General features: G+C 50.0%; 3 protein-coding genes across 6 annotated transcripts in view; 2 read left to right on the top strand and 1 right to left on the bottom strand.

The window, feature by feature from the left end:
* The window catches only part of HDHD5 (haloacid dehalogenase like hydrolase domain containing 5), a 22,189-nt gene extending 14,907 nt beyond the window's left edge, over window positions 1–7,282 (top strand). For all 3 annotated transcript variants that reach the window (XM_054470060.2, XM_054470059.2, XM_063663130.1), the window contains 4 exons: window positions 1,656–1,689; window positions 3,579–3,753; window positions 6,077–6,265; window positions 6,456–7,282. In XM_054470060.2, coding sequence (XP_054326035.1) covers window positions 1,656–1,689; window positions 3,579–3,753; window positions 6,077–6,265; window positions 6,456–6,792 — 735 coding nt within the window. In that variant the 3' untranslated portion in view covers window positions 6,793–7,282. The remainder of the gene's footprint in view (window positions 1–1,655; window positions 1,690–3,578; window positions 3,754–6,076; window positions 6,266–6,455) is intronic.
* A 19,214-nt stretch (window positions 7,283–26,496) lies between these two features.
* On the top strand, window positions 26,497–31,680 carry TMEM121B (transmembrane protein 121B). Of its 2 annotated transcripts, XM_054470057.2 has the most exons (2): window positions 26,497–26,724; window positions 27,833–31,680. In XM_054470057.2, the coding sequence occupies exon 2, from the start codon at window positions 27,914–27,916 to the stop codon at window positions 28,583–28,585; it is 672 nt and encodes a 223-aa protein (XP_054326032.1). In that variant the 5' UTR covers window positions 26,497–26,724; window positions 27,833–27,913; the 3' UTR covers window positions 28,586–31,680. The 2 variants fall into 2 exon arrangements, with proteins under 2 accessions (XP_054326032.1, XP_063519199.1); XM_063663129.1 differs by having other exon boundaries at window positions 26,618–31,680.
* Window positions 31,681–36,163: 4,483 nt separating this feature from the next.
* IL17RA (interleukin 17 receptor A) lies at window positions 36,164–63,164 on the bottom strand. The gene is made up of 13 exons (XM_054470054.2): window positions 62,872–63,164; window positions 51,050–51,074; window positions 50,191–50,337; window positions 49,246–49,358; window positions 47,659–47,785; window positions 46,105–46,152; window positions 45,846–46,009; window positions 44,578–44,661; window positions 43,180–43,264; window positions 42,395–42,406; window positions 42,043–42,144; window positions 40,224–40,265; window positions 36,164–39,677 (listed from the first exon to the last, which is right to left on the bottom strand). The coding sequence occupies exons 1-13, from the start codon at window positions 63,007–63,009 to the stop codon at window positions 38,167–38,169; spliced, it is 2,598 nt and encodes an 865-aa protein (XP_054326029.1). The 5' UTR covers window positions 63,010–63,164; the 3' UTR covers window positions 36,164–38,166.
* Window positions 63,165–69,937: the final 6,773 nt, after the last annotated feature.

The following is a 69,937-nucleotide window of genomic DNA, read 5'->3' as shown; positions in this document are numbered from 1 at the left end:
TTGAGCCCAGGAGTTCAAGACCAGCCTGGGCAACATAGTGAGACCCCGTCTCTACAAAAAAATAAAAGAAATTGGCCAGGCATGGTGGGTCACGCCTGTAATTCCAGCACTTTGGGAGGCCAAGGCTGGTAGATCGCCTGAGGTTGGGAGTTCCAGACCAGCCTGGCCAACATGGTGAAACCCTGTCTCTACTAAAAATACAAAAATTAGCCGAGCACAGTGATGGATGCCTATAATCCCAGCTACTTGGGAGGCAGAGGCAGGAGAATCGCTTGAACTTGGGAGGCAGAGGTTGCAGTGAGCTGAGATCACGCCATTGCACTCCAGCCTGGGCAACAGAGTGACACTCCGTCTCAAAAAAAAAAAAAAAAAAAACCGTATATGGTGGCTCATGCCTATAGTCCCAGCTACTCAGGAGGCTGAGGGAGGAGGGTTGCTTAAGCCCAGGCATTGGAGGCTGCAGTGAGCTGTGATCACTGCACTCCAGTCTTGGCGGCTGAGTGAGACCCTGTCTCAAAAAAAAAAAAGGAAAAAGCCCAGAGAAGCAAACGGCTTTACGCCCTGTCCTCTCTGTATTGCTTGTAATTAGCTGGGAACCTGTTTCAGAGTCGCAGCATCCCGTCCAACAAGGAGTTCCAGACTTACTGGCTGGCCTTCCCAGTGCTGCCCAGAAGAGCTGACCATTGTAAAGTTAGCGATCCTGAGGCCTGGCACTGAGCTGCCCTCGGGAGAGGCAGCTTGCTTGCAGAGGAAGCATTGGTCAATCTGCACATATGCCCAGGTGCCCTGTGCGCTGGGCTCATTTTTGAGCAATGACTTTGTTCCCTGTCTCATCTGATCCCTTGGTGATCCTCTGCAGCATGACTGCCATCTCTTGAGGTGCCCATTGGCTCACTTTCTCCTCATCGCACCGTCTGCGTATCACATAGCCCAGGTCTTGAGTCAGACCATTCTCACAGTTTGACGACATGCAGTTATAAACAGATAACTTACTTTTTATTTGCTGATGTAGCTTAAGTCCTTCCTCCTCCAGAGCTTTCTGATGGAACAGAGCACTTCCTCCCCTGTGAGGGCTTTCTCCCTGACCTGTGCAAGTTCTGTGGAGAACCAGAATGTCAGAGTTGGAACAGATCTCGGAATAGCTCAGAGACAGCCCCACACAGGGGAGTGACCTGTCCCGGGTCACATAGTTGGTTAGTGGCAGAGCCAAGACTACCATGGCCTGGGGATGGAATGGACCCTCGAGGCTGATCGAGTGAAGCTGCCTGCTCAAGAACCGACATGAGGAGAAATGGCCCATCAGGCGTGATGCCGCCTTCGTCCCCACGGGCTCACCTTAGCTGCCTGATTTTAGACTCTTGCTTGGCTGTATCTTGTGTCCTCTCCCACCAGAGAAAGACAGCTGACCACCCTTCCTCCCGGTGACTTCACCCGTGGTGTCCTGCCTGTTCTGTGGCCCCCCTGGCCATTGTCTTTTCGCCTTTCTCGCATCCTTCTCAGTCCTCTCCAGCTTCTCCTTGGCTTGGGCTTGACTACGGGTGTGGAGTCTGTGGAGTGTGTCTCCCCTGCCCTCCCAGCACCCTGGAGGTGGGGGTGTGGTTCTCCAGGAGTGGAAGGCGACTTGTGTTGATAGCCTCTCCTTTGTCTCTCTGCAGCCCCTCCTGAGGAATGACTTCCCCCGCATTGAAGGTAAGAGAGGTCTTCTTTGATGAGTTGTGAGGTCTTTTCTCCCTCTCCTCTCTGGCCCTCAGGCTGTCTCAGTGTGACTGCCTGCAGCCTGGTTCAGCAGCAAGGGGGCCTTGGAGTCAGGACACACGGGCTCTGGTCTGGATCTGCCACTCACCACCTCTGAGACTTGTTAGTCTTTCCTTCCCCGTGCCACTCACTATTCCAGGAAAACCGTAAGCTTAGAGAATCTTAGCGGTGGAAAGGCACCTAGAGGTGATGTAGTCTAGTGTTTCTCAACTTTTAAACCCAGTTCTCCCCTTTTTATAGCAAGAACATTGGAATATCCCCTTTATTATCCTGAAGTGAGATTCATAGGTAATATAACTTCCATACACACATATTAAAAATTACTTCAGTGCAAAGCCCTAACTGTAATAGGGGGATATAAAAGGAAACATTTTTAGTAAGAAGATAATGTATTTCAGTATGTAGTAATTATCCAAGAAGTAAAATGGTTGCACTAAACAGAATCACCATGAATGTTAACAGCTACAAATGCAGGCTGATGTGTGTTTATAGGTGTGACAGGTGTGTTTTATTGGTGACTCAGAAATTAGGGGCAGCATTGCCACTGGTCAAGTAATTTTCCAAAATAGGGAACAATTCTTGGTAGAGTTTTGAAAAGGCAAAGTACAGTCTTCTCTCGACTTACACAATAGTTGTATTTTTGGAAAAATCTGGTTGTATTTTTGGAAAAATTGATGTTTATTGAAGCTGTACAAAAATACTTTGTGATTGTATGTAAAATAGAATTGTTCAAGTAATTCTGAAAAGGTTGTTCACCTATGTGGATATCAGGATATCAGGTGGGACATTCGAATGTTGTTAGGACATGGGAAAGTTTTTTCTTTTTCTTCTTCTTGTTTTGTAGAGGCGGGCTTTCACTATGTTGCCCAGGCTGGTCTCAAACTCCTGGGCTCAAGCAATCCTACCACTTTGGCCTCCCAAAGTGCTGGAATTACAGACACAAGCCACCGCACGCAGCCATGGGATGGTTTTTTTAAAAATTAATTTTAGTGTGGGATAGTTTTTGATTGCACAGGATTGTCCTGAGTATGTAGCATCCCTGGCCCCTTCCCACAACCTTCACTTGCTAGGTTTTAGTCACTGTGACAACTAAAATTGCCTCTGATTTGTAAAGCACCTCATCTGGGGCAGTGCTGCCCCATTGAGAATCACTGGTCTGGTGCAGTTCACCGGCCCTGTACCTTAGTGTCAGCAGTGTCGTTTGCCTAGTGCTTACTGTGTGTCTAGTCCTGGGCTGTTTACTGATGATATAGCTCATTTTTCTCCTCACAACAGCATTGTAAGTAGTGTTGCTGTTATGTAGTTGCAGTTGAGGAAGCTGAGGCTTAGGGAAGAGAAGTTACTCGGCCACAGTCATACAGGAGAATCGGTGGAGTCCAGGTTGGGGTTCAAATCTCTATCACTCCACACCCCCTGTCCTGGCTGTTAGGTTCTGCTGGTCCCTGGGGCTCAGAGAGAAGTGACTGAGGGAACAGGAGCCCTTGCTAAGTCATGTGAGGGAGAGTGTGGTGGCAGAGTCCCAGCCAGCAAGGAAAAGTAGTCCTGAGACATGCTGCTTTTGTTTTGTAACCTCTTCTGTGAAGCACCAGTGGACTGAAGTCAGAATGGGAGCCCTCAGGAATCTCCTTCCTGGGCCCTGGGCCTTGTGCACCCAGGGTGAATGCGTAAGGGGCTCTACTAGGCTTGTTGGGGAGCTGTGCCCCTGCCCAGCTGGGTGTACCATGGGTGGAGGGCTTGTGGGTGGGTAGCCCTAGCTGGCATCCTGAGGGCCTTCCACCTGCCATCTGCCCTGCAGCCCTCACCTGCGCCTCTGTTCTTTAAAGGGGTGCTCCTCCTAGGGGAGCCAGTCCGCTGGGAGACCAGCCTGCAGCTGATCATGGATGTCCTCCTCAGCAATGGGAGCCCTGGGGCTGGCCTGGCGACACCCCCCTACCCCCACCTCCCTGTCCTAGCCAGCAACATGGATCTCCTGTGGATGGCTGAAGCCAAGATGCCCAGGTGAGGACACACAGCTCCCAGCCTTGGCCTGGTGGTCCACTCCTGGCTGCTACCTGGGCAGTCCTGCAGGCAATTCCCACCCGTCCTGACACCCGGGGTGCTGGGACCTTACTTAGGTAGGCCCTGTTGTTGCTGCAGTAACCTGGCCTTTGGAAGGGTTTTCAAGGACCACTCCACCACATATTAGTTACTAAACCTAAACTACAGATTATGGAGTCTGAGGATGTATTGAGAGGATGTTTCACACGTGACCCCTGCCCCCTATAATCTTAACAGAACATGCTCTTCGTGTCTGGTGGATCCCAAACCATGGGCACTTTCGTACTGTATCTGTGCACATTATTCACCTGCTCTTCCTTCCTTGGCTCCACCCTGTAGCACTGGTTCTTTCACTTTCTGGTTTCCTTTTACCCTTAAGACATAGAGCAGGAGGAAGCAAGGATTTGTCTTTTTGTTTTTGCGGGGACAGTGTCTCACTCTCATCCAGGCTGGAGTGCAGTGGTGCAGTCATAGCTCACTGCAGCCTTGAACTCCTGGCCTCAAGTGATTCCCCCTGCCTCAGCCTCCAAAAGTGCAGGGATTACAAGCGTGCACCATCATTCCGGCCAAGGATTGTTCTGATAGTCATATAGACCAGAGAACTGAGATCCAGCAGATAAGTGGCTTTCTCAGGGGCATGCAGGTGCCTACACTCCCTGCTCAGCTGTGTTGGTATCATCTGTCCTGTCTTATTCTGGGGCTAGCACAGATAGAGGCAGCTCTTTTTTGGCCCTCAAGGTGCTTGCTTGAAGGCCAGCTGACAGCTGCTGTGTACTGTTCGGTTGCTGTTATCTGCATGGCCAGTCTCTTGAGTCTCAGCCTGCTGTTGACCCCCAGTCAACAGTGCTCGTCAGCAGAGGGTGGGCATGGCCCAGTACTGCCTCAGGGCCCGTCTCAGTAGTCCCAGAGAGACGGGGTATGGTATGCTCTTGTCACTTTTAAAGTGTATGTCTGTGGCTGGAGGCTTGGCATTGTCTCTGAAGTATTATTCCTAGAGGCGGGTATGCTGACACTAGATCAGTGGGCTTGGTTGGTTATGTCTCTGTGAACTGAAAAGCAAGGGGCAGCTTTCAATTTAAAAACCAGATTTTAGATGAACTTTTCTAATTACAAATAGAATTCTTTACATAAATGACACTGAAAAATGTGGTGGCTCATGCTTGTAATCCCAACACTTCGGGAGGCCGAGGTGGGTGGATCACTTGAGGTCAGTTCAAGATCAGCCTGGCCAACATGGCAAAACCCCGTCTCTACTAAAAATATAAAAATTAGCCGGGCATGGTGGCGGGTGCCTGTAATCCCAGCTACTCGGAGGCTGAGGCAGGAGAATCGCTTGAACCCGGGAGGTGGAGGTTGCGGTGAGCCGAGATTGTGCCCAGGCGCCAGCCATCATATCAGCATTCCAGGTGTAAAGAAGGAGTTGGGGAGGGCAGAGCGGGCAGAGAAGAATACTCTGTCCCCAGTTTGTTTGTTTGTTTGTTGTTTTTTTTTTTAGACGGAGTCTCGCTCTTTTGCCCAGGCTGGAATGCAGTGGCGCAATCTTGGCCCACTGCAACCTCCGCCTCCCGAGTTCAAGTGATTCTCCTGCCTCAGCCCCCCAAGTAGCTGGGACTACAGGCATGTGCCACCACACCCAGCTAATTTTTGCATTTTTAGTAGAGACGGGGTTTCACCATGTTGGCCAGACTGGTCTTGAACTCCTGACCTCAGGTGATCCACCTGCCTTGGCCTCCCAAAGTGCTGAGATTACAGGCGTGAGCCACTGCGCCTGGCCCCCTGTCACCAATTTTAAGGATGCTTATTGAAAGTTTAGCCCAGCATTTCTGCTTTCCTTGACTGTAGCTTAGTCACATGGCCACGCCTCGCTGGAAGGGGGAGGCAAGGGAAGGTCTTTTTCACACCTAGTGGCAATATGGTCAGCTGAAAATGGACACCAGCAAAGAAGGGGAGAAGCGCAACCGTAGTCTGCCTCAGCTCTACAGCAGGGTTTAAGCTCTGGACTCAGACTGAGTTGTAATCCTAGCTCTGCCCTCTTGAACAAGTTACTTAATCTTGCTGTGCCTTGGTTTCCTCGTTTTACAAATAGTGTCATCTCATAAGAGTTTTTCTGAGAGGGAAATGTGAAATGCTGCCTCCAGTGCCTGCACAGCGTCTGCTACATGTCAGCTCTTACCCTGGGGAAAAGGCTGGTCTGTGTGTTTGCTGCTTAGACAATGGCAGTCCTGTTCTCTAGAAGAACCTGGAGATCAGGAAGACTGAACTGCTGCGTGCTCGTTTCTGTCAGGTTTGGACATGGCACCTTTCTGCTGTGCCTGGAAGCCATTTACCAGAAAGTGACAGGCAAGGAGCTGAGATACGAGGGCCTGATGGGCAAACCCAGCATCCTCACTTACCAGTATGCCGAGGACCTGATCAGGCGACAGGCGGAGAGGCGGGGCTGGGCCGCCCCCATCCGGAAGCTCTATGCTGTGGGGTAGGCTCTGCTCCCCCTCCTTCTTCCCTTTTATGACATCCCCTTCCCTCCCTCCCTCTCTGCTCTCACCCCCGTTTCCCTATATCTAATTCACTCTTCTGCCCCGAAACTCTTCTCTGCTCCCTTTGCTTTGCAACATTGATTTAGGGTTTTCTCCTTTTTCCTTTTCTGGTGTGGCTGCCCCTGCCAGTGATAACCCTATGTCTGACGTATATGGCGCCAACCTGTTCCACCAGTACCTGCAGAAGGCAACGCATGATGGGGCGCCAGAACTGGGGGCCGGGGGCCCACGGCAGCAACAGCCCTCAGCAAGCCAGAGCTGCATCTCCATCCTGGTGTGCACAGGCGTCTACAATCCCAGGAACCCACAGTCCACGGAGCCTGTCCTTGGAGGAGGGGAGCCTCCATTCCACGGGCACCGAGACTTATGCTTCAGTCCAGGGCTCATGGAGGCCTCCCACGTGGTGAATGACGTGAATGAGGCTGTGCAGCTGGTCTTCCGCAAGGAGGGCTGGGCTTTGGAGTGAGGGCAGTGCGGTGGAGGTGAGGGGGTGAGCCTGGACCTGTGGGCGAGTCCCATCAGCTGGGCTCTGGCCTGATCACTGGGCTCAGGTCAGGGCTTGATTCCCTTGCCACCCTTCTTGCTGCCCCATGAGTGTGGCATTACTGGTCACTTGGAAGAAGACAGTGGCTCTTCTTCCCTGCTGGGTAGCATTTTGTATGGAACGGTCGGAATTTTCTGGGCCCAGTTCCCATGTGCCTTTCCTGGCAGTCTAACCTCAGGCCATTCTCTTCCCCCGTGTGCCTCAGTGTCCTTCTCACTTCAGTAGGGACTTCTGAAATGGGGGAGGCAGTGTAGAATACTGTGGACGTCTGTGCAGAGCCTTTGCTGGCACTGAAGGCATGCAGCCTGTCGGCAGAGTGTCTAACACCAGATGCTACTTTTTACTGTATTGTAGTTTATTGCCCGGAGATGTGGGGCTTATTTTTTTTAATAAAATAATCATCATAAATATTCATGATGCTGTCTCTTGTGAAGCTCTGTCTGGAATGCACTAAAAGTCCTGTGGGGAAAGGAGAAGGAGTGAGTGGTGTGGGCGGCCCAGGGGCTGGGAGATGGGTGGCATTTCAGCTCCGCGAGGTGCCCACATCTCCTTTCCTACCTCCCGCCCCCAAGTCCACACCCATTCTGGGCTGTGAAGCCTGAGGCTGTCTAGGAATGAGTTATGCCTGGCTTTGGCATATACTTAGCAACTTCCCTGGTGTGGAAAAGAAGAGGGATCTTGTTACTGGTTTGTTCTGAAGGAAGCAGCTCTTCCTGCAGTGATTCTAGAAAACATGCTACTTCTTGCATCCCTTCCTCTAGGAGTAACCAACTTCATTTCTTCATTTGTCTGTGTCACCCATGGCCTCAGCATCTGCAAATCCCCCAGTCAGTTGTCGTCCTCATTTTACTCCCGTAGCCATTTGTGTTTGACATAGCTGATGCCTCCCTCCCTTGTTCTTTTTTTATTTTTTAGAGATGGAGTCTTGCTCTGTCACCCAGGCTGGAGTGCAGTGGCACAATCATGGCTCACTTGAACCTCCCGGGTTCAAGCAATTCCACCTCAGCCTCCTGAGTACCTGGCACTACAGGCACACGCCACCACACCTAGCTAATTTTTTTTTTTTTTTTGGTAGAGACAGGGTTTCACCATGTTGGCCAGGCTTGTCTAAAACTCTTGACCTCAAATGATCTGCCTGCCTTGGTGTCCCAAAGTGCTGGCATTACAGGCGTGAGCCTCCACGCCCGGCCTCCCTCCCTCATTCTTAAAGCCCTCTTGGCTGTCCCCACCTGACTAGTCTTTTTTTTTTTTTTTTTTTTTTTTTTTTTTTGAGATGGAGTCTTACTCTGTCATCCAGGCTGGAGTGCAGTGACGTGATCTTGGCTCACTGCAGCCTCCACCTCCGGGTTCAAGCAATTTTTGTGCCTCAGCCTCCCGAGTAGCTGGGATTACAGGCGCCTGCCACCACTCCTGGCCAGCTAATTTTTGTATTTTTGGTAGAGACGGGGTTTTGCCATGTTGGCCAGGCTGGTCTCGAACTCCTGACCTCAAGTGATCCGCCCTCGGCCCCTCAAAGCGCTGGGATTACAGGCATGAGCCACTGCTCCCGGCCTCAACTGATTTCTTTCTTTCTTTTTTTTTTTGAGACAGGAGTTTCGCTCTTGTTTCTCAAGCTGGAGTGCAATGGCGTGATCTTGGCTCACTGCAACCTCCACCTCCCAGGTTCAAGCAATTCTGCCTCAGCCCCCTGAGTAGCTGGCATTACAGGCACGCGCCACCACTCCCAGCTAATTTTTTGTATTTTTAGTAGAAACGGGGTTTCACTGTTAGCCAGGCTGGTCTCAACCTCCTGGCCTCAGGTGATCTGCCTGCCTCTACCTCCTAAAGTGCTGGGATTACAGGCATGAGCTACTGCGCCCGGCCCTCAACTGATTTCTTGATACCTTTGCTTGGATGCCTCAGAGGTGTTTAGAGGTCAGGGAGCAAAGGAGGTTGAGACAGTGGCTATGAAACAGGAGAGCTGGTGTCTTGGAGGCTGAGTGGCTGAGTGCTGAGGAGCTGTGCTCATTCCTTCGGTGTAAGCGTAGACACACTACGACCAGACACTGAGTGCAGTCCACACCTCCTGCTTAACTGTCTTCCCCAGCTTAGGTGGCTGCGACAGCTCCTTCCTCTCCTTGTCTAGGCTGAGGGCCTGGTGTCCTGCTGAGCTCCTCTTAATTTCCCAAGTGAGCTCTGCTACCCACCACGCCCCACCCCAGCTAGGCCCCTGGCCTCACCTGAGCTGTTGCAGCCACACTTAATGGCCTCCCCACCTCCACCCTTTTCTCTCCCACCTGCTGTGCTCACTTATTGGCAGATCACATGGTCTGTTCTCTGATGATAGCCCTCCAGTGACATCTGACTCAGAGCAAAAGCAGTGATTTCTTACCATGGCACAAATGCCTCTTCATCCTGTCCCACAGCTACCCCCGGGACCTCACCTGCTGCTTTCCTCATCATCATTCACACCCGCTACCCTTCTCCACGTTCACTCCTGCCTAGGGCCTCTTGCAGCCGCTCTGCCGGGCCACAGTGTCCATGTGGCTCATGCCATCCCTTCCTTTTATTTTTTTTTTTTTGAGACGAAGTGTTGATCTGTCCCCCAGACTGGAATGCAGTGGCGAGGTTTTGGCTCACTGCAACCTCCGCCTCCTGGGTTCAAGCGATTCTCCTGCTTCAGCCTCCCAAGTAGCTGGGACTACAGGTGCACGCCACCACACCTGGCTAATTTTTTTATTTTTAGCAGAGACGGAGTTTCACTATGTTGGCCAGGCTGGTCTCGAACTCCTGACCTCATGATCCGCCCGCCTCGGCCTCCCAAAGTACTGGGATGACAGGCGTGAACCACTGTGCCCTGCCAAGCATCTCTTTCTTTTTTTCCCAGACCCACTTATGGGTCTGATGGATGTGCCATTCCAATTTCCTTGACTTTCTGTAAACGTAGCACCATCATCCTTACCCTACTTAATGTTTTCATGGTACCTACCACCCCATGAGCCACATATACTTGCTGATTCTATGTCTTCTACGACTCCATGGACTCTGTCCGTATTGGTTCATAATCGCGTCCCCACGCCTGCATGCCTGGCACTTGGCAGGCTTCAAAAGATGATAGTAGATGGCCCCTGAGACCCTCCTATGGTGAGTCCTCCACAGGGCCCTTGGACACGAACACGCCTCCCTCTGCTTTCACTCCCTAGGGAGCGTGGCAGAAGTGAAAGGACTGCAGGCCTGGCGATGGAGTCCCAGCCCGGCCATCCACTAGCTATATGGCCTTGGGCAACTTCCTTCACTCCTCCAAGCTTCCATTTTCTCACCCATGAAATTGGCATTGGCAATGTTTGTTTCATAGGACTATCTGAGAAATAAATGAGCTGTTATAAGTACAGTTCTGTATCATTTCAGATTATGTTCTGTTCCTAACAAATCTTTTTGGTCTTTTTCTTTTAGAGTCTGGGGTCTTGCTGTGTCACCCAGGCTGAAGTGCAGTGGCACAATCACTGCTCACTGCAGCCTCTATTTCCCAGGCTCAAGTGATTCTCCCACCTCAGCCTTCTGAGTAGCTAGGAGTAGAGGTGTGCCCCACTGCACCCAGCTAATTAATTTTATTTTATTTTTTTTTTTAAGAGATGGGGTCTCACCATGTTGCTCAGACTGGTCTCAAACTGGCATCAAGTGATCCTTCCGCCTTGGCTTCCCAAAGTGCTGGGATTGCAAGCATGAGCCACTGCATCTGGCCTCTAACAGAAGTTTGATTGGTGGCTTGACTCAACAGGAGGTTATTTTTCTAAGTGATGGGAAGGTCAGAAGTGGCATGTCAGGGCTGGGAGCAGTGCCAGGCTATCCTGGAGGACTCAGTGCCCACTCCATCATCCTCAGCACGCGTGCTTTGTCCAGTGGCAAGGTGGCCCCCTTACATGTGCAAGCCCCTCAGCCCCACTGGGAGGGGGGAGGGAGGGAAGGGCCCAGAGCAGAGCTCATGGAGCTTCATCCCCAGGAGTGCCCCCTTCTGACCTCCAGTTCTGCAGGTGATGATGAGGGGGTCACAAGACACCCCCAGTGACAAGCAGGCAGGGACTGGCACATTGTTGCTCAAACAAAATTCGGGTTGTGTGTGAAAGGCTCATGGGGTGCGTGTTGGGCAGGTGCCTTGTGGCGCCAACAGCACCAAGGCACTGAGCTGGGTTATTCTGTCAATCTGCGTGGTGAGGTTGACCTGTTGACCTATCTGACCTGCGAGCTCGTCTGGGCTGCACCCAGAGCAGCTGCTCCAGGACATGACGCAAGTCTCTGAGTCTCTGAAGACCAGTCCCTGGCCTCTGAAGCACCTTTGTGTTGGCCGTCTGAGCTGCTGGCCAGGACACAGTCTTGCTGGCTCACATTTGCATGGTGGTTAGCATTTTCCAAAGCATTTTGAAACAGGTGTCATCCGTTCCTACTTTGTTAGAGCCTCACGAAGCCCCTCATGGAGAGAGAATTCTTATCTATGCCATTTTCAGAAATGAGGGCACAAAGTCAGAAGCCATTCATTCTTTCTCATTTAATTTCACTTATTTATTTATTATATTTTGAGATGGGGTCCCGCTATGTTGACCCAGCTGGTCTTGAACTCCTGGGCTCAAGCGATTCTCCCCCCTCAGCCTCCTGAAGTGCTGGGATTACAGGTGTATATCACCACACACCACACACTCTGGCTAGAGTGCAGTGGCGTGATCATGGCTCACTGCAACCTTGACTTCCTTGGGCTCTAGTGATGTTCCCACCTCACCCTCCCAAATAGCTGGGACTACAGGTGTGCACAACCACGACCAGCTAATGTAATTTTTTTTTTTTTTTTTGAGATGGAGTCTCGCTCTATCGCCCAGGCTGGAGTGCAGTGGCGCAATCTCGGCTCACTGCAACCTCCGCCTCCCGAGTTCAAGTGATTCTCCCACCTCGGCCTCCCGAGTAGCTGGGCTTGCAGGCGCCAGCCACAACACCCAGCTAATTTTTTGTATTTTTAATAGAGATGGGGTCTCACAATGTTGGCCAGGCTGGTCTCAAACTCCTGACCTCAGGTGATCCACCTGCCTCAGCCTCCCAAAGTGCTGGGATTACAGGCGTGAACCACCGCGCCCAGCCTGTAATTTTTTTGTTGAGACAGGAACTTGCTATGTTACCCAGGCTGGTCTGGAACTCCTGGGCTCAAGTGATACCCCTGCCTCAGCCTTCCAAAGTGTTGGGATAACAGGCGTGAGCCACGGTGCTCAGCCCCCTATTTATTACTTGTTCGGGTTTCCTAAAGATACCATAAGCTATTTTAGGCTGGGTGCAAAAGAGCAAGTGTCCTGCCACATGACATGCAAATCTAGAGAGCAGGGCCAGCCACTCAGCTCTGATTCCAATTTTGTCCCTTAGGGGCTTTGTCTAAACCCTGGAACCAAAACTCATCCAGCTGCTTTCATTTGCTCAATCCCAAATGAATGAAAATGTTATCTTTTTGTGTTTTGATAGAGCCGAGTGAATAAAAAAAAAGACTGTGAGTGCATCGAATAGGACGTAAGGCCATATTTTTAATGAAATTATTAACATGGGACAAAACTTCATCAGGTTGCACATGGAACAGACAAAAATCCCCTTGGGTCTGAGCCATTACCTTGGAATCAGAACATGGGCATTTCCTTGGTGTTCCCCTTGGCGGCAGCCGCCTGCTCTCAGCCTGAGGCAGGTGCAGGGAGCCTGCCGGTAATCGGGACACCCTGCAGAGCTGGGGTTGCTGTAGCAACCAGATGCTGCCTGGAGGGCGGAATTTTAAAATATCTCAGCTATAATAGTTTTTTTTCACATTCTGTCACTTCCCCAGTGCTGCATCATACTGCTGAGGTGGGCCATGCGGGGACACAGGGGCCCTTGGGAGGCAGCTTCTGTGGGTGTTGGAAGTGGGAAGATGGTCTCAGGGTGTTAACTGCTGGGCAGCTGACAGCCTCAGCTTTTGCTTCCAGGTTCCTCCAGCTCTTGGTTCCAAAGCCTCGTGTCATTTTCTCTCTTTTTGGGGTGAGAGAGGGGGTGGAGAGAGAGAATAGGAGTCTAGCTTGAAACTCCTTCCCTACCTCCTCCCACTCTGACTTGAGTTTTCTGGCTCTGCATCCCTAGGCGAGCAGCCTTGGCATTCCTGGAGCTGTCTCTTTGGAGAGGGGAGGGGTGTTCTTTCTTCCTTTCTTGTCTGCTTCTTCTTTTGGTCTTTTTTCTTTTTTCCTTTTTTTTTTTTTTTTCTTGAGACGGAGTCTTGCTCTGTCGCCCAGGCTGGAGGGCAGTGGCGTGATCTCGACTCACTGCAAGCTCCGACTCCCGGGTTCACGCCATTCTCCTGCCTCAGCCTCCCGAGTAGCTGGGACTACAGGCGCCCGCCACCACGCCCGGCTAATTTTTTTTTGTATTTTTAGTAGACACGGGGTTTCACCATGTTAGCCAGGGTGGTCTCAATCTCCTGACCTCATGATTTGCCCGCCCAACAGGATGAATTCCTCTAGAACAAGGGAGTTTCTCATTTCTTTTCTTTTCTTTCTTTCTTTTTTTCTTGAGATGGAGTCTCACTCTCTCATCCAGGCTGGAGTGCAATGGTGCAATCTCGGCTCACTGCAACCTCCGCCTCTCGGTTTCAAGTGATTCTCCTGCCTTAGCCTCCTGAGTAGCTGGGACTACAGGCGCCCACCACCACGCCCGGCTAATTTTTTTTTGTATTTTTAGTAGAGACGGGGTTTCACTGTGTTAGCCAGGATGGTCTGCATCTCCTGACCTTGTGATCCGCCTGCCTCGGCCTCCCAAAGTGCTGGGATTACAGGCTAAAAAAAAAAAAAAAAAAATTTACCAGGCAGGTGGCATGTGCCTGTAATCCCAGCCACTTGGGAGGCTGAGGCAGGAGAATCACTTGAAACCAAGAGGCGGAGGTTGCAGTGAGCCGAGATTGCACCATTGCACTCCAGCCTGGATGACAGAGTGAGACTCCATCTCAAAAAAAAAAAAAAAAAGAAAGAAAAGAAAAGAAATGAGAAACTGCCCTTGTTCTAGAGGAATTCATCGTGTCTCGACACTGGACTTGCCTATCAGATATCAAGCATTTTTATAAAGTTACAATAATTAAGACACTGTTCTACTGGCAGAGGGAGAGATACAAACCAATGGCACAAAGTAGAGTACCCAGAAACAGACCTACACATGTATGAAAATGTGGCTTCACAAAATCTTTCTTTCTTACTCACTTCATAGCCTGATATGGGTCAGGTGGCTACTCTTGACCTTTTCACTGCAAGTGGTGACTAAGGGATCCAGGCACCCTCCAGTTGGTGATGCTGTCGTCTTCCACACGTGGGTCCAAGGTCTGTGGGAGACAGCGTGAATGGATAACTGCGAAGGGATTTATGGCCGAACCAGGCTGTGGTGGATGCCACATGTGTGCATGTTTATTGGCTAGCCACATGGTTCTAATGTGACTACAAAGAGCATGGGAAATGTGGTCTTTCTCTGTCTAGGAAGAGGAAATGGGATTGGACAGCATCTAGTCTGTCTCTGTTGCCATATTACTATTTACTAGGAATAAAGAAATTCTGGCCAGGCTTGGTGGCTCACACCTATAATCCCAGCACTCTGGGAGGCAGAAGCAGGAGGATCTCTTGAGTCCAGGAGTTTGAGACCAGCCCGGGCAACATAGGGAGACCCTCTCTCTACAAACAAACAAAAAAATAGCTAGGCGTGGTGGCATATGCTTGTAGTCACAGCTACTTGGAAGGCTGAGGCAGGAGGGTTGCTTGAGCCTAGGATTCAAAGCTGCAGTGAGCTATGATTGTGCCACCGCACTCTGGTCTGGACAACAGAGCAAGACCAATAGAGCAAAAAATTTTGTTTTGCTCAATATTTGTTGAAATTCATGAATAGATATTAAATGTTTGTTTCTCTGTTGAGTTGATCTTAAGTGTTCTTCTCCTTTAATCTGTTAATATGGTAAACTATATTAATATATTTTGTTTTCATCTTTTTTCTTTCTTGGAGACAGGGTCTCTCTCTGTCACCCAGGTTGCAGTGCAGTTGCTCAGTCCTGGCTCACGGCAGCCTCGACCTCCCGGGCTTAAGCAATTCTCCCGCCTCAGCCTCCCAAGCAGCTGGGACTACAGGTATGTGCCACCACACCCCAGCTAATTTTATTTTTTTATTTTTTGTAGAGGTGAGGTCTTGCCATGTTGCCTAGGCGGCTCTCAAACTCCTGGGCTTCAAGCGCCCCTCCCACCTTGGCCTCCAGAATGTTGGGATAACAGGCGTGAGTCACTACGCCCAGCCTGTTTTCATCTTTAACTCTTTCTTTCGTCCCTGGGATAAAACCAAATTGGTTATGTTACATGTCGCTGGCCGCTACTGCTGGTAATTTGTTCAGGAGTTCTTTGTCTATGTTCATAAGTGCAATTGGTCTCTGTCTTAGTCCATTCAGGCTATTAGAAGACCATAGACTGGGTGTCCTGTGAAAACATAAATTTATTTCTCATACTTTTGGAGACTGGACAGTCCAAGATCAAGGCATCATCAGCAGATTTGGTGTCTGGTGAAGGCCTAATTCCTGCTTCTTGGCTGGCCTGGATCAGAGAGGTGGCCAGCCTTTGAATCTGCTCTGCACTGTGGGTCCTTGCACTCTGGGCCGGTGATGGGAGTGCCAGCTGTCATGATCTCTGAATTGCCTTCAGGGTCCTTCTTCCATTATCTTGGAGAATAGCTCCTAGCTTCTGTTGCAATGGCTGATCCATACTAATCTTACTAAAGGAGCTTGGCAACACAGCAACATCATTAGTGTTCTCTCCAGACTGGGTTCTCGTTCTTTTCTATATGGATGGGCTGATCATTTTTCAGAATTTCAAGTTCTTATTACTTTTTGCTTAACAGTTCTGTCTTTAAGTCATTTATGTCTCTCTTGAATTTTACTGGAAGCAGTCAGAAGGAGCTAGGTAACTCCTTCAATACTTTGTTTAGAGATTTCCTAAGCCAAACATTCAATTGCAAGTTTCATTGCTTGCAATTGTTACCTCCACAAAATGATAGAACATGAACACAATTTAGCCAAGTTCTTTGCTTCTTCCTAACAAGGATGGCCTTTTGTCCAGCTTCCAGTAAATGTTCTTCATTTCCATCTGTGGCCCCATCAGAATGGTCTTACTGCCTGTAATCCCAGCACTTTGGGAGGTCAAGGCGGGTGCATCACTTGAGGCCAGGAGTTCTAGACCAGCCTGGTCAACATGGTGAAACCCCATCTTTATTAAAAATACAAAAATTAGCCGGGTGTGGTGGCATGCAGCTGTAGTCCCAACTACTCGGGCAGCTGAGGCAGGAGAATCACTTGAACTCAGGAAGTGGAGGTTGCAGCAAGATCACGCCATTACACTTCAGCCTGGGCGACAGAGTGAGACTCTGTTTAAAAAAAAAAAAAAAAAAAAAAAAGAATGGCCTTACTGTATATTCCCACCAGCATTCTGTTCAGGATTACTTAGGTATTCTCTAAGAAGATTGAGGTTTCGCTATAGCTCTCCTCTTTTCTTTCTGAGTCCTCATCAGTATCACTTTTAATGTCCACATTTCTAGCATACACCTCAAATCTCTTTCAGCCTCTACCCGTTACCCAATTTGAAAGTTGATGCCTTGGCCTCTCAAAGTGCTAGGATTGCTGGGTGCGGTGGCTCACGCCTGTAATCCCAGCACTTTGGGAGGCTGAGGCTGGCAGATCACGAGGTCAGGAGATCAAGACCATCCTGGTTAACATGGTGAAACCCTGTGTCTACTACAAATACAAAAATTAGCCGGGCATGATGGCGTGCGCCTGTAGTCCCAGCTACTCAGGAGGCTGAGGCAGGATAATTGCTTGAACCCAGGAGGCAGAGGTTGCAGTGAGCTGAGATCGCACCACTGCACTCCAGCCTGGGCGACAGAGTGAGACTCCATCTCAAAACAAAACAAACAAACAAAAAACAAAGTGTTAGGATTACAAGCATGAGCCACCATATCCAATCATATTTCCTTCTTTGTGTTTTCATTGTACTTGCTTTTCTTTCTCCAACTTTTATTTATTTATTTTGAGACAGGATCTCACTCTGTTGCCTAGGCTGGAAGTGGTGTGATCATGGATCACTGTAGCCTCAAACTGCTGGGCTCAAGAGGTCCTTCACCTCAGCCTCCCAAGTAGCTGGGGCTACAGGCATGTACCATCATGCCTGGCTAATATTTTAATTTTTTATAGAGACAACGTCTTGCTATGTTACCCAGGCTGATCTCAAACTACTAGCCTCAAGTGACCCTCCTGCCTTAGCCTCCCAAAGTGCTGGGATGACAAACCACTGTGCTCAGCCAATTTATTAAGTTGGATGTTTACCTTATTAAATGTCCAATTTTCTCCTTTTGTAACACAAACATTTAAGGCTATAACTGTTCTGCTTCTGCTTTGGCTATGTCCTATCCATTTTGACAGGTGGTATTTTTATGTTCATTTAGTTCTAAATATTTTCTAATTTTTGGATGATTCATTTGGAAGTATGTCTTTAAACTTCCAAATATGTGGGGGGTGGTTGGTCATCGTTTTGTGATTTTATTCTAATCTAATTGTTGTGAGGTCAAAGGATTGGTCTGTACATGGTCAGGCTTTGTAAATGTTGCATGTAAAATTGTAAACAATGTGTAGTATCTAATTTTGGAGGTACAGAGCTCTAAATTCAGCCGTTTAGATCAAGCTTGTTAATGATATGGTTCAACTTGTATACATCTGTACCAATGTTTTATCTGTTTGAACTATCAATTACTGAGAGATGTGTTTATATTTCTCACTATCATTAGGTTATTTGCCAATGTCTCATAAATATTATCCATTTTTATTTATATATTTTAGGGCTATGTTATTGAATACATACACATTCAGAACTATAGTCTTTCTGGAACTTGGTCCTTTTACAGCAGCAAATATTTATATAGCACTTTGTGCTGAGCACTTTCTTTTTTTTTTTTTTTTGAGATTTTTCTCTTCTTTCTACTGTTTATTGATGTTAAATTTCATTTTTTTTGCTTTGATTGAAACATTTCCATTTCATAATCTCTCCATCTCTCTTTATATGTATAAATGAAGCACCAGAATTTAATTTTGAAGTATTCTAGTCTGTTTTTCTTACTTTCATAGTGACATTTCAAGAATTCTTATAATTCATTAGCTAAATCTACAAAATTCCATATCTTGTTTCTAAATATTTTGAATGGATAAAATGGAATATTTGTAAAGCAGAAAGAAATTAGATCGGCATAAGTCAACATGCATACATATTGAAATAAAGAGTGAAATTAATGATCATGTTACTAAATACAATGCATAATATGTTTTTGCTGCAGAAGTGCTGAGCACTTTCTATATATTAATTCATTTACTCCTCATAACAACTCTGTGAAGTGGGTACTATTATTTTCCCCATTTTCTGGTGGGAAAATCAAGGAAAGAGAGATTAAGTAATTTGCCTAAGGTCACTCAGCTTCTAAATGGTGGAGTCAGCTGGGCGCGGTGGCTCACGTCTGTAATCCCAGCACTTTGGGAGGCCAAGGCGGGCAGATCACCTGAGGTCAGGAGTTCCAGACCAGCCTGGCCAACATGGCGAAACTCTGTCTCTACTAAAAATACAAAAAAAAAATTAGCTGGGTGTGGTGGCAGGCGCCTATAATCCCAGCTACTTGGGAGGCTGAGACAGGAGAATTGCTTGAACCTGGGAGGCAGAGGTTGCAGTGAGCCAAGATCGTGCCACTGCACTCGAGCCTGGGTGACAAAGTGAGGCTCTGTCTCCAAAAAATAAAAAAAAATAAAAGTAAAATGAAACTAAATGGTGGAGTCAGGGTTTGAATCCAGGTAGTCTGGCTATAGAGTGTGTGCCCTTCACTACTGTGGTGTACTGTCTTTCATCATTATATAGTGAACTTCGTTATCCCTAAGAATATTCTTTGTCATATGGTTTATTTTTTCTGGTATTAATATTGCCGAACCCACTTTTTAAAGTTGATATTTGCCTAGTTTAATTATATACATGCATTAAATTATATTTGTGTATTTTTTCTTCAGCCCTTTTTTACTTTGTCTTTATATTTTAGGGATATTTCTCTTTTTCTTTTATTTATTTATTTTTGAGACACGGTCTTGCTCTGTCACCCAGGCTGGGGTGCAATGGTGTGATCATAGCTCACTGCAACCTCCAACTCCTGGGCTCAAGGGATCCTCCCACTTCAGCCTTCTGACTAGCTGGGACTACAGGCATGTATCACTACACCTGGCTAATTAAAAACGATTTTTTGAAGGCCGGGCATGGTGGCTCATGCCTGTAATCCCAGCATTCTGGGAGGCCGAGGTGGGAGGATCACCTGAGGTCAGGAGTTCGAGATCAGCCTGACCAACATAGAGAAACCCTGTCACTACTAAAAATACAAAATTAGCTGGGTATGGTGGCGCATGCCTGTAATCCCAGCTACTCGGGAGGCTGAGGCGGAAGAATCGCTTGATCCTGGGAGGAGGAGGTTGTGGTAAGCTGAGATCTCACCATTGCACTCCAGCCTGGGCCACAAGAGTGAAACTTCATTAAAAAAACAAACACAAAAACAAACCCCCCCCACCCCCGCCAAAAAAAAAAAACAACGATTCTTTTTTTTTTTTTGGTAGAAATGGCATCTCACTTTGTTGCCCAGTCTGGGCTCGAGGGTTCCTTCTGCTTCAGCCTCCCAAAGTGCTGGGATTACAGGCGTGAACCACCATGCCAGGCCATGGGATATTTCTTGTAAAAGCCTATAACTGGACATTTAAAAAAAATCCAATCTGATCATCTGTTGTTTAATATGACATCTATTGTGATTACTGATTATTTAGCTTTATTTCTACCATCCACTGCATTCTGACTTCTGTTATTTCTGATGAGAAGTCTGCCATTAATCTAATTGTTGTTTGTTGTAAGTAATTTGTTTTTTACTGTTTGATTTCTCTTAAGATCTTTTTCTTGTCTAGAGTTCTACGATTTTACTTGAAAACATCTTGGAGCATGTTTATTTTTATTCATCCTGTTTAGGATTCATTGCAATTCCTAAATCTGTGGGTTGGAGAAGTTCTTTCACCAATTTTGGAAAATTCTCAGTTCACATTTCTGTATTGTCTTTCCCTTATTCTTTTATATTCTCTTTCTGGAGCTTCTGTTAGACATATTTTGGATATTCCAATCTATCTCTCATGTCTCTTGTCTCCTAGATATTTTCAGTCTCTAGCTCTCTGTACTACATTCTAGAGAATGTCTTCATATATATTGTTAAATGTACTCACTTCAGTTGTGTCTAATTTGCTGTTGAGCTCATCCATTAAATTTTTTCAGTGACTATACAGCAGTCTCTCCTATTTGCAGGTTCAGTTTTCATGGTTTCAGTTCCATGGTAAAGCACTGTCTGAAAATATTAAGATATTTTGAGATAGAGAGGCACCACATTCACATACACTTTTATTATATTGTTATAATTGTTCTATTATTAGTTACTATTCTTAATCTCTTACTGTACCTAATTTATAAATTAAACTTTATCATAGGTATGTATAGGAAAATAAACATAGTATATGTATATCTTCAGTTTCAGGCATCCACTGGAGGTCTTGGAATGAATCCCTCACGGATAAAGGGAGGACTACTATATACTTGAAATCTGAAGGTTTCTTTTCTTTTCTTTTTTTTGAGACACAGTCTTGCTCTGTCACCCAAGCTGGAGTACAGTGGCATGATCATAGCTCATTGTAACTTCGAACTCCTGGCCTCAAATGACCCTCCCACTTTAGCCTCCTGGGTGGCTAGGACTACAGGCACATGCTACTATGTCCGGCTACTTAAAAAAAAAAAAATTATTTTTATGGCCAGGCATGGTGGCTCACGCCTGTAATCCCAGCACTTTGGGAGGCTGAGGCGTGCAGATCACCTGAGGTCGGGAGTTCGGGACCAGCCTGACCAAGATAGAGAAACACTGTCTCTACTAAAAATACAAAAATAAGCCCGGTGTGGTGGCGGGCGCCTGTAATCCCAGCTGCTTGGGAGGCTGAGGCATGAGAATCGCTTGAACCCGGGAGGCGGAGGTTGCAGTGAGCCGAGATCGTGCCACTGCACTACAGCCTGGGGGATAGAGCAAGATTCTGTCTTGAAAAAAAAAAATTATTCTTAGAGATGAGGTCTTGCTATCTTGCCCAGGCTGATCTCAAATGTACCCGGCCAGGTTTTTTGTTTGTTTATTTTTGAGCACCTCAGGTAGGACTGAAGTGTTTGTTTGTTTGCTTTCCCCCCAGACGGAGTATTGGTGAAACACTGTATTGATCAGGCTGGTCTTGAACTCTGACCTCAGGTGATCCACCCGCCTCTGCCTCCCAAAGTGCTGGGATTACAGGCATGAGCCACCACGCCTGGCTAGTTTTTTTGTTTTGTTTTGTTTTGTTTTTAAATATTTCTTTTCTTTTTTGTATTGAGTGAGTTTTCATAGTGTAACATTTTAATTCCTTTAATGATTTCTAAACTACTTTTTGAGTTATTAGTGTCGCTCTAGGGCTTATACATATTAGCTTATCAAAATTAACTTCAGATTTATACCAACTTAATTCCAGTGAGATAAAGAGACTTCGTTTCTAGATAGCTCTATTCCTTCTTTGCCTTTTTGGTGCCATTATTATTATACATTATACATATATAACATTTTTTTTGAGACAGGGTCTTGCTTTGTCACTCAGGCTGGAGTGCAATGGCACGATCGGGGCTCACTGTAGCCTCAATCTCCTGGGCTCAAGTGATCCTCCTACCTCAGCCTCCTAAGTGGCTGGAACTACAGGCATGTGCCACCAAACCGGGCTAATTTTTTTTTTTTTTTTTTTTTTTTGAGATGGGGTCTCACTCTGTTGCTCAGGCTGGAGTGCAGTGGTGGATCTTGGCTCACTGCAAGATCCACTTCCGGGGTTCAAGCAGTTCTCCTGCCTCAGCCTCCCAAGTCAAGTAGCTGGAACTATAGGCATGCACCACCACGCCCGGCTAATTTTTATTTATTTATTTACTTGTTTTTGACGCCTGGCTAATTTTTAAAATATTTTTTGTAGAGATGGGGTTTCACCATGTTACCTAGGCTGGTCTCAAACTTCTGAGCTCAAGCAATCCACATGCCTTGGCCTCCCAAAGTTCTGGGATTACAGATGTGAGCTACCATGCTTGGCCTATATGTAAGATATTAAAAAATATTTATCTATATCTGTATTTTACCATTTCTGGCTGTCTTCATTTATTTCTGTGGATTTGAGTTACCATCTTATGTCATTTCCTTGCCTTAATACAGCTTTGCCCTCAACTACCTTCTTTGTGCTATTATTGTCAAACCTATTACATTTCTATATGTTAAGGCCCAACAATACAATTACAGTTTTATGCAATTGCTTTTTGAATAAATTAAGAGAAGAAAGGAGAAGAAATATGCAAGACACTTTTTTTTTGAAACTTTTTTTTGAGGGGATGGAGTCTTGCTCTATCACACAGGCTAAAGTGCAGTGGCACCATCTTGGCTCACTGCAACCTCTGCCTCCCGTGTTCAAACGATTCTCCCATCTCAGCCTCCTGAGTAGCTAGGACTACAGGCCCATGCCATCAAGCCCCGCTAATTTTTGTATTTTTAGTAGAGACGGGGTTTTGCCATGTTGACCAGGCTGGTCTCGAACTTCTGACTTCAGGTGATCCAACTGCCTCGGTCTCCCGAAGTGCTGGGATTACAGGCGTAAGCCACCGTGCCTGGCCTAAATTTAAAGTTAGAGAGCCGCATGTGGCCAGTCCCCACCATATTAGACAATGTGGCTAAGTGAGACTGACTATATATCTGAAGGCACTCACAGCCTCATTTATTTCACTTTCCAGTCTGGTTTCCTCTTCATTTATGGTTCCAAGAGTTTCCCTTACTCTTTGAGATTAACTATGCATTTAAAGAATGTTGTATTTCATTGAGTGTTGTTTTTTTTGGTAAACTGGGGAGTTTTTATATGATTTAGTTCACAGTATTGCCAGAACCAGAACATAGTCTCTGTACCTCCATTTTTCATTCCCTCTAATCCATTGTCTGCATTACAGAGCAACTTTTCTAACACGCAGCTCCGTGCTTGGTATACTTCTGCTTTCAAGAGTCCCTTCCTGCCTTAGAATGCAGCCCAGGTTCGGCTTAGAGTCCGAGGCCCACTGTAACTTAGCCCTACCTGTTTTCCTCAGCTGTGCCTTTCATTGCATGCTCTCTTGTACTTCATATTCAAGCAGAGCCAATATTTGTAACTGTATAGGGCCTGCTACTGTATGCCTTAGGCCCTTTGTCCATCTTGCTCCTGGAATGCTCTTCTGATCCAGCTCTACCTCCTATCTGCTACCCAACACCTGCTCAGCCTTCAAAACAGCTCTCTCGTCTTGTCCTCTGTGAAGGCTTTGCTGCCCCACTCCTATTTTGTATCTCTTCTGGACTCTGAATTTGGTCATAATATTCATAATACTTCATTGTGCTTAATTGGTTATATGTTTCACTCCTTCTCAAAAGGAGGAGTTGTCCCGGCTAGAGTGCAATGGTGTGATCTCAGCTTACCACAACCTCTGCCTCCCGGGTTCAAGAGATTCTCCTGTCTCAGCCTCCCAAGTAGCTGGGATTACAGGTGCATGCTACCAGGCCTGGCTAATTTTTGTATTTTTAGTAGAGACAGGGTTTCATCATATTGTTCAGGCTGGTCTCAAACTCCTGACCTCAGGTGATCCACCTGCCTCAGCCTCCCAAAGTGCTGGGATTACAGGCGTGAGCCACTGCGCCCAGCCGGTTTATTTTTTACTTTTAGTTTAGTTTAGTTTTGTTTTGAGACAGGGTAGGGTGTGCGCTGGGGAGTGGGAGGGTGCTCTTCCCTGGCTCTCAGGAGTCCAGCTCTTGCTTCATCAGCTGCTTCCTTTTTCTTTTCTTTTCTTTCTTTTTTTTTTTTTTGAGACACAGTTTCACTCTGTTGCCCAGGCTGGAGTGAAATGGCGCGATCTCGGCTCACTGCAAGCTCCGCCTCCCGGGTTCAAGTGATTCTCCTGCCTTAGCCTTCCCGAGTAGCTGGGATTACAGGTGCATGCCACCACCCCTGGCTAATTTTTGTATTATTAGTAGAGGCGGAGTTTCACTGTGTTGGCTAGGCTGGTCTCAAACTCCTGACCTCAAGTGATCTGCCCACCTCTGCCTCCCAAATTGCTGGGATTGCAGGCGTGAGCCACCGCGCCCCACCAGCTGCTTCCTTCTTCCACCACTTTACTTACTTGTGCAAGAGGCCTGGGCCAGCTTCCGCGTGAGCTGCTGGCTGGTGTTCCCCTGGAGGGATGGGGAGGCTGCTATAATCACCCCCATTAGCAATTGGCAGCTCCCCAATAAGACCACTCTTTGACCTGGACTGGCTTAGCCCTGGTAGCTGCCAGGCCTGCTGTGTTGCTCACCCTGAGTGGTGACTGTACCCGCTAGACTGTTCACTTTCCACCCTGCCCCACATGGGTGGCCCCAACTGGCACCCTGGATGTCTCACACTGTGAGCCTGAGAAGACCGGCTCCAAGAACCAGTGCTCCTAACCATGGCAGCTTTGCTCCTGGGCACTTACCAAAGTGCAACGCTGTTGGGGAGCAGGACTCAGAATCCAGGCAGAAAACAGCCATTGGTGGCCCCTGCTATGAGTCGATGTTCCCTGGGAGGCTAAGGCATGGGCTAATGGAATGATGATAACACAGAGACCTTTAACTGAGCATGGACTGTGAGCCAGGGACTGGCTCTGTCATCGAAGAGAGGTTGCACACGTGATCTGTCTTCATACTCAAAACAATCCCTTAAGGTAGGAGTGAGGTCCTTTAACAATTTCTTTTTTGAGATGGAGTTTTATTCTTGTTGCCCAGGCAGGAGTGCAATGGCACAATCTTGGCTCACTGCAACCTCTGCCTCCCGGGTTCAAGCGATTCTTCTGCCTCAGCCTCCCGAGTAGCTGGGATTACAGGCATGCGCCACCATGCCCGGCTAGTTTTGTATTTTCAATAGAGATGGGGTTTCTCCATGTTGGTCAGGCTGGTCTCAAACTCCCGACCTCAGGTGATCCGCCCGCCTCGGCCTCCCAAAGTGCTGGGATTACAGGCGTGAGCCACCATGCCCGGCTGGGGTGGGGTCCTTTTCACAGATCAACATTCTGAGGTGAAATATTCAGGCTAAGACCACAAAGGTGTTAAGTGGCACAGCTGGGATGGCGGCCACAGAGCTCCTGCCCTCACCACCGTGCCAGCTTTCCAAAGGTGGTGTGTGTGGAGGAGGTGGAGATGGTGCAGGTTCTAAATTGTATATTTACCAGGGATTGGCTGTGCAGACTGACCTCCAGGGAACTGGAAAAGACAGGTTTGGCTGAAACTGACCCTTATTCAAGAGGCGGATTTAGGGGCGAGGCCTGACTAACCCCTGCGGCTCCACTGCATGCAGCTCCCTCACACTGCATGGTATTATCATGCTGCAAGCTGTTACCTAGGGGAGATGAGCCCGCAGCAGCAGCTTCAAAGGTCATGAAATCAGGGAGCCCACAGGCCCCAGAAGGGTGTGGAGGCGAACAGGGCAGGCAGGCTTTCTGTCTTGTTTTCATGGGGCTGGGAATGGGATGTCTCCATTATTGGTGAACCTCAGATTGTTTTCGAGCCCCGACTGCTCTAGTCATTTCTTTCTCCCTTAAACCCCTAAAGGCAGCACTCTACCTTCTGCCTTCCAGAGTTGCTGCATCGACATCCAGTCCTAGCTCACCTGGGGTGAGCTGGTGTGCTCTCTCCTGAGCCTGTCTACGCAGGGCCACTGACTGCATTCCTTCCTTGGTGTCTCTGTCTACTGTGATGGGCTGTAACCCTCACCATCATCCCTTTGGAGCCTTTGTTTTCATCCAGGTGCCCACACCTCTAAATGCCCCTTTATTTTCCTCTCTGCTAGACACATCTTCCTGTTATGTCCCATTCTGCTTTAAAAACCTTTGAGAAGCCCGCTGGGCGGATGCCACTTGCCCAATCCTGTTCCCTAGTCTCTCCTCCCAGGCAGGTGTTTTCAGGGAACTTCTCCATCCGCTGGAATCGGGTCGTCCCTGAGATGGCTCGTGACCCCAGGGCTGGGTACATGGATATTTAGGACTATAGGTCTGGGGCTGCTGCCCTGGGCCTTTTTGCCAACATGGCCTGACTCCTCCACTGGTTTTTAGTGCCTTAGGGAGAGGCGGATGGCCCCATGGGAAGGGCGCTGGACGGAGGGTGGAGGCGAGGCTGCCCACTGCCTGCCTCAGAGCTGAGAAGGCCAGGTGCAAAGCCTGCCCTGTAGCTTGAGCCCATCGTTTGGGGGCACCGAAGCCATCTAGGTACTAACGCCCTGCGGTGCAGCCGGTGGGACTCCCAGCGACTTCCTTAGGAGTCCGCGCTCCATGGGAGTGCCCCCGCACCGGATCGCCTCGCCCTGGCGGCTGCCCGCGCCTCTTCCCGCTTCCTCCAGGCCACGGGGCTCCCGACCCGACTGTGACGCACGGCACCCCCGCCCCTTCTCTTCCCGTTGATCCAGCGTGCCGCGCTTTCTCCTCCTCTGGTCTCGCTGCCTCCTCTCCCCCTCGAATCCAGTCCTGGTTTCCCCGCCGCCAGCCTCCCTCCCTCCCGGCGGGACTCGCTCCCCGCCCCGCCCCGCCCCCGCCTCGCCTGCCTTCACCGCGGTCCGCTCGGTTCCCCGCCTGCCCCCGCTCCCTGCAGCCCGGCCCGGCTCGCCCAGTCCAGTGGCTCCAGTCCGGATCTCGCCGCCGCCCGGCCCAGGTGCGAGTCCCCACTGCTGGGGAGGCGGCGGGCCCCGGCTCCCCTCGGCCGCCTAGCCCGCCTCGCCCGCCCGGGGTTGGCGGGGAGGGAACAGCTGGGCGGCCCCAGAGCCCCTCGGAGGACAATGCGCCCGGCGCTCGGCCACCCTCGCTCGGTCTCCACCGCGTCCGGTTCCTTCCCGCCGCCCCCGGCCGCCGCCCGGCTGCAGCCCCTCTTCCTCCGCGGGGGCTCCTTCCGCGGCCGGAGAGGCTCGGGCGACAGCAGCACCAGCACCAGCACCAGCCGCGGGGGAGGCGGCGGCAGACGTGGCGGGGGCGGCGGCTCCCCGAGCAGCAGCACGGGCGCCGAGCGCGAGGACGACGACGAGAGCCTCAGCGTCAGCAAGCCGCTGGTGCCCAACGCCGCGCTCCTGGGGCCGCCGGCTCAGGTGGGCGCCCCGGCCGGCCCTGCGCCTGTCGCCTTCTCCTCCTCAGCCGCCACCTCCTCCTCCACCTCCACGCCCACCTCCTCCTGCAGCATGACAGCCGCGGACTTCGGCGGGGGCGCAGCGGCCGGGGCCGTCGGGGGCCCCGGGAGCCGCTCGGCGGGGGGCGCGGGCGGCACCGGGACCGGCAGCGGCGCCTCCTGCTGCCCGTGTTGCTGCTGCTGCGGCTGCCCAGACCGCCCCAGCCGCAGGGGTCGGCGCCGCGGCTGCGCCCCCAGTCCCAGGTGCCGCTGGGGCTACCAGGCGCTGTCCGTGGTGCTGCTGCTGGCGCAGGGCGGCCTGCTGGACCTGTACCTCATCGCCGTAACCGACCTGTACTGGTGCTCCTGGATCGCCACTGACCTGGTGGTGGTGGTGGGCTGGGCCATCTTCTTCGCCAAGAACAGCCGGGGCCGTCGGGGCGGCGCGGCCAGCGGCGCGCACAACCACCACCTGCACCACCACCACGCCGCGCCGCCCCTGCACCTGCCCGCTCCCTCGGCCGCTACCGCTGGGGCCAAGGCACGCGGAGCCCGCGGGGGCGCCGGCGGCGCGGGGGGCGGCCTGGGGGCGGCCGCGGCAGCGGGCGAGTTCGCCTTCGCCTACCTGGCCTGGCTTATCTACTCCATCGCCTTCACTCCCAAGGTGGTGCTGATCCTGGGCACGTCCATCCTAGACCTCATCGAGCTGCGCGCGCCCTTCGGCACCACGGGCTTCCGTCTCACCATGGCGCTGTCGGTGCCCCTGCTCTACAGCTTGGTGCGGGCCATCAGCGAGGCGGGCGCGCCCCCGGGATCGGCAGGACCCCTGCTGCTGCAGCCCCAGCGGCACCGCGCGGCCGGATGCTTCCTGGGCACGTGCCTGGACCTGCTCGACAGCTTCACGCTGGTGGAGCTGATGCTGGAGGGCCGCGTGCCGCTGCCCGCGCACCTGCGCTACCTGCTCATCGCCGTCTACTTCCTCACCCTCGCCTCGCCGGTGCTCTGGCTCTACGAGCTCAACGCCGCGGCCGCAGCGGCTGCATCCTGGGGCCAGGCCTCCGGGCCTGGCAGCTGCAGCCGCCTTCTGCGCCTGCTGGGCGGCTGCCTGGTGGACGTGCCCTTGCTGGCGCTGCGCTGCCTCCTGGTGGTCAGCTACCAGCAGCCCCTCTCCATCTTCATGCTCAAGAACCTCTTCTTCCTCGGCTGCCGGGGCCTGGAGGCCCTGGAGGGCTGCTGGGACCGGGGCAGTCGGGCCTCCCCGAGTCGGGCCAGAGGGGGCTACGGTGCTCCGCCCTCCGCCCCTCCACCACCTCCGCCACCACCTCAGGGAGGCTCCCAGCTGGGCCACTGCATCTCGGAGAACGAAGGAGGGGCTCATGGCTATGTCAACACCCTGGCTGTGGCCTCCCAGAATTGAGGGTGAAGGGCACGGGTCCTTGGTTTTGGCTTGAGAGTCCCCAACCCCCTTGTCTTCTACCTTCTGTCACCCAGATTTGATCAGGGTCTATTTGGAAGAGGTAACCCTTTTCAGGGCTAAGGGCCAGGGTGTCCTTCTGCACCCCTGGGGTGAGGACCGCTTGGAGGGAGACCAGCAGTTAACGGTGAGAGAGGTAGGTGCACTTACCCTCTCCTCTCTTCTATCCTACCCCAGTGCTGACTTCCAAGGGGCTGGTACCTCCGCTTCTTGCTTTGCCCACGTCCACTCTAATTCCCATCCTAATTCCCATTAGGAGGAGAGGGGTGCTGGGCCTTGGACCTTCTCCCTTGCTTAGAAGTGCCAGCCTCTTTTAGGCTGTGGTTAGTGGCCATTGTCCCATGCCTTGAAATTGACCCAGAACCCCCTTTCCACTGATGTGTCTATCGGATTTCTTCCAGGTGATAGATACAAAGTGTATGTCTCTGTGTGTGTAGTGTTGTTTTCTCGTGTCCACCCTGTGGCCCTTTGCAATGGGTAGGAGATCTGGGGAGGCCCTGCCCCCTACACCATACTTATCACTACCCTCCTCTTTTCTGCCTGGATTTGTGACCATGAATTCCCAGGAAGAGCTGGGCCCCTGGGAGCTGCCCAGGTACTCCCCCTGAAGGGAGAATCTCACCCAGGATCTTCCTCAATACTGCTCCTCTCTTCTCAGCTCAGGGAGAGGAGGGGATCCATTCTCTAAGGACCAAACTGCACCCTTTCTTGGGTGAGTGAGCATTTCTACCTCCGTGCTTTCAACTTTTGTTGCATCATGCACTGATGCTGCTTGCAAAAAATGAAGACAAAATACTCAGAAGTTGCATTTGCCATGGCCACTGGCTCCAGCTGGGTTTTGGTGCCAGTGTTATTACAGGGTCTGCGGAGTATCAGCCATTGGCTTGGCCTCTCTCTGTTCCTCCCTCTGCACCTAGAACTCTTATCCTTCCTGTGGTTTGGTGCCAACTGGGTCGGATCTGGGCTTAGAGTAATAGCTTCGGTGGGGTTCCTGGATGGGTGTGAAGTTGGGCCTCCCATGGGCCCAAGGGAGTAGGAAGCCCCATTCCCCACCCATTCCCCATCTGATCTTTCCTCTAGGAAGTGTAGATCAGAAAGTGAGGTGGTGACCTCCCACCTCTGGTCTGGTTAAGAGTCTCATTAGGGCCAAGGCAGGCTGCAGAACTTTCCCTCTTCCTCTCATTGAGGGTGATTACCAGAGACATCTGGGGACTGTGCACTTACAGTCTTGGTGTGGAATGTCACTCTTGCAGTCTTTGAGGCAGGATAAGTATTTTTACATATTTTAAGGGGGCAGGAGGACAGCAGCTAACAAGGCCAGGAAATACTCACTTCCCTCCACCCTCAACGGGATGTGGTGGGGGTGAAACTTGAAGAATTTTTGTTTCCCCTTCTCCATTCTTACGTTTGGGAAGTTTTATGTAGTGTAATAAACTCTAGACGAGTTACCAGAAGATGTGGATTCTAGTTCTGATTCTGTCACTCATTGGCTTTGAGTGACATATCATTTTTATTTCCTGGGCCTGTTTTCTCACATTAAAAAAGTAGAAGTTAGATGAGTGATCTCTAAGGTTGAAGGTAATTTCAACTCTCACATTCTTTAGAGTTTGTGGCTCTTGAAAGCCCTGGTCCTGATGCTCCCTGTAAAGGTGGCTGGGAGAGAAGCCAGCCAGGCTGCACTTGCAGAACATTCCCTGCTCTGCACTGGGTGTGTGAAGCCCCAGCAGAGAAGGCGGGAGGGAGGGCTTGGGTGCCTGGGCTGGGTGTGGGGCAGGGCCTGGCACTCTGGAGGGCCAGAAGTGCCAAGTCACTGGCCGTTAACTCAGCACCCAGGCCAAGCCCCTGCCTCCCGCTTGAAGCCCCCTCTTCCAACTGCTTGGGGGCTTGGGGCAGAAGACACCCTTGTAGACAGACATAAGAGGGGCAGAAGGCTTGACCAGAGTTCTCTTGAGCCTCCTCATGCTCTCAGAGCAGGGAACAGCGGGGGAAAATGTTTACACTCCATGCACAATCTGTGCTTCCAGTCCCTCACCCTATGTGGCCCAATAGCTGGCTGGATTTCACACTTAATTGGTATTTTTTTCTGCCTTGTTCCCCTGCCCCCACTGACTCCTCTCCTCTCCCTTTGATTGTACTCAAGGTTCTGGGGCCTGGGCCCTGGGTGGGTACCAACAGCTGCTCCCTGTTCCCATGTCCTCTGTCCAGCTTTGCTCTGTTTCTCTGCTACCTAATCTCAGTGACTGTGAAAGGACATTGTGTCTGAGCCATGGCCAGCCTCTGGCTGGCCCCTGACCGGCCCCCCTTCTATTGTTTGGATGGCCATCTCCTGCTGGGCCTCCCTGACTGTAAAATCTCTGTACTGTTAGGTTTTTGGTAGGAGGCTGTGATAAGTTCCAATGAGCTGCCACTTCCCTGGATATGTCAAGAAGCTGATGGCAACTTGGCCAATTCTGGCAGACACCAGGCCCCCAGTTCAGCCCCAGTCACCCTCTTTTACACATGTGGGCCAACCACCGTGTGCTCAGAGGGTCAGTCCCTTCCTCTGCTGTGTTTTTCTTGAGTCCTTGCACCCACTTCCCCTGCGCCAGTCACGATGACTCCTAAAGCTTCCTTTGCCCTTGCTTTCTAGGGCATCCCTAGTGAAGGGGCAAACCTGAGATTTCCCCATGGACCTGACAGCCCAGGCAGGGCACTGTCTCCTGAGGCAAGTGCTAGCATGTGCATGGTTCACAGAAAAGGATCCTGGGCTCAGAATCTCGAGAACTGCCTGCTCCTAACATTTCAGCAAGTCAGGGGCTTCCTCTCTGTTAGTCCCCAAATCCTTACTTATTTTAAAAAGACTAGACCCTCTCTAAAGACTGTTCCATTTTAACATGCCCTGATTCTGCATCCGTGGGTTTTGTGAAAGAGAGCTAGCTGGCGGTTAGAGCCTGGAAGAAGGAGGGAAGTGGCACCTCACTAGCATTTATCACTTTTTTCCTTCTCTTTTTAAAAATAAAACCAGACTCTGTTCTGAAAATAAAAAACTTGAGACTTGTGACAAGCTTCCTGTGTGGTTTGTTTTAAGATCTTTTCTGTCCTGGTTTCCTTACAAAATTCTTAAATGTCACTGTGACATTCGCCATTATTTTATAAGTTTGTGTTAACATTATGAGTACACCTTGGCCCTTTCCTTCTAGGCAGTTGGCATGTTTTTCAGGGAGGCAGTGAAGCTGTGGCCTGGAGCTGGTGAGTGTCTTGACAGGCTTTGTTGGCACAGCCACTCAGCTCTAATGGACTCAGCCTGAGAACGATTTTTTCTCATCACCCTGGGCTCTCTCTCGCACTTTTCTTTCTTTCCTTCTTTCTTTCTTTTTCTTTCTTTTTGAGACAGGATCTCACTCTGTCACCCGGGCTGGAGTGCAGTGGCGCCATCATAGTTCACTGCAGCCTCAAACTCCTGGGCTCAAACAATCCTCCTGCCTCAGCCTCCCAAGTAGCTGGGACTACAGAAGTGTGCCACCACGCCTGGCTTCCCATTTCTTTCTAAGAGTAGCTTTCCAAAGGGGGAACATCTTGAGAAACTAATTTTTAAATACCGTGCCCTCCTCTATCACTCTTGCCCCAGCCAGAAGCACAAATTCTTACTTATGAATAAGAAGAACAAGGCCATGGGTTTTTGTTTGGTTTTATTTTAACATGAAGCGTATTAAGTCTAAGGAAGAACATTGGGTCTGCACCAAAATAAACACATAGTGATTTTCTTAGCACAGAGGCAGCCAGTATTACACAGCCCCTCTGTGTGTTGTGACCCTAGCTTGCTGCTTCTGGCTGTGCCAAATGCTACGCAGGGGTTTGACTCAGGAGAGCCCGGGAGGCAAGGTCTGAGAGTGGAAGCTCCTGGGAGCCTGAGCTCTCTCTGCCTCTCGTTAGCTGTGGCTTTGGCCATCAACTGGAACTATGTCGTTATTTATAAAACAGGAGCAATTACAGGGCTGTGGTGAGAATCACATGACGTGACACATGTGAAATGGTCCTTTCCCCTAAGACACGTATAATTGTAACAAGGAACAAAATTTACATAGAAAATAATTACAGAACAACGTAGGACCATGTCTTCATTTCTCCCTGGAATGGATGTAAAATAAGGTGATTTGACCAAGCATGTTATGAATATTTAGAAATGTCTTCCAGGGAAGCAAGGTGGCGCTCACCGATTTTGGTTTGCCAGGCATATCAGAAGGCGCTTTGTGACAGGTGCAGTAGGGACACGGAGTGATCTCTTCACGTGTAGGCAATGCCCAGCCCACACCTAGGCCTTGCCTGAGTCTGGCCATGCAGTTCTTGCCCTAAGGAAGAATAGGAAAATATAGTGCGTGGTTGACTGTCAGGCCCTCTGCCCCTTCCCTCGTTGCAGCCACCTTCAGGGCTGCTTTCTCTCCATTTTCCTGAGGCCCGGAAAGAGGAGGTAGCTGGCACAATGCCACATTGCAGTCAGGAAGAAAAGCTAGTGTGCACCAAGGCCCTTCTTCCTCCCACATCTGCACTGCTCCAGGCAACCTTTAGTAGTCGGCTGTTGCTTGGGTCCAGCTTCCTTTCCATGAAAGCTCAGCCATTCTAGCAAAAAAGCAGGGGCTGTTTTCATCTTCTGAGAGAATCCCATGACACTGGGGAGCAGAGGCGGCCAGTGGGACACCCATGCAAGGAAGCAGGCAAATGCAGGGACCAGCCACCCGCATCCATCCTTTCTACTCCCTCTCCTCCTCCTACCCAGTCACTGTGTACCTTCTTCCTGTCTCATCAGAGAGGAAGGATCCAGTGAGCGAACTCATCCTACGGTCAATGACCTAAGGGGCTACTCCTCCTGGGAAGGACTCCAGGGGGAGGTGGGCTGGGCCAGGCTTCCTGGCACCCTTCAAACCATGAGACAGAAGACTGCATGTTCCTCTTACAGGCGCGACTGGCCCACCCGGGTGACTGCCTGCCTTCATCAACCTAAATGGACAGGGCGGGAGTGTGGCCCCAGTGCTAGGATCTGGGAGAGACGATGGGGCATGAAGAGCCAGGCAGAGGTGGAGGGCAAGATGGACCCGGATGCCATTTCAGAGTGAGGGGAGGTCCCGTGGGGAAAGTGTCGGGTACAGAATTACCATGAACAGCCTGTGCCATGGGTTTAGGGGTGGCTGCTTTTCTTCATATTCTTCTATAAAATATACCCATGGAATCCATATTGTTGCCATTTTTCCACAGTGGACATGTTCACTCAGCCAAGTACTTCCTGAGCTCCTGAGAGACACCAAATGTGGGAACGCATAGTACTTTTATAATCTGAAAAGGCAAACACCGGAGGGAGAGAGCAATACCTAACAGCAGGGAAAGAGGATCAGTGGTACCTCAGGAGGCACAAACTGCTCTGCCCCAGAAGCAGGCTGGTGCCACTCAGGGATACTGCAGGCTTCCTAGGACCCCATGAGGTGGGAACTCCTGCCCCACCCACTTTACAGATGAGCAAGCTACCTAGGGCGGACGAGCAGCTGGCCAGCCCCCAATCCTGCTGCCTCTTCTTTGTAAGGACCCTCTGTCCGACACACTTGACTTGTGGGATGCAGGCCCGGCTGCTGGAGCAGCGGCCCTCCATCTCACTCTGCCCTCAGGTGCCCCGGGCCTTGCTGGAGTCCCAGCTGGCAGGGCGCTAAGGCAGAAGAGGGCCTGCATACCTGTTTATTTAGGAAGGGGAGCACCAACCACAGAGACCAAAGGCTATAGAGTTAAAACTGCCCACTGCATTGTAAGTACATCTTCTTCTCTCTTATGCCCTATTTAATTTTCAAAGATAAACAGGAAAGGCCAGGCACGGTGGGCTCAGGCCTACAATCCCAGCACTTTGGGAGGCTGAGGCAGGCAGATGGCTTGAGCCCAGGAGTTCGTGACCAGCCTGGATAACATGGTGAAACCCCATTTCTACAAAAAATACACACACACACACATTAGCCGGGCACAGTGGTGCGCGCCTGTAGTTCTAGCCACTGGGCAGGCTGAGGTGGAAGGATTGCTTGAGCCTGGGAGGTCGAGGCTGCAGTGAGCCATGATTGCACCACTGTAATACAGCCTGGTGACAGAGAGACCCTGACTTAAAAACAAACAGAAAACCAAAACACAACAAAAGCAAGAAAGAAGTATATCCATCATACCCTTGCATTCAGAGATCCCAGCTCAAACTGCTGAATGGATGTTTCAGAGACTGAACACCACTCTTTTTAGACCCTAAACACCTTCAAGGACCTTCCTACGCAGAAAAGAGAAATTGGTTTTGAATCAAAGTAACTATTCCTTTAAAAAAAAAAAACAAAAAACTAGGATCAAGATAGTAGGCAGGAAAAAGTAGCTTGCTGGTGGGCGCATGCATAACTGGCCTGGACACAGGCCTGGTTAGATGCTCCGCTGCTTCTTTCCCAGCCGGAACCACCTCTGCACACTCAGGAGAGGAGCTGAAGAGGTGGGAAGGGCAGAGCAACCCCAGCGTGGAGGGCATCTGTTCTTAGAGAGACATTTCTTGGTGAAACAATTTATTAGCCATGGTTCAGAATAATACAAAAATAAAGGTGTGGCTTTATTTACACACACTCTTGGAGCTCTTGGCATTCGGCAGACAGCGGACACCATACTCAGAGTGACGGAATTAATAGCATTTAGGGTAAGCAAGGAACAGTGTGAGACTGGGCCCAGGAAACAGGGAGGGAATGTGAGGAGAAACAGGGAATGACATTAAAGAAGAAATAGACACCCTGGAGAATTTATGACTCCTGTTCTATATGTCACGTCCAGAAGAGGCAACTCTACAGAGATCAAAGTAGCCTAGGGGTGCCTAGGGATGGGGAGGTTGGGGTGGTGACTAAGGGGGGCTGGATTTCTTTTGGGGGTAATAAACTCTTAAGACTGACTGTGCTGATGGCTGCTGAACTGCGACTAAACTGGCATCAAATTGTGCAGGGTCAATTGTGGATCATATGGTAAGTGCATTGTATTCCAATAAAGCTGTTGGGAGAACAAAGGCAGCTGCCCTGGACATAGTAGGCAATGCCCATCGGGACATTTACTGGCATGGGCTCAAAGGCCAGCAGAGCTAGAATTCAAGGCTCCTGAGGAATGGGAGCAGACGGGAACACGTGCTGCACGCAGGGAAGAGGGCATCGTGGCATCCTGTACTCTGGGCGTCGAATAGGTGTTTATTGGAAGCTGGGGAAAGGTCAGAGAATGCACGGCAGGTGTCCAGACCCAACAAAGCCCCTCTCCAGGATTACTGGAGGAGAGACTGAGCCCAAAAGGCTAGTGGCTGGGAGGCCTCCGCTCCTGTTCTCCTTTGCCTGGTCCTTTGCTGCTGTTGGGTGGATTATGGGCCATGCACCATCTGGGACACAGAGCTTTGGTGGCCCTGCTGCCACTAGGTAAAGTCTTAACTGCAACAAAAAACTCTGCAACTAGCAACTTCTTGACCTACAATATGTGGCTCGAAACTCCTGCTAGAAACTCTTACCAGATCAACACATTTATGCACTTTTATTGATAATCTCTTTCACGTACACGTATGTGTGTACACACACATGCGCACACACATACACATGCAAACTGTCCTGTTTGCTCTCCTGTCACATTTTTGAATCTTCTCCCCCTCACTGGAGGTTGGAAATATGGTTAAGGACTCAGGCGTAGGAATGAAGGGCACCCTATTCCAGTGTCAGACGGCACTGTGTCAGTGTCAATGTGTTCTTCAGGACCCTGAGCCAGAAGCTTCCAGCCTACCCCCAGGAGGTACTTCAGGAACAAATTCTTCAAACACTGGCTTCAGAGCCTCTTTTCAAATGCTGTCTTTGGACCTCAGACCCTGAAGTCACAGCAGCACCCCTTCCTCTCCCCACACAAGGTCTGCCCATATCTTCACTGACCCACCACCCCTCCTTTCCTTGCCCTTGCACCCTGGAGGTTCCTGAGCTCAGGGGAGCTCCAGCCCAGCTGCTCTGAAGAATCCTGCGTGCTAACAGCTCCCCACTGACAGTCGGAATGCGGGTGCAGGGCTTCAGACTCACCTTCCTGCCAGATGCTTTTATGTTTCACCTCGACATTTCTCTCTTCCTATAAATGAGCTCAGGTGACATCCAGCTGTGTTTAGCCCTCAGTCTCTCTCCACGCAGAGGCTCATCAGACAAAAGGTGCCCCAGGCCTCAGGACTGATGCGCACAAGGCTGTCGCCAGCCTGAGCTCTGGTGACATCCCCCCAACCCCCACCCCAATCTCTCTCACTGCCTCCCTCCTTCCCCTCCAGGCTCCACCAGCAGCTCCCTGACACGCTCACTCCACTCACCTCCCAGCACTTACCCACAGGCTGCTTCCTTGCCGGGACTACGCGTTCCCCAACCACAATCCTTCAGCTCAGGCATCTCGGGGACCTCCCTGGCCTGGGTGCCTTTCCTGTGCATGCTCACAGCCCTGGGCAGGCTTCCACTCCATCTTTCTACTTTTTTATTTTTTTTGAGACAGGGTCTCACTCTGTTGCCCAGGCTGGATTGCAACGGTACCATTATAGCTCACTGCAGCCTCCAACTTCTGGGCTCAAGTGATCATCTCGCATCAGCCTCCCGAGTAGCTGGGACTACAGGCATGTGCCACCATGACTGACTAAAAAAAAAATTTTGGTAGAGACGAGGTCTCACTATTGTTTCCCAGGCTGGTCTTGAACTCCTGAGCTCAAGCAATCCACCTGCCTCGGCTTCCCAAAGAGCTGGGATTACAAGCATGAGCCACTGCACCTGGCCCATTCAGTGTTTACATCCCATGTGACCATTCTTTTTTTTTTTTTTTTTTTTTGAGATGGAGTCTCGCTCTGTCATCCAGGCTGCAGTGCAATGGCACAATCTCGGCTCACTGCAACCTCTGCCTCCCAGGTTCAAGCAATTCTCCTGCCTCAGCCTCCCAAGTAGCTAGGACTACAGGCATGTGTCACCACGCCCGGCTAATTTTTGTATTTTTAGTGGAGATGGGGTTTCACCATGTTGGCCAGGCTGGTCTCGAACTCCTGACCTCAGAGTGATCCACCTGCCTCGGCCTCCCAATGTGCTGGGATTACAGGCATGAGCCACCGTGCCCGGCCCATCCTGTTAATGTGTCCTTGGCACTAGCGGTTAAGTTCCTTCATGGCTGGGGCCACGCCACATGCAATTTATCTTGGTATCCCAAATGCCTGGCACATAGTAGGTGCACAATAAATGCTGAATGAATGAATGATGGCGCCTCAAGGACGCTCTACCATTAGCTCCTGGGAGCCGGCTATGTGGATTCCCCTGGGGATAGACGATAACCAGACCGAGGCACAAAGAAAAGTTAGGAGGGATGCCTGGGATTAAAATCCAGATATTTACATTTTAAAGCCTACATTTCACACACGAACATATACACAGGCAGACATGTACACACAGATGAATACTTGTGCACCCACGTGCACACACACTCCTCTCAAGGCTGGGATCTGGGCAGTCCCTGGGGAGCCGCCCTCATGCACTGGGCCTCTCTGACTCTGACCCCACCGTGTCCCAGCCCGAGTTCTTCTGCAGCTGGCGGAAAAGCAGCTGCCGCTGGAGGCTCCTCAGGCTCTCCAGGTCCTCGGGAGAGAGTGGCAGGGCCGGCTTCCCTGGGTCCTGCTCCTCTTCTTCCTCTTCCTCCATTTCCGTGAGTCCGTCGGGGGGCTGCGGGGAGCTCCTGGAGATGTAGCCCTGGTCAGACTGCACTGACTGCCGCTGCTCCTCCTCGTAAGGCGTGTGTGGGTCTTTGAGGACCATGGCGGGTCTACTGCAGCCCCCCTGGGCCTGGCAGTTCAGACTCTGCTGGAAGAGCGAGAGCATCAAGCCTTCGAGGTGCTCCCTCACGTCCTCCGGAAGCAGGTCAGGAGACGCCATGGGGGTGCTGCCAAGGGATGAGTCCTCGGGGTCCACAGGGAGGAAGAGGACGCTATTTCGCCCAGCGCCCGGGCTGCCCAGCAGCGGGCAGGCCTCGCCCTCCTCCGCCAGTGCCAGCCGGACTGCGGCACCGTCAGCCAGGGGCCCAGGCTCCACCGCGGCCACCAGGGCCCCCTCCTCTGCGGCAAGCACCAGGGTGTGGAGGGGCTGCGGCGCTGGCTGACCCCGGGGCTGCAGGTGAGGTTCCAGCTTTGCCACTGCTGATCCTCCTTCCTCTCTGATCAGGAGGTCTATGGCCAGGCAGGCCTGGGAGCCAGGCTCGCGCACCAGGGGCGCCCGCTTCACGATGCCGGTTCCCGGAGGCAGCAGTGGCTCCTCAAACACCTCTTCATCCAGGGACGGGGCATCCTGGTCATCGGCCGAGTAGAGGTTCTCACGTTCGAACCAGTCGGGGCAGCGGACCTGCCAGTCCCGGAACCTGTCCAGGGCGGCGCGGAGCTGCCTGCCGCCCGGGCTTCGCAGGTAGTTGTCCCCCGACAGCTCCCCCACGCGGTGCATGCGGCCCGGCTGGAACATCTCCAGGTCCTGGATGCGGAAGTACACCTCCTCGAACCTGTCCATGAGCGGGTACCGCGGCGCCGCGCCGAACAGGTCGGGGACGTCGCCGTCACAGCTGACCTCGCTGAAGTAGCAAACTACGTAGGTGCCGAAGCAGGCTGGCCTCTTGAAGTCCGGGAGGATCATGTTCATGGCTGCGGTGAACAGGTCCCCCACGGGCTTCCCGCGGTCGCAGCGCAGCCGCACAGACGCCCCCCGGCCCAGGAGCGCCTGCCACTTGGCACGCGTGCCGCGGGAGCACAGGATGATGATCTTAGAGTTGCTCTCCACCATCTCCTGCTTCTGACGGCCCACCCAGGTCATGACTCCCGCCTCCGAGATGGCCTGCTCTTCCAGTAGGTCCAGGGCCACTTCCGTGCCGCAGGCGGTGAGCAGGAACTGGGCGAATTTCAGGACCACGTCCACGTAGAGGGGGTGGTCAGCTGAGTAGATGATCCAGACCTTCCTGGGCTTCAGCGGTGGGGGGGTCAGGTCAGCCACAGGCAGGCCATCTAAGGAAACAAGACCATACATGCTGACCCTCACCCCAGGGCCCAGGGCAGCTCTGTGCCTGCCAGCCCAGGAGGGGCCTGGACCAGGACACAGAGCTTGGCTCCCTCCCTAAGCTGAGAAACCCAACTGAGGCCTGTTGGAAAAACCCAGATGTTACTATTCCACCTTTGGCTGCCTGAAAAAAATCAGTCTGCTGCCTTGTGGGAAAAAGAATCTCTCACGTTCCTAGCTGGTCTTTAGCCTGTACTTTAATTAAGAAAAGAAAAAGAGGCACCAAGCTCTGTTGGTCTGCTCCAGGGAGGACCTCTTTTCACAAAATACGGTGCACTTACCTTTCTTTCCTTGTCTGACTGATTCAAAAAATGGCACCCAGGACTTGTTATTGGGGGCCCTTCTGAGTGGGGTACTGGAAGGGGGTTTCTAAGGTGGGGTCTCCTGAAGGGACTTGGGAGTTAGACCACAGGAGGCGACCCACACGCACTTATCCCAGGAGAACCCTCCACTGCTTTAAAAATAAGCAAACACACAAACCAGGAAATACTGACCGGTGTATTTGGTGTCATCACTGTATTTTTCACTTCCAGGCCCTGGAAAGGAAAAGAAATACACTGGAGTGGTTCTTTGGGAAGAGAAATAGAAACCAGCTCACAGGGTGTCTGCCCCATCCCTGACAAAGGGTGAAGGGTAAGGGGGCAGCCCCGAGACTGAGCAGGGAGGCCGTGCTAGGTGGTTGCAAAGGCATGAATCCTGGGTCTGCCACTACGAGCACTATGACCTGGAGCAGTTACTAGTGCCTCTGAAATGCAGCTTCTTCCTCTGTGAAGTGGGTCTATATTTGCTCTCGTTTAATGGGTATTAAATGAGTGTGTGTATGTGAAGTGCCTGGCACGTTGTACATAATCAACTGGGATCACAGTGATTTTGTAGCACTGATCCAGCTGGGACCCCCAGTGCTGGGGGGCGGGGGGGCAGGGTGTCTACCCTGTTTCCTCATTATGGTCCTGGTCTGCCCTGTCTCCCTGAAATTTGGCCACCCCAAACTGACTCCACCTGAGGGAAAGCTCTTCCCCAGAAGTGTCTTTACAGAAGACATGCATCTTACCACACTTCTTTCCAGAAGCAGCCCCACCAGGCTGCTTGCAACATTTCCTCCTGGTATTTTTGAGGTGAGGAAGGGGAACCCACATACTTAAGCAATTGTTCCCCTCGGAGATGTGATGAAAAAACTGCTCTGTGGGAGTTAACTCCTTAGTGACAGCTGGGAGGATTAAGATCCACAGATGACTGAGCAAACGACTTAGAACCTTAATCTCAATCCTAACCCTTTCAGCTCTTCCCCAGAACTGTCAAAAGACAGCCAAATAACAGCAAGGCTCCTCTTGCCTTTACCCTGTGGTGCGGGGCACTTCGGGAAACAGAAGCGCAACAGCAGAAAGGAAACCATAAGCACCGCCGCCGCCCAGCCCCAAACCTTTAGAGAGCTGCACAGCCTATGGAGCACTGGCCGAGATGCTATTGAATGTTATCGGAACCTCCCATAGATCCTCCCATGCCTGGCTGGTTTTCTTTCTACCACATAATAATTAATAATGATTAACACCTAATCCTGACGAACCTAGGGAAGGGTGGAAACAGTTTCCCAGATGACGGAAGGAGCAGCCTAGGGTCATGGTGGGGCAGGGAAGGGCTGAGGCCCCAACCGGGAGGCCTGTGTTCTCCCGGCTTAGGACTTGGCCAGCAGAGGGCTGCAGGTGGGAGAAGACACTGGTATGTACTGATCCCCACCAGCAAGCACCTTCCTCAGCTACTCATTTAACCTTCATCACAGACCTGAGAGGGAGGCATTATCAGTACATTTTACAGAAAAGAAAAGTGAATCCATGGTGTGTTAAGTAACTGGCCTGTGACTACAAGGCTAATGAGGTGGGGCTGGGGTCCACCCCTGTGGCTCAGGGCAGCCGGAGCCTTCTCTATCACCCGATGCTGACCCTCACTATTCTCCCTGACCCCAGGTGTCCACGTCTGGCGGCTGCAGGATGGGGTTGTTCAGGCTGCTCCACCTGCCTGGATGGTCATTCCTGACACAGGGAAACTTTACTCTGGCTCCTTCCAACCTATTGATTTTAATAATATTACATTTAATAACAACAAATATAATCGTGGCTAACAGATACTGTGTAAATAGCACATGCCAGGTTCTGTGCTAAGAATTCATGTGTCTTATTTCAGTCCTTACAACAGCTTTATGACATGGTTCTCAAGCAAGAACCTGAGGCTCAGAGAATAAAGCGATTTGCCTTGGTAGTGAGTGGTGGTGCTGGTATTAGAGCCTGACTCCAGGACAGCCAGAGCCCCAGCGCTTACCAGCTAGCCTCCAGGTCATGCAGACGATGAACAGGATGACGGAGCCCACCAGCAGGATGGAGATGCCCGTGATGAACCAGTACACCCACAGGGGCATGTAGTCTGCAGTGAGCAGAACAGCGTGAGTGATGCAGCGGGGCCTGCCCTGCCCTCCCTGAGGCCCCCAGCCCCGCTCCCCAGCCCCAGGCTCTGTCCTCTCTGGCCCCACCACGACAAACCATGGTCTCACCCCCCCCTCTGGGCTGGCCTCGGTTCAGCCTTGTCTGCCTGGCTGAGGCAGGGACTTCTCAAGTGGCCACTGGGGAATGTCCCCTGAGGGCTGCAGTGCTGTTGGAGAGAGATCCAAGCTTACCCGGAATTGGTTCTGCAATGAGAACAGAGGAAAAAGGGAAAATAGCATTCTTAACCCTTCCCAGTCATCACAAAAAACACAACTGACATCCCTTGAGGGCTTTAATGATGTTGACTCTGCACCAGGCACTCTAGATCCAGGTTGAACTTAATGAAACCATCTACAAGAGACACTTGAGTTGCTGGTCTAAGAAGAGACACCTTGCCTCCTCCTCGGGAGGCTGGGTTCTCCTTCCAGCCTGGCTCCATGTCTGTGCCTTCTGGTGAGCATGTGGCTGCAGCCTCCCGTGCATTAGGGCATGCGACTTTTGAAAACAGCGTCCCTGCTGTGTGATCTTGGACAAGTTATTCAACATCTCTGTGCCTCAGTTTCCTTATCCATGAACCTGGGGTTTGGGGTGGGGGGATCCTCTACTTCATAGTACCGTGACTCACAATGAGTGAGGATAAAAAAATGGACGGCATGTTGGAGCACTGTGCTCAGTGCGTGGTGCAGAACTAGGGCTCTAGGATAAAAACCACCCCATTTTCCAGTCAAGAAAGTTGAGGATCAAAAAGATTAAGTATTTTGCCTAAGGCTACATAGCTAATGAAAGAGCCAGGAGTCCAGCCCCAGGGAGTGACACTCTAAAGCTCCACTCCACACTTCAGGCCTGAAGGACTCCAAGTTAAACTAAACTCTCCTCCCTAACCACCCCTCAGAACCAGGTGAGGACGCAGCACAGGCTGAGGGCCTTCAGCCACTTGTTCTCCCAGTATGGCCTAGGACAGCCGCATGTCCCCTACCTGGAGTGTCTGGCATTTCTGGGCAGGAAATAGTCGCGGAGTGTCTGAGGCAGTCATTGAGGCAGCTGCTGAAGAAGGGCTGGATCTGCGGGCAGACAGGGCAGGAAAAGGGCTCCAGAACTATAGAGCGCTCATGCCTTCCAGCCAGCAGAGGCAATGTGAGAGGAGGGGATCCTGGCTGGCTACACCACGATCTCCAGGTGGCCATCATCTCCCTCCAGCAAGGGCGGGTCAGAGGACCCCTGCCCAGGTGAGGGTGGGAGAACCAGACAGGAGAAAGGCAGGGGCAGTGCCTTACCAGGCAAGGAATCCTGACTGGTAGTGGTGCTTGGTGCCATAGAGAGGACAAGTTTTCCCGTCCACCAGCAAGAATGCCAGACTGTGCACGCTCCCCACTCCGATCCACACCACACTCTCCACCTGTGCATGCTCCCCACTCCCGTCCACACTACACTCTCCACCTGTGCACGATCCCCACTCCCAGCCACACCACACTCTCCACCTGTGCGTGCTCCCCACTCCCGTCCACACCACATTCTCCACCTGTGCACGCTCCCCACTCCCATCCACACCACACTCTCCACCTGTGCACTCTCCCCGCTCCCGTCCACACTACACTCTCCACCTGTGCACGATCCCCACTCCCATCCACACCACACTCTCCACCTGTGCACTCTCCCCGCTCCCATCCACACTACACTCTCCACCTGTGCACGATCCCCACTCCAGTCCACACCACACTCTTCACCTGTGCATGCTCCCCACTCCCGTCCACACCACTCTCCACCTGTGCACGATCCCCACTCCCGTCCACACCACACTCTCCACCTGTGCACGCTCCCCACTCCTGTCCACACCACACTCTCCACCTGTGCACGCTCCCCACTTCCGTCCACACCATTCTCCACCTGTGCACACTCCCCACTCCCATCCACACCACACTCTCCACCTGTGCACTCTCCCCGCTCCCGTCCACACTACACTCTCCACCTGTGCACGATCCCCACTCCCAGACACACCACACTCTCCACCTGTGCACGCTCCCCACTCCCATCCACACCACACTCTCCACCTGTGCACGCTCCCCACTTCCGTCCACACCATTCTCCACCTGTGCACTCTCCCCGCTCCCGTCCACACTACACTCTCCACCTGTGCACGATCCCCACTCCCAGACACACCACACTCTCCACCTGTGCACGCTCCCCACTCCCATCCACACCACACTCTCCACCTGTGCACGCTCCCCACTCCCGTCCACACCACACTCTCCACCTGTGCACACTCCCCGCTCCAGTCCACACCACACTCTTCACCTATGCACACTCCTCACTTCTGTCCACTCTATACTTGCCACCTGTTTTGCTCCCTGCACCTGTCCACACCACACTCACCCACCTGCACTTGGTGGCGGCAGCACCCTTTAAGGTTGCGTAGAGTGAGTGTGACGTTGGATCGCTGGTGGAACTCCTCTGGTCTGGGCTGAGGAGAGAGGCGAGGATGGGTAAGGCTAGTTGGGATGGGTAAGGCTAGTTGGGTAAGAACACGCTGTGGCACTGCCAGGGAGAGGCTGTCCAGGGCACCCCTTAGGAAGGCCAGGGGAGAAATGCTTTTCAGGTTTCTATTCCAGAAAAAAAGCTCCATTTTTGCATGGAAGCTGGTTTGTTGTAAATTCGTAAGTATGTGTAGTAACTGTTAAGTCTCTCTTTGCTTTGGCTGCTGGGAATTGGGGCAACAAATTTGTGTTCATGGACACCAGTTGTACAGAACCACATAGCACACGTTTCCTGCACTGAGCTGGCTTCATCGTATTGCCTTTCTTTTTTTTAGAGACGGAGTATCACTCTGTCACCCAGGCTGGAGTGCAGCGGCACAATCTCAGCTCACTACAACCTCTGCCTCCCAGGTTCAAGTGATTCTTCTGCCTCAATTCCCCAAGTAGCTGGGACTACAGGCGTGTGCCAGCACACCTGGCTAATTTTTGTACTTTTAGTAGAGATGGGGTTTCATCATGTTGGTCAGGCTGGTCTCGAACTCCTGACCTCAAGTGATCCACCTGCCTTGGCCTCCCAAAATGCTGGGATTATAGGCGTGAACCACTGTGCCTGGCCTATTTTATGTCATTAATTTACTTTATTTATTTTCTAATTTTTATTTTCTTTTTTAGAGACAGGGTCTCGCTCTGTCCCCCAGATTGGGTGCAGTGGTGCCATCATGGCTTACTGCAGTCTCGAACTCCAACTTCAAGCCATTCTCCTGCCTTGGCCTCCCAAAGTATTGGGATTACAGGTGGGAGCCACCGCGCCTGGCCTTATTTCCTTATCTTTAGTTCCCCTGTCTCTATTTCCACATTTCTTCTTTTTTTTAAATCCTCAAATCCTTTTTGTAATAAACAAAGCAAAACAAAAAGAGAACAAGGGAGCATGTGGGGGAGGAAAGAACAAAAAGGACTGAGTCATGGGCAGGACACAGTCAACTGCCTTTCTATCAAGCATAAGATCACTGGGGAAGAAAAAGGGCAAGGCGCCATGATCACTATGGACTAAGCACAGCCCTGAGTCCCGAGCTTCTAGCAACACAATTCTGTCAGACCAGCAGAGAAGAGACTCGGGGCTTGGAGGAGTGGTCCTGAGCTATGCTAGAGGGGTCAAAAATAGCAGAGTTACCGCAGGAACGTGGTGCATGTGCTCAAAGCAACTGTGGTTCTCCATGTGCGGAAAACTGGTCAGCAGGATCTGGTAATGGGTAGATTCGTTCCACAGGGTGAAGCTCACACGTAGCTGGTGGGCCTCCAGGGTTTCCACAGTGATGTTGGGGTCCCATAGGCTGCCTGCCAAGGTCACACATGCAGGCTGGGAGTGAGGAGGGGCACGCACATGTGCATGTGTGTGCATCCAAATAAAGCTCTCCCGGGCCAGCTGTTACCTGAGCTCATGCATGGCGTGGTTACCTTCATCCTGGTGTGCTCACAGTCTGTCGACCCAGAAAAAAGGAAACTCATAAGCCTCTGCCTTAGGAAATCTGTTCTTCCAGACTCCTGACACCAGGAACAATCTTTTCCCCACTGGGAGCCTGTCCACAGGTGGCCCCTTCAGAGTGAGCTCCAGGGCTGGACCCACCTTGGCATGGGTGCCAGCCTGCTTGTCTGATCCTCATCTCTCAGGGAACCCTCCCGATTCAAATGCATTCCTCCTGAGCTTGCTGTGGGTGACCAAGCAATCTTGGTCCCCTCCAGTTCTTTCTCTGCCCACCCACAGCTTCTTGTCCCCAGCTGCCCCTGTCTTTGCACAGGCTGAGAAGACATGTGACAGGTGTGAATCACCATGGAGGGACAGGGACTGAGTCAGTCAACTTTAGGAACAGAAGCGAGAACTGAGGAGATTCACTCCTTCAACAAACACTTATTGAGCACCAACTATGCACCAGGCCCTGTTCTTGGCACTGGAGGTACAGTGGTAAACAAGACAAAGCCCTGCCCCCTGGAGATTGCAACCCAGTAGAAGAGACCAATAAAAGCAAACACACAGCATGCAGTACCAGTCAGGGAGTGATGAGCCACATGTGGTGACACAGAGCAGGGTAAGCAGGGAGTGTGTGTGCACGCATGTGTGCAGGGTGGTCCCAGGATGAAGAAGGTCAACACCATCCTTAACAAGCATTTCTTGACCAACCTACTATATTCAAGGCGATTCGTGAGGTTCTGGAGATTATACAAACAGGCAGAAGACCCAGGCTTTGTTCTCAAGTGGGCTTCCTGACATAGCTGGCTATGGACAGAGAATTGTAGGGAGACTGAGACAGGAGAATCACTTGAGCCCAGGAGTTCGAGGCTGCAGTGAGCTAGGATAGCAAAACTGCACTATAGCCTGGGTGATAAAGCAAGACCCTATCTCTATTAAAAACAAAAAGAGAGAAATGTAGGTAATAGCTGAGCTTCTGGGGAGGACAGAGAAGTAGAAGGTACACGTACATCAAAGGGTGCCTGAGAAGAAAAGCCTGGCGGTAATCACAGGCAGGGTGGATAGGCACGGGGAAGAGAGCGCCATGCATGGGATGAGTGTTGGATGATGCAGACAGACTGTGAGGTGGAAGGAGAAGAGCAAGCCACGGAGGCTGGGACCAGGCTGGGGGCAGAGGCTGCAACTTCTCCACGAGTGGCTTGTGGCTTGCCTTTATGATATTTTCTGGGCAGGATGGGTGCTTCTCTAGATAGAAGGAGGTACTCTGGTTCCCATAAAACTACTGGGATCTTGGGCCACCGTCCACTGTTGTGCCAACAGAGAATGGGCTTTCAGGGAATGGAGGCTGCAGCACACACCAAACCACTCCCAGTCCTGGCCTCTGTTTGTTCTGTGGGTCCCAGGTGCTGGCAATGCCAGCCACTGTGTTGCTGAGCAGGGAGGCTGGCATCTGTGCCACCTGGTGCTTCCCTCTCACAGAGGCCACTGGGGAGGGAACGTCTTGGGAGGATGCTCTTACCAGGCACGAGGAAATTCTTGGACTGGTGGTTTGGGTCCCCGTCAGGGATGGGCTTGGGCAGGTGGTGAACGGTCACCTCATATTCCTGGTCAGGGTCGACCACAAAGTGGCTGAAGGTAAAACGCCACTGAAGAGAAGGGAGGAAGGAAAGGTGGATGGATTACATACACCTCTGTCACCCATCTATGCCCAAAGACCCCCGTTCCCACCCACTCCCAAATATTCAGCCAAAAATAAGAACAAAGCAACAACCACAACAAAATCCAAGGTCAGGGAAATCAGTATCTTTGTTTTTTGTTTCCTCTGGTCCTTTCTGCCTGTTTTTTTTTTTTCTTTTTTTAAAAACCTGGATCTGGCCTCATCAGTAGATAGTGAATAAGGCAAAAGAATTTGGGGAAAGTGGAAGTAGACCCGCCCCCCCACCTGCCCTCTCAAATTCTAGGACAATGGGTATGAGAGGGCGGAGCCAGAGGACTTGGGGCTATGGAGATCTGGCACACGCGAGGCAGGTAAAAACTATTTGTCAAATGATTCTTCCTCCTCAAATGGGAAACCCAGGGACCTCTTGAGACCATTATGGAGTAAAAAGGTGCAGAGGACAAGCTAGAGATCCCCACTCACCCTGGGCCAGCAGGCACCTTAGTTGCAATGATATTTGAATTTGTGCTAAGTTATTTTCTGGGTGGTAGAGATTACAGATATCGACTCCAACCCCCATTCTAGTTACCTTGGTGGAGGGGCCAGGGGTCCTTTGCTTCTAAGTGGATGAAGGAACCTGGTTCTCACCATTCACACAGCAGTCAAGTTTGGGGGTCCTAATTTAACATCGGAGAGGAGTTCTGCCTTTGCTGCTCGAGTTTGTGGGAGATCTAACTTGTTTTCAAGTGGCCATTTGCAGATTTAAACCAGTAGTCTTCAAACTAAGGCTTGCATCGTGATTACTTGAGGGTTAAGCACCAGTTGCTGGACCCCACCCTAAGAGTTTCTGGCCTGGGAAGTCTGGGGTGGGGCCACACATCTCTACCAAGTTCCCAGGTGAGGCTGAGGCTGCTGGTCTATGGACCACAGTTTGAGACCCACTGCTTTAAACAAACTTAAACAAGAATCAACATTTCATCATTTAGCTGTGAGCAGCAAAATGAGACTAAACTGTTGTAGTGCCCATTCGCCCACCTACAGCAGTTCTTTGGTCTGGGCAGTTTTTTCTTCCTGAAGGTAGGCCCCAGCTTAATCCAAGTTACACATAAAACATGTTACACAAAGATGGCAGGAGGTAGGGCTGTGGAAGTTGTCTTCCAATTCAACTTCCTTTCAGAACGAATAGCTAGGTAAAGTGGGAAGAAAAAGCAGGGGTGAGTATGTGAGGGACGCTTTCAAAAATACGCTCTGTCCCTCACTATTGCTCACGGTGGCCACACCACTTCTCTTTTGACTTCTGCCCATCTCAGGCTGCCATTCTGAACTCCACAGACTCCCTCAGCACCTCCTGGGTCTTCCCCACTCTAAATCAGGGTCTGAATTTGGGGACAAGAAGTCTCTACTGGTGTCATCAGTGGAACATAATCCACTCAGGAGCTGTAATCTTACCCTCCTGTGGTGATGCCTCAGTTTGGACAGAAACTCAAACTTGACGCATAAACGTTCATTGGTGTTCAGCTGTAGGACAGATAACTCTGCACCCTCGAGGTACAGGATGCTGGCTGAAGGAGAGGGCGAAGAGGAGACAAACAGATACAGATCAGCCAAGACAAGTGCTGGGTGTGTCACTTCCCTATCTGTTGTGGTTGTTCACTCCTAAAAGAAAATCTGCCCTGTCTTACCCAATTCTCCACATCCTGTTCCTTTCAGTTCGCTCTCTGGCCTCAGCCTACCGCCTTGCAGACAGTTATTTCCCAGCTGGGCAAGGAAAAATGACACTTTACACTGGGCTAGAAGTAAAGGCTTTGCAAACTTGTGGTGAGGGCTTTGACAATCTGGCATGGGTGTCAAACACAGCCATCCCCATCATCCTCACGAGGTTGTGGCCGTCAGCAGGAGCACCGAGGGTGGGGACTTCCAAAAAGAACTTCCCCCATGCCCCGTTCACAAATCTGGGGCTAGTGCTCATAAGCCCCAATCATCCCAATTCTGTAACATAAACTCTCCATTCCTGAATAGGCTCGGGGGACGTTTTAAAAGTGCTGGCCCCTAAATTCAGGGAACGGGTTGACAAATGTGTTGCCATTTTCCACTTCATTTTTGGTACTGCAGTCACAAAATTAACTGCTTGCTTTTTTTTTTCCTCAGGGTGCTAAAATTGTTAGGTTGAAGGAAGTCCTTTCATGAAGAATGGTGTGATGAGAAGGTATCACTGTGGGTTAATATCTAAAATGCTGAACAAATATTAACTGCATGAAATGATGGATCCTTATAGCACTAAATTTGAACCTCCATGTCTGAGCACAGGACTGGGAGCCCAATCCTGAGCCTGACTGGAAGAGCCACTTGGAGGCAGGGAGAATCCCCCAGGGCCCTGCTGGCAGGCCCACTCACCGTCTGTCTGCAGCGTCCATTCAATGTGAGCCACGGGGAACAGGTCTCCTTGCTGGGTGTGGGCAAAGTGCAGCTGGATCTGCAGGTCCTTTGGGGAGGAGGGGGTCAGGTTTCGAGGGTGAATCCAGCTGTCATCCAGGCAGGTACCTGGCAGCCAGGGAAAAGCAACATTCAGAGACTTATAGCCAAGACCCTGAGATGCCCCAGCAGCAGGTACAGACAGCTAGACAGCAAACAGCTCAGGGGCCCGCGTCCTTCCAGCCTGTGGCCCTTGGCCGCGTCCTCAGCTTTACTGCCCTGCTCCCTCTTTTCTAATGTTTACTGGGGTCACTGCAAATCTCTCAAGTCTAAAGGGAATTTTAGGAGAGAAGACAAAGTACACATGTTGATTTTAAGATGAAGTTGTGATTGGGAATAAGGGCACAGGAGGGATGCGGTTGTAGTAAGAGTTGCTTTATTTTTATATGTCAGGGGTCTCTAATTGGCTCAGACCCTGAATATGTGCCTCCTCTTTGAATTAAAACAAAACAAAATCAACAGCACAGATGTCTCTCACTTTACAGTGACAAGCTGTGGCAAATCAAATTATATTATAGATACAGTAGGGCAGCACCCCAGAGAATACTTTCACAATCCAAATGACAGTTCTGTTTCTCCTTTCCTGACTTTTGCATAATGAATGTTCTCGACAGGAAGCGCAGGTGCACGCATCCACAGTTCTCTGGGAGCCCTCCTGCAGATGGCTGTACCTCACAGCCTGAACCTGGAGTGGCGTGGCAGGACTTCTGTCAGAAGTTGGCAGCAGGCTCTCACTTGATTAACAAGGCAACAAGAAGAAGAACAGAAAAAGATGACTTACTATTCTTGACCGTGCAGTTTAGCCCCTGTGGAAAAAAAAGGGTGGTTATTACAGCTGGGAAAGGGCTTGAATTCACACGCCAGGGCCAGATGCTCTCCACTGGCTCCTTCTCAGGAATGCCATCTACACAGCCCGCCCTTCTCACTTTTTGGGGAATAGGATGAGGAGTGAGTCCAGTGGATGGCAAAGGGAATGGTGTTTTTTTTTTTTTTTTTTTTGAGATGGAGTCTTGCTCTGTCACCCAGGCTGGAGTGCAATGGCGCGATCTCGGCTCACTGCAAGCTCCGCCTCCCAGGTTCACGCCATTCTCCTGCCTCAGCCTCCCGAGTAGCTGGGACTACAGGCGCCCGCCACCATGCCCGGCTACTTTTTTGTGTTTTTAGTAGAGACGGAGTTTCACCGTGTTAGCCAGGATGGTCTCGATCTCCTGACCTCGTGATCCGCCCACCTCGGCCTCCAAAAGTGCTGGGATTACAGGTGTGAGCCACCGCGCCCGGCACGGGAATGGTATTTTATGAGGAACTGCTATGAGCTGGGACCTTGACAACTTTAAAAGACACTGAGAGGGTTCTCTTGGAGTGCCCTGAGAAAAGGGCCCCTTCATCTCCTGAGGTTTCCAACCTTCCCGGATAACACTGCTGCAAGAGGTGCGGAAGGGGTGAGGGGCAATATTTACAGTTTCTGTGACAGATCTGTTGGGGAACATTCACTAAGTCCCTACAAAGTCTCTAGGAAAAGTATGCCAGGCCCTGTTCTGGGTGATCGTGACTATTATCCTCAGCCCATTTTGCAGATGAGGAAGCTGAGGCACCCATATTACATTATATTGCCTCCCTCTTGGGCAGTATGTGTTAACCTTCCAACCCTGAGGAAATCCTGATGGCCAAATTTAGAAGCCCTAGTGACAAATGCTACCAGGGAAATATAACCATTAGGAAGGAGCTCAGGCTCAAGTGTCTCCAGTTCTCTAACTGGCAAAACAGATCAAACGCATCCTGGGGTGGAAAGTCAGATGCCGAGGCAGACCAGAAACACAATTTCAAGGCCAACAAAGTGACTGGTATGAGTAGGGTGCCGGGGCTGACACCCTCCTCTCTCTTGAGAGGGAGCAGAGAGGTAGGGCTAAGCACAGGAGAAGACCCCGTGCCACCAGGGTTCATTTACAGAGTGGTCACACACAGGATGACATCTGCACGCACCTAGGACTGACTCTAGCGAGCTACTTCACCTGGATCCTCCTTCTCTGGGACCCCAGTTCATAAGTGCTCCTCGCCCTGTTCAGCTCCTGAATTCTCCCCTATAGGTCCCGAGCTAGCACCACCACCCCACTAGGGGGCTCCGCACATGTTCCCAACAAAATCCATCTGGCTGCCTAGGCTCACACTAATTAATGTCACTCTTTCCTAAATGGCGAGAAGATTAACTCCCCTGAGTCCTCTCATTTCTCCTCTGCCTTAAAATTCCTAGGATGTGGAGGATAAAAAAAGTGGTTCTTTCACCTTGAGATGGGGAGCTCTTCCAGAGAAGGCAAACAGATACATCATTTGGAGTAACTTCCTACTAGCCACGGGGAGCTACTCAAAAACACTGCAGGATGATGCCCATGATGAAAAGCTCATCTTCATGAAGACCACGAGGAAGGTGGAAGGGTTTGACAACACAGTTGGTTGATTCCCAGTGATGCAGGCAGGTGTCCTCCTCTCATTCCTGAGATGGAGGAAATAGTTTGGTATACCCTATGGAATACTGTTTTTGGTCTTGGTTTCTGATAGTTGTGGTTGCATATAAGTCTTTTCCTTCGGTCTATTAGGTTTATAGTTTTCATTCAAAACAGCTCTGAACCTTATCATATACCTCTCCAGCACTGATTAACAAACAAGGTTTGTTAACGCACCACTAGGTTATGGTGCATTGTTCTTTTGATATTCTGCTAGATTACATTTGCTAATATTTTATTTAGAATTGCATGGATTTATGTTCATAAGTGAGATTCATCTATAGTTTTTCTTTTTGTATAATATTTGTCAAGTTTTAGAATTAAGCTTATACTAGCTTTAAAAAAAATGGACAGCTTTCCCTCTTTTTCTGTGGTACTGAATGCTCATGAATAGAGAATGGCTGAATTAAGGTAAGATCTAGTTTAAATCTAAATGTCTATCAAACTAGAAATGGTTGAATACATTGCTATCTACTATGGAATATTATGCAAATATTAAAGAGAATGAGAATTAGTTGCATAGACATCTGTTACCTGCAGATGGCTGGAATGTGTTGATGAGAGAGGAAAATAAGTTGCAAATAACTTTTTATAGTATGATCCCAATTTCTATGGAAATAAGTCATGAAAAAGATCTCCCTGAATATATATATATATATATGAGTATGACTAAATGAGAATAGAAACATGTTAACAGGTGTTAACACAGTTTGCTGGGGGCAAAGGGGACAGAAGCAGAGGAGATGGCATGAGGGAAGATAAGGGGAAAAAAGATTTAATCAAAACTGAAAAATATACATATAAGTGAAATACAGAATAACAATTCTATTAGAGGTAATAGCGCATTGACCATATATACATATTTTCTTCCTCTCTCCAAATAATATAACAATTATAGGAAAGAAAATTTTTTTTTGTAAATTCTCAAGGACCAAAGAGCCAAACTCAGTGGACAAGAGATGTGAACAAAATTTTAAAAGTCCTTTCCAACTTGGCCCCAGCAGCATAGCTCCTGTAAAGAAGGGTGTTGGCCGGGTGCAGTGGCTCATGCCTGTAATCCCAGCACTTTTGGGAGGCTGAGGTAGGTGGATCACCTGAAGTCAGGAGTTCAAGACCAGCCTGGCCAAGAGATGGTGAAACCCTGTCTCTACTAAAAATACAAAAATTAGCTGGGTATGGTGGCATGTGCCTGTAGTCCCAGCTATTTGAGAGGCTCAGGTAGAAGAATTGCTTGAACCTGGGAGGCAGAGGCTTCAGTGAGCCAAGGTTGTGCCACTGTACTCTATCCTGGGTGACAGAGTGAGACTCTGTCTAAAATAAAATAAAAATAAAATAAAATAAAACACAACAAAATAAAATAAAATAAAATAAAGGGCTATTCTGTCACCTGCCACCAATGAGGTGGTGACACCAGAATATGCCATCAGCATTCACAAGCACACCCATGGAGTGGACGTCAAGCAGTGTGCCCCTTGGTCACTCAAAAAGTCCCAGAACTTTGCCATGAAGGAGATGGGGACTCCAGATATGCTAATACCAGGCTCAACAAAGCTGTCTGGGCCAAAGGAATAAGGAACGTTCCATACTGTATCCATGTGCAGCTGTCCAGAAAGCATGAGGTTGAAGATTCACCAAACAAGCTCTATACTTTGGTTACCTGTGTACCTATTACCACTTTCAGAAATTGACAGTCAGACATCGTGGATGAGAACAAACTGTTGATGTCAAATAAAATCATAAAACCTCAAAAGTGAACAAATGAATGAACGAATAAATAAATAACTGTTCAAGTGGCAGCAGAGTAGGCAGCTGGCTCGTGCTGAGTGGAGGAACTTCTGTCTGAATGCTACAAAAGGGAGTTACTGATAAGGAGGCCAGGGGCCCCTCAGAACCTTATAACCCTCAGGGCTTAGGGGCAGGGAGAATTAAGTGAAGGTCTACATATGGAGTGTTGGGAACCTTATCCTCTCTTTCCCTGCTCTGATCTCAGAATGCTGGCAGCCAGGCCCAAAGAAAAGACCTCCAGATTTCAGCATTTGGAGGTTACCCAATAGGCCAGGTTCACCATTAGCCTGACCTCCTATAAAGTCCAATGTTCAATAAACTTTAACTACACAGAGCATTTAATCAGCTTTTAGGACTTCATTCTTAAAATATTCTCAGACAGCCAAGGAGTACCAGATATTTGAGATAGGTTTTCTGTATGAAAAATAGATCAAAACAATTAAAAAATGCTCCTGGAAGAAAAAAAAAAAAACAATGCTGTTAACACAATTAAAACAAACAAGTAAAATTATTATAGCCCCGAAGAGATACAACACTGCATCTGTAAGACAGGGGCAGGACACTGTGGACAAATGAGCAGGCAAAGAATGAAAACTGAACCTTGAAACTCAATGGAAGAAGTTCTACTAAATAAAAATTCAATAGAAGGGTTAGTCTATGAAATTGAGGACATTTCTCTGAAAGTACAAATAGAATAGGAAAAAATATATGATTATTAGAGATTCAATTTAGGAAATAAAATATGATTGACTAGATTTCTAGAAGGAGATTAATGAAGAAACAGAAGGAAGAAATTATTTTTTAAAAAAGGAAAGAAAGAAGGAAAATATTCTGGAAGTGAAGGACACATATTCCCTGAGAGTGTGGAAAAACTCAAGCTGTATTTTTCCTCTGCTCTCACATCACCACAACAATCAACAGAAGTCACAGAAGACTTCTGTGACTACATATTGGGGGGGTGGTTTCTTCCCATCACCAAGCAAGCAATCAATTCTGCAGCAGATACCAGCTGGGTATCCTCCAATTTAATTCTGACACTATTTGGAGATAGCATCAGATCCCACAGGTTGAGTGCTCAGTCCCCAAGACCGCCCACCCCCTAGACACCAGTGGTAAGTCTGGGCCTCCAGAACTTCTAAGACCAACCAGGTTCAATGTGAGATTCTCATGCTCCTCTCTTTCAGTTCAATTAATTTGCTAAAGCTGCTCAGAGAACTCAGGGAAACACATTTCCCAGTTTATTTTAAGGATATCACAAATAATACAGAAGAAAAGGTGAGGTATAGGGGAAGGAGTACAAAGCTTCCATGCCCTCCTCAGGTGTGCCACCCTCCAGGAACCTCCACATGTTCCACTACCTGGAAGCTCTCTGAACCCCGTTTTTATGGAGGCTTCATGTGAGCATGATTGATTAAACCACTGGCCATAGCAACTTCAGGGGGCCCTCAGTTCCCTCTCCCTTTCCCAGATGTGAGGGGTAAAGGGGCGGGGCTAAACGTCCCAGCCCTCTAATCCTACCTTGGTCCTTCCTGGGACCAGCCCCCATCCTGAAGCTGCCTAGAGGCTGCCAGCCACCAATGAATCATTAGTATATTAAAAAATACGATTTTGGAGATTCTAAGGATTTTAGGAGTTCTATGCCAGAAAAAGGGGTTGAAGACCAAATACATATTTCACAGTATCACACTGCCAAATTAAAAAGGTTACTAAATGGCCTGCACAAAAACAACAAAGACCCAGACCAAGGCCCCAAATCTTGAAACTGTTGTAATATCAGGAATAAAAAGAAGATCCTAAAAGTTTCCAGAGAGAAAAAAATAAGTGTCATAAAAACAGATAAGAAATATAATAACATTGACTTCCTTTTTTTTTTTTTTGAGACGGCATCTCGCTCTCTCACCCAGGCTGGAGTGCAGTGGCGCGATCTCAGCTCACTGCAAGCTCCGCCTCCCGGGTTCCCCCCATTCTTCTGCCTCAGCCTCCCAAGTAGCTGGGACTACAGGCGCCACCACCACGCCTGGCTAATTTTTTTTGTATTTTTAGTAGAGACGGGGTTTCACTGTGTTAGATAGGATGGTCTCAATCTCCTGACCTCATGATCCGCCTGCCTTGGCCTCCCAAAGTGCTGGGATTATAGGAGTGAGCTACGGCGCCCAGCCAATAACACTGACTTTCTTGGCATCTGTACTGTTTGCTAGAAGGCAACAAAGCAATACTTTCACAATTCTGAGACAAAATTATCTTTAACACAGAATTTTCACACCCAGCCAAATTATCAGAAAAGGGTATGAGGGTAGAATAAAGATATTTTGACATGAAAAGACTTAACATATATGTTCCTGATATATATGTCTATATCCATCCCTCATACATATTCTTAGGAAATTACAGGATGATATTCTCCAGCAAAATGAGGGAGTAACCCCTGAGGAAGAAGACACAGGATCCGGGACATGGGAGATTTGACCACAACACGTCTGTTCTGGTCTAGACCTGTTGTGCCACAGGTCTAGAGAGCACAGACCTTGTTGGGGCTGGAGAACAGAATGCTCTAGGAGGAAGTTCTCTGGGGAAAGGGGGGGATGGAATTGATGGACTATCTGATGATTTCGAGGGAAATGATATGACAAGTGTGATAGAACAAAACTAAGACTAGTTACATGAAACATTACGCAAGTGAAGAATTAAAGCAATTATTATCTCTGGGGCAGGAGGGGAGGGGAATTGTACCAGAAAAAATATATAATCAAAGTACACTTACCTCAGCAGTGAAGATTACTTAATTGTTATAATAATATAAATTCTGACTATTAATTTAACTAAAATCATGATTTAACTATAATAAAAAACAGGCAGAAGTGGTGGCAGAAAGATAATGTAATTTTCATATATTAGAAGTCAATAGATAATATCTAAAATTAACAAATCATGAATTAACAGTATAAGCATGTTTAGAAATATGGAGGTATATCTCAGAAGAATTAACTAAAGGAATCATATTTGGGGAGCAGGTTTAGGGGTGGCGCATGGATCTGCTGTTTTTTGTTTTAAACATCTTAGTACCATTTTAAAAGGAGGATTGCCATACATAACTTGACAAAAATTAATTAAAAGATAGAAGTTTATCTATGATGTAATGCCAAACAAATGAAAGGACTGAAAAGTAAGATGAATGAATGAACACATTAACTTGTTTAGTGGAAGAAAGAGTAGACATTTTTTTCCTTATAATTTAATTTCGCGGCTCACGCCTGTAATCCCAGCACTTCGGGAGGCCGAGGCAGGTGGACTGCCTGAGCTCAGGAGTTCGAGACTGGCCTGGCCAACAATGGTGAAACCCCGTCTCTACTAAAATACAAAAAATTAGCAAGGCATGGCGGCATGCGCCTGTAGTTCCAGCTACTCGGGAGGCTGAGACAGGAGAGTTACTAGAACCCAGGAGGCGGAGGCTGCAGTGAGCAGAGATTGTGCCCCTGCACTCCAACCTGGGTGACAGAGCGAGACTCCGTCTCTAAGAAAAAAAAAATTTATAGAATTACATAACATTTTAAATAAAGCACAAAAAAAAAAGTGTTCAGGATCTTCTTAGGATATTACTAAGACATATCTTGTCTTGTCCAACAAATTCCTCTCCAGTAGTCATCCCTAATTTCAAACCCCTCATTCTTTTTTTTTTTGAGACAGGGTCTCACTCCGTCATGCAGCGGCATGCTCAGGGCTCAGTGCAGCGTTGACCTCTTGGGCTCAAGAGATCCTCCCACTTCAGCCTCCTCAGTAGCTCGGACTAGAGACATGCGCCACCACACCTGGCTAATTTTTGTATTTTTTGTAGAGACAGGGTTTTGCCATGTTGCCCAGACTGGTCTTGAACTCCTGGGCTTAAGTGATTCCCCTGCCTCAGTCTCCCAAAATGCTAGGATTACAGGCGTGGGGCCACTGCCCATTCTTTAAAACTAGCAGAATCAGAATATTATCTATGAGCTACCTGCTTGTGAATGGCATTACGTGAGGCATCTTGCAGAAATCAGAGGGGGGATTGTCATGACAATGAAGGTGACGACAGCTGATGTTTATTGAGCTCCTCTTTTGTGTCTGGCATCATGATAAGCACTTTGTACATGTATCTCATTTGATCTTGACAACAATCCTATGAGCTAAGCACCCTTATCCCAATTGTACTGATGAAAAAACTAAGACCCAGGGAGGTTGGGTAAGTGGCCCAAGGTCCCACAGAGCTGGCATTTGCATGATGAAGTTTTGCTCCAGAATACATGATCTTAATCACTGCTGCCTTGTCTCTCTAAATAACAAAAGGGGCCAGGTGCGATTGCTCACACCTGTAATCCCAACATTTTGGGAGGCCGAGGTGGGCAGATAAAGAGTTCGAGACCAGTCTGGCCGACCTGGTGAAACCCTGTCTCTACTTAAAAAATTAAAAAATTAGCCAGGCGCCAATTAAAAAATTGGCTCATGCTTGTAATCCCAGCATTTTGGGAGGCTGAGGCAGGTGGATCATTTGAGGTCAGGAATTCGAGACCAGCCTGGCCAACATGGTGAAACCCTGACTCTACTAAAAATACAAAAATTAGCTGGGTGTGGTGGTGCGCACCTGTAATCCCAGCTACTTGGGAGGTTGAGGCAGGAGAATCGCTTGAGCCTGGGAAGTGGAGGTTGCAGTGAGCTGAGATTGCGCCACTGCACTCCAATCTGGATGACAGAGTGAGACCTTGTCTCAAAAAAATAAATAAATAAAATAAAAAAATTGGCCGGGTGCGGTGGCTCACACCTGTAATCCCAGCACTTTGGGAGGCCGAGGTGGGCGGATCATTTGAGGTCAGGAGTTCCAGATCAGCGTGGCCAACATGGTGAAACCCCATCTCTACTAAAAATAACAAAAATTAGCTGGGCATCATTGTGCACGCCTGTAGTCCCAGCTACTTGGGAGGCTGAGGCAGAAGAATCGCTCAAACCTGGGAGGTGGATGTTGCAGTGAGCCGAGATCGTGCCACTGCACTGTAGTCTGGGCGACAGTGACTTTCCGTGTCAAAAAAACAAAAAACAAAAAACAAAAATTGGCTGGGTGTAGTGGCGGGCGCCTGTAATCCCAGTGACTTGGGAGGCTGAGGCACAAGAATTGCTTGAACTTGGGAGGCGGAGGTTGCAGTGAGCCGAGATAGCACCACTGCACTCCAGCCTGGGCGACAGAGCAAAACTCTCTCAAAATATAAATAAATAAATAAATAAATAAATAAATAAATGAATAAGGGACATCTCCAATAGGCCACTATTCTCTACCTACAAGGTGATGGTTAAGAGGAAGAAATGAAAGATTGTATTCAATTCTGTGCCTCAGTGAACACTACTGAGTGCCTGATAGAGAAAGTGGGCTTTGAACTTACAAGCACAGCCTGCTCTCAATCTCACCTTAGCACTCATTAGCTGTGCGACCTTGGGCCAATAACCCAGCCTCTCAAAAGTAGGTTCATCCTGCCAACCTTGTAAGCGGTGGTGAGCATGGGATGAAAGGATACTTGTGAACCACCAGCAAAGTGCCTGGCACAAAGAACACAACTTTGTAGTCTCTGGAAGAGCGGCATGAGGAAAGTGGCTTCTGGCAAGCAGAAGATAAAAGGTTAAACTGAGCAGTTGTTCTACAACCACAAGTCAAAACCGCAAACGCTCAGGAAAAAAGACTCTGTAATGAAACACACATCCTGTCTATGAAATTACGTGTTAACATTTACCGTGACCAACTCTTAAACTGCTGCTGTCTTTCCTATGGGCATTCCTCCAGGTTGGCGGTCACGGGAAACCTACATGAAGCCTAGCCAGGGAGAACGGCTAACCAAAAGGAAACGCCCAGGGAAATGCAATTATTGATGGTTTCTCATGTAATGATTTCTGTGGGGAAATCAGTCATCTGGGTTTTACGGTGCTAATCCCAAGCATCTGGACCAGTGCTATGGTTGGTCTCAGCTTGCCACTACTTTCCAAGCAGAGCTGACCGTTCTTTCCTTCATTCACACATTCTTTTGTTCAGTCAACACATATGTATCAAGCCCCTGCATCCTGTGCTCCAGTACTGAGCTAGGAACAGGCCAGGTGTGCAGAAGCCTCCTCCCTGTCTGAAGATAGTCGTGGAGGGCTAAATCGAACTGGGCTTTGGATAGACACTTACATTCTGGAAAGTGGCATGGACTTACTTTGAGAAGGCTCACCCAGTCCTGCCTTTGTGGAAATGAGGGAACCCAGGCCCAGGCAGCCTCAAAGCCAGACTGCAGAGACAGTAAGTGCGACGCTGCCTGCAAATCCAGGTCCTCCGGCCACCTCTGTGGCGTTCCCTCCCCTCACTATACCACATTGCATCCACTGAAACACCAGTGAGGGAGAGAAATTTGAAGGATGTGTTTTCTTTCTTTTTAAAAGAACTAGTCAATGGAGCCCAGAGCTGTCTATCTCTGGAGAAGAGCTGTCTGTGAGGCAGGTGTATACAGAACAGAGTGAGAGGAAGGAAGAGAACGAGAGACTGCAAATACGAACAGCAAGCGTCTCTCTCCAGCCCTCCCTGGAACCAGGCTGTGCTTCTGCTCCTGACTTGCAGTTGCTTCACTGTGCAGTAAAAGTCAGAGCTTGGCTCCCACCCCACACACAGGGGAGTCCCATCCCCGCTTCTGGCATCTTTTCTCACTGTCCTATTACACAGACCCTCCATTCCGGCCACACACCGTACCCTGTCCCACCTAAGGACCTCGGCTCAGGCCCTTTCCACCAGCTGGAATGCTCTTGCTACCCCCACAGGGCTGCCCAAATGCCTTTTCCATGAAGGACACCCCAACTGGAAGCAATTTTTCTTTTTCCTGGAATTCCGTACACTTACCAGTTGTGCAAGTAGCTTTGCTAGACAGTTCCCTAACTTCAAGCCTTGTTCTTCCCCTAGATGGGTTAGGTCTCTGGATATTAGGGTCCCCAGAGTATTTATTTATAGCTCCAGTTCCCAGTATGGCGCCCTGTACTCTGCAGCCACCTGACCAATGGCTGTCAACCCAGGCGCACCAACCCTCCATATCAGAACGCTTCATACACAGCCTGCAGGAGGGACCAGCAGGGCAGAGGCACCTGCTTTGCCCAATAGTGGAAGTCACAGGACATTTCTCAACATCATTCACGATAAAAACATCTTTTTTTTTTTTCCTGCGAAATAGTCACTCACTCTCCACCCTCTTTCGGTAAATCCTCCATAAAACTAGATAAAGAGAAATATCCCTTTGTTTTACATCCTCTGACTCAGATACTGAGCATTATTCCTTGGGGTCAGCGGTGGAGGTGGAGGGGAGGAAAGATCTCCTTGGGGATGCGGGGAAGAGGAGAGTATATTGTGGAGGGGCACAGCGTTTTGCTCTTTTTTCTTTTTTTTTCCTTAAGATGGTCCTGGCTCACAGGCCACTACCTGGCAGGCGGGTGGGTCACTTCCTGTGGGCGCAGCAGGGCTACGACTTGACAGCTACAAACGTTCGACCCTCCCACTGCGCGCTCACCGGGTTCCCAGACCCAGGTGGTGGGAGTGGCGGGAAGGGCGCCGTCTTAAGAACCATCTGCCCATCCTCAGGGCTTCGCGCCTCTGGGGAGGTGGCCCTCAGCCGCCCTCGGCACAGCTCTCCCCGAAACATGGTGCCACGTCTCAGCGCTCCAGCCCCCACAGGCCGCCGCGTGGCTCTACGACAGCGGGGTCCCTCTGGGGGGGGCCGCGGGTGAGGGCCTCCACCTTCCGCACGGACGATGTGGGCTCGCCCGGCTCCGTCGGCGGCATGAAGGGCACGGCTTGAGGGAAGCTCCCGAGGGCGCGATGGGCCTCCCGAGGGCCGACCGTGCCCCGCCGGGGGACGTGAAGGGCGCACGGCGTGGAGCTGGGTCCAGACCCGTCCTGGCTCCTCCCCGGGCCCCTTCCCCACAGCCCCTTTCTATCAGCCCTGGCCGCCCCTCCGGCCTGGCCCGGAGCCGCGCCCTCCTTCCCCGAACTCCGCGGCCCGGACGGAGGTGTCACTCCCGCCTCCAGCCACGACGGCAGGCCAGGTTGTGCAACACGCGCCGCGCGATGTGCCACCCCCCTCTCCCCCTATTCCACACCGCAACTCCCACCGCTCCGAGGGTCCTCCCCAGGCGCCCCGATATCTGTGCCCAAGTCTCTGAGCCCCTCTGAGCCCGCGTCGCGGACTTCCTGCCTCCCCAGCCCAGGCGCGTAGTCCCGGCCGTCCGGCCCTCCGCGACCTTGCCCCGCGCCCGCAGCATCCTGGCGGCGACCGCTCCCCACGTCGAGTCTCACCGGCTGGGAGCAGACCAGCGGCCGGTGGTCCAGGAGTCGCAGGGAGGCGCCACCCGGGGCCAGCACGCCCAGAAGCAGCAGGAGCAGCCCCAGCGGGGGCCCCGGGACAGCGGGCGGCGGGCTGCGTGCGGCCCCCATGGCCCCGGTGGCGTCGCGGAGGGCTCGGCCCCGGCTGGGGACGCAGCGAGCGAATGTTCTGAGCCTTTCTTTTCCGCGGTGGAGTTCGAGTCGGCTCCACTTAGCTCGCTTCCGGCTTCCAGCCCGGGCCCAGGGGCGGGCCGGGCCGAGGGGAGGAGTTTAGTCTGGGACGGGGAGGGGTTTAGGGTGAGACAGGGCCCTCCCTCCGTTCCTCCTTGCGCCCCTCCTCTCGGCCCTACGCTCAGTCGTCCCGGCGTCCCTCCCCAGTCCTTCCGGTGTCCCTCCCCGGCCCTCCTCCGCCCGGGCGACCTAGGTGCGCTCCTCCCGCTGCTCCTGGGCCTGGCCCGTCGCGCCTCCAGTTGCAACCGCGTCGGGCTAGCGTCAACTCCAGCTGGAGCCTCGCCTGCCCCACACGCACCCTCCACCCTGGCCGTGCCGCAGCAACTGTCGGTTTTAGTCCTCCGCCCCCACTCACTTGATTCTTGGCCTTGTTCAGACTTCTTGTTTCTCTCGTGGGTCATTGGACGTGAAATCCCAACTTAGGATTTCAGGAAGTCCATTTTCTTAGTCTCTGTCCCTTTTATTTTTTTATTTTATTTTATTTTATTTTTAGACAGGGTCTCCCTCTGTCTCCCAGGCTGGAGTGCAGTGGTGCAACCGTAGCTCACTGCAGCTTCGGCCTCCCGGGCTCAAGCGATCCTCCTGCCTCTGCCTCCTGAGTAGCTGGAACCGCGGGCCCTATCCCATTTTATTGTCCCCACCCCTTTGCCTGGTTCTGCTCGCTCTGCTTTCCCTGGCTTTGCTTTCTCTTTCTCAAGACAAGGACAGCTCCGGGCTCCAGGGAGGAGGGGACAGCAGTCACTTCCAGCCTCCTGGCTCGGACTCGGGGACACTGAGTTCCTGGAGGGCAGGCACCAGGTTACCTGGTCTGTGAGACTGTGTCCCAGCCGCACCTAAGAGAGTCGTTACTCCCCAGGGGCTCACTCCACGGCCGCGGAAGCTGTCGCCAGCGAATTACACATTTTATGAGTCTCCTTCTTAGCACGCGTGCAGCCTGCGTCCTCTCCTCTCCGGACCCTCGAGGACCCTCCCAAGCCGGCCCGCGCTGCCCCTATCCTAGGTTCCTGCTTCGAGCCCGTCCTGCCCTAGTGCATCCACACGCTCCTGCCCATTCGCCTCTCCTCTCTTCCTCCCAAGCCCACCACCGTCCGCTTTTCCTTGCCTATCAAGTGCGCCTCTGCCGGGTCTTGACACGCACGGAGTCTACACTCAAGTGGCTTTTCCCTGTATTTTCCACTACCCTCGAGAGGTGGGTTTTTCGCTGCCCGAAGCACCCACTGACCCCCAGCGACATCTCTATGAGCCCCGCCCGCAGACACGACCCAGCTGAATGAAGCCTGAAGCTCAGTGGCCTTCAAATTGTCTGTTTGTAAAAGAATTTTGGAAAACTGCATCCTCTCATGCCTTTTAAAGATGACATCTAAAATTCTCCATCCTAAGTCTAAATAGATGTAGAGGATGTAACTGTTACGTAAAATTCAGCGGTTGTCGTAGGCAGCTTCTAAGATGTGTTCTAGGATCCCACCTCCTGGGAGTCACGACCTTCTGAATCCTCCTCGCGGAGTGTGGGATGGACCCAGAGGCTTGGTTCTAACAATAGAATATGAATAGAAGAAGACAAAAATGATGGGATGTCACTTACAAGATTAAGTTACAAAAAGATCCTGACTTCTCTCTTGCCCAGCCCCTCCCTCTGAGCTCCTAGCTCTTAGGGAAGCCGTGCTGGGGCCCAAGTGGCAGAGAAGGAGAAAGGCCTCTGCCCAGTGCAAGACACTGAGATCCTCATTTCATCATTGCCATTATTAGTACATAATTGATAAAAAATAATGTAAATATAATAATGTTAATAAGTAATTAAACATGAATTGTTATTTGAAATTTATTTTATTCCTAATTAGTTCATGTATCTGTGAACAAATATTGCTTATTCATAGAACAAAACAACATTCAGCATCTAAAAAATATTTTATTTTTCTTCTTCTTCTTTTTTTTTTTTTTGAGATGGAGTCTTGCTCTGTCGCCCAGGCCGGAGTGCAGTGGCGCGATCTCGGCTCACTGCAAGCTCCGCCTCCCGGGTTCAGTCCGTTCTCCTGCCTCAGCCTCCCGAGTAGCTGAGACTACAGGCACCTGCCACCACACCCGTCTGATTTTTTGTATTTTTAGTAGAGACGGGGTTTCACCGTGTTAGGCAGGATGGTCTCGATCTCCTGACCTCATGATCCGCCCGCCTCGGCCTCCCAAAGTGGTAGGATTACAGGTGTGAGCCACTATTTTTCTTCTTTTTAAAACATTGAGACAGGGTCTCGTTATGTTACCCAGGCTGGTCTTGAATTCCTGGGCTCAAGTCATCCTCCTGCCTCAGCTTCCCAAAGTACTAGGATTACAGGCATGAGCTACCACCCTAGGCTAAAAATATTTTAGATGTAAGCCTTAAAAAATTGCTTACATAAATAATTATTATATTTGTTTCATCAATTCTTTGAACCCATTTTCAGTCATATACAAAGATCACGTAGCCATCTTGTCACTTTTTTTTTTTTTTTTTTAAATAGACAGGGTCTCACTAAGCGGCCCAGGCTAGACTCAAACTCCAGGGCTCAAGAGGTCCTCTCATCTCAGCCTCCCAAGTAGCTGGGATTACAGGTTTGCACCACTGTGCCCAGCCAAATATTTTTATTGATTTGGCAACTGACAACTTGATTGGGTCCTCCTTCAATTTTAGTAAGGCTATATTTGGAACCTACCTCATTTGCAAAAAATAGATGTCCATCTATCTATCTCTCTCTCTCTCTCTCTCTCTCTGTATATCGATATGTGTATATAGCTATCCTGTGATCAGAGTCCTATTAGACAATGGTATTTGGTACTGTTGCTATGTCTAGTGCCCAGGGCTTTTTTTATTTTATTTTATTTTATTTATTTATTTTTTTTCTGAGATGGAGTCTTGCTCTGTCGCCCAGGCTGGAGTGTAGTGGCAACCTCCGCCTCCCAGGTTCGAGCAATTTTCCTGCCTCAGCCTCCTGAATAGCTGGGATTACAGGCACATGCCACCACGTCCAGCTAATTTTTGTATGTCTAGTAGAGACGGGGTTTCACCATGTTGGCCAGGCTGGTCTCGAACTCCTGACCTTGTGATCTGCCCTCCTCGACCTCCCAAAGTGCTGGGATTACAGGGGTGAGCCACTGCTCTGGGCCCCCAGGGGCTTTTTTTACACATTCTAAAATGTGTCCCCCAAATTTCACGTTAGAAACTTAATACCCAGGACTGATGAGAGACCTACCTTTCTTTTGAAAGTGGGAGAAGGTCAAGTAGGAAACAAAAGCATGGGGAAGGAAGGGAGCCTCCACCCACACCTGACATCTTGACAGCTGGTACCTTTCCTGGCAGCCAAGTGTCTGGAAGAGGACATGGGGATATTGAGATTCTGGAGGTCCATTCCCTTCACATCTATTCCCTTCAAGCCAGGGCCAGCAAATTTTTTTTTCTGGAAAGTGTCAGATAGTAAATATTTCAGGCTTTGCCAACCATATAGTTCTGTCCCAACTATTCATCTCTGCCCTTGTAGCAGCCATTGACAATATGTAAACAAAAGAGTGTGTCTGTGTTCTAATAAGACTTTATTTATGGACACTTACATTTAAATTTCATATAATTTTCATTTGTCCCAACATATTATTTCCCTTTTGATTTTTTCCCCTGACCATTTGAAACTGTAAAAACCAACTTAGCTCCCCGGAGGGTACAAAAACAGGCAGCAGAACCGATTTGGGCCATAGGCCCTAGTTTACTGACCTGTGCCCTAAACTTTCCAAGGTGTGCCCCTTGGAAAGTCTTCATGTAACCTCAGGGTAATGTGTACTGTCATTTGAAATTGCTATCCTGGTTCTCAACTCTGCCTACGTATTAGAATCCCATGAGGTGCTTTTTGAAATACCAATGTACAGCCACACCCCTCCACACACTTCCGCAGATTCTGTTGGTCTGTGGTGGGGTCTGGACATAAGTATTTTTGAGTTTCCCAGGTACGTCTAATGTGTACCCTGACCTTGGACCACTGTTCTAATTGCTGTAGGCTCTGCACATCACTCAGGGCACAATGCTGCTTTGTGCTGTAGTTACCATATTTTATCCAATGATCCAAAATCATTGAAAGATAAAGCCTAATTTTAGGAATTTTAAAACGTAGAAAATGGGTGTTTTCAACTGGATGAAATATAGATTTTCCCTATCTGTAAGATTGGTCCTCCCTGATGGTAAGGACCCCGGCTTCCTCACTCCTGTGTTGCTCTCACCCGCAGTGCTTGGCTGGGTGTGAGGTGGTCTGTGAATACTTGCCAAGCACACGTCAGCATTAGGCTGCTTTGCTTATTGCGTGTTCTCTGGGTTCTTACTTTTCCCCAGACAGAGCCTCATCCTGAGGAGATAGTAGATATCCAAAAAATATTTTTTTGATTCATTGACTGATTATACAAGGAGCAATAGCATTGATGTTAGGAATCAGAGCCAGGGATTGGAGAACTTGGTGGTGTCTTTGGCTATGGGAAAAGGGAAATGCCCATGGATTTCATTCCAGGACAGTGAGAGAGGGGACAGAATATCCTTTGCCATGACAAAGATGGGGTTAGGAGCTAGTCTCTGACTGATCTTTCTGTGTCCGTTCTCTGAAACGATGTCGTTTGTTTATTTGACTTTTCCTCCGTGTCCTCTGCTAGTATATAATCTCAGTGAAAGAAGAGACTGCAAATCATTTTTCACCATTGCTATTCTTTGAATGTATCCCCCAAATTTCACATGTTACAGACTTAATCCCCAAATTCATATGTTGATTGGAGGTGAGGCCTTTGGGAAGTAATTTGAATGAGATCATCAAGGTGGGGGCCTCCATAATGGGACTGGTGTCTTTATATGAAGAGGAAGATAGGCCAGGCGCGGTGGCTCATGCCTGTAATCCCAGCACTTTGGGAGGCCGAGGCAGGCAGATCACTCGAGCTCAGGAGTTCATAGACTAGCCTGGGCAACATGGTGAAAACCCGTCTCTACCCAAAATCCAAAAATTAGCCATACGTGCCTGTAGTCCTACCTGCTCGAGAGGCTGAGGCTTGAGCCTGGGAGGGAGGCAGAGGTTGCAGTTTGCCGACATTGTGCCACTGCACTCCAGCCTGGGAGATGGGAGTGACATCCTGTCTCAAAAAAAAAAAAAAAGAAAAAGTAACAGACCTGAGCTGACCTGCACACTGTTACCCTCTCTCCCTGTGATGGCGTCTGCCATGTTTTGACACAGCAAAGAGGCCCTCACCAAATGCTGGTGCCATGCTCTTGGACTTCCTGGTCTCTAGAATTGTGAGCTAAATAACATTTTTTTTTCTTTATAAATTACCCAATCTATGGTATTCTCTTATAGCAACAGAAAACAGACTAAGACAACCATATTCCCAGTGCTTAGAATAGCCTCTGTCTCACAGGAGATGATCAATAAACATGTTTTGAATAAACGGTTGAATAAACGTGTCAACTGAGATTTACTGAGTTCAAGAGGGGTTTTTGTGTGTGGAATTTTTTTCCTTTTTTTTTTTTTCCCAGACAGAGTCTCACTGTGTCACCCAGGCTGGAGTATGGTGGCTCCATCACAGCTCACTGCAGTCTCAACCTCCTGGGCTCAGGTGATCCTTCTGCCTCAGTCTCCTGTGGGAGACTCTGTGGGACCACAGGTGTGCGCCACTATGCCCTACTAATTTTTTTTATTACTTGTAATATGTAATATCTATGTTTCCCAGGCTGGCCTCAAACCCTGGGGTCAAGCGATCCTCTCGCGCCTGGCCTCAGAAATTTTTTTTATGACAACTGTTTTACTTTTATTCTTACATTGAGTTGGAACATTTAAATCCTAGGTCTTCTCAAGCATTATTTAATATTATTATTTTTTTGAGATGGAGTTTCACTCTGTTGCCCAGGCTGGAGTGCAGTGGCGCGATCTCCGCTCACTGCAACCTCCACCTCCCGGGTTCAAGCGATTCTCCTGCCTCAGCCTCCTGAGTAGCTGGGATTCAGGCGCCTGCCACCACGCCCGGCTAATTTTTTGTGTTTTTAGTAGAGAGGGGGTTTCACCATGTTGGCCAGGCTGGTCTTGAACTCCTTACCTCGTGATTTGCCCACCTCGGCCTCCCAAAGTGCTGGGATTACAGGCGTGAGCCACCGCACCTAGCCTTTGTTGTTGTTTGTTTGTTTTTTTTAGAGACAGTGTCTCAATATGTTGCCCAGGCTGGTCAGCTGATCTCAAACTATGGCCTCAAGTTATCCTCCTGCCTCAGCCTCCCGGATACCTGGGATTACAGGCACTAGCCACCACATCCAGTCTTTAAGCTTTTAAATTCAACTTACAAATCTTGCTAGTTTATTTATTTACTTAGTTACTTACTTATTTATTTGAAACAGGTTCTAGCTCTGTTATGTAGGCTGGAGTGTAGTGGCACAATCACGACTCACTGCAGCCTCAACCTCCTGGGCTCAAGTGATCCTCTAGCCTCAGCCTCCAGAGTAGCTGGAACTCCAGGTGTGCACCACCATGTCTGGCTAATTTTATATTTTTTTGGTAGAGACAGGGTCTCACTATGTTGCCCAGGCTAACCTCAAACTCCTGGGCTCAAGTGATCCTCCCACCTCGGCTTCCCAAAGTACTGGGATTACAGGCATGAGCCACCGTGCCCAGCTCTAGTCCATTTATTAATCTGGTAATATTGGTATAAAATAAGAACAATCACTTTTACTTGTTCTTTGATTCATATGCTATTAACTCATAAATGTAAGAGACTAAATCCTCCTTAAACACTTAACACTACCTCAAACTTGATTCATTACATTTCCTAAGAC

Source organism: Pongo pygmaeus, chromosome 23 (genome assembly GCF_028885625.2).
Source record: "Pongo pygmaeus isolate AG05252 chromosome 23, NHGRI_mPonPyg2-v2.0_pri, whole genome shotgun sequence".
Classification (NCBI taxonomy): Eukaryota; Metazoa; Chordata; class Mammalia; order Primates; family Hominidae; genus Pongo; species Pongo pygmaeus.
This window is presented reverse-complemented; position numbering and strand designations above follow the sequence as displayed.

Excerpts from the sequence above, each read along its gene's own strand:
- TMEM121B (XM_063663129.1), top strand. The coding sequence starts at position 26,849 with ATGCGCCCGGCGCTCGGCCACCCTCGCTCGGTCTCCACCGCGTCCGGT.
- IL17RA (XM_054470054.2), bottom strand. The coding sequence starts at position 63,009 with ATGGGGGCCGCACGCAGCCCGCCGCCCGCTGTCCCGGGGCCCCCGCTG. Across the intron at positions 46,153-47,658 it reads CAAGAATTTCCTCGTGCCTG|ACTGTGAGCACACCAGGATG; the intron begins GTAAGAGCATCC and ends CTGGGTCGACAG. Across the intron at positions 44,662-45,845 it reads ACATGCACCACGTTCCTGCG|CCCAGACCAGAGGAGTTCCA; the intron begins GTAACTCTGCTA and ends CTCTCTCCTCAG.